This window comes from Malaya genurostris, chromosome 3, assembly GCF_030247185.1.
Source record: "Malaya genurostris strain Urasoe2022 chromosome 3, Malgen_1.1, whole genome shotgun sequence".
NCBI classification, from domain to species: domain Eukaryota; kingdom Metazoa; phylum Arthropoda; class Insecta; order Diptera; family Culicidae; genus Malaya; species Malaya genurostris.
Window position 1 is genome coordinate 268,412,173 of NC_080572.1, and position 72,089 is coordinate 268,484,261.

At 36.8% G+C, this 72,089-nt stretch overlaps 6 protein-coding genes across 6 annotated transcripts; 4 read left to right on the forward strand and 2 right to left on the reverse strand.

Annotated features, from left to right (window-relative positions):
- The first annotated feature begins 5,470 nt into the window (after positions 1–5,470).
- On the forward strand, positions 5,471–13,229 carry LOC131436297 (flexible cuticle protein 12-like). The gene is made up of 3 exons (XM_058604947.1): positions 5,471–5,622; positions 5,684–5,802; positions 12,911–13,229. Exons 1-3 carry the CDS (start codon positions 5,614–5,616, stop codon positions 13,095–13,097), a joined length of 315 nt encoding a protein of 104 aa, XP_058460930.1. The 5' UTR covers positions 5,471–5,613; the 3' UTR covers positions 13,098–13,229.
- Positions 13,230–16,465: 3,236 nt separating this feature from the next.
- Positions 16,466–18,460, reverse strand: LOC131434320 (uncharacterized). Its single transcript, XM_058600988.1, has one exon. It carries the CDS (start codon positions 18,458–18,460, stop codon positions 16,466–16,468), a length of 1,995 nt encoding a protein of 664 aa, XP_058456971.1.
- Positions 18,461–32,115: 13,655 nt separating this feature from the next.
- On the reverse strand, positions 32,116–32,651 carry LOC131436621 (larval cuticle protein 65Ag1-like). Its single transcript, XM_058605443.1, has one exon. The coding sequence runs from the start codon at positions 32,581–32,583 to the stop codon at positions 32,269–32,271; it is 315 nt and encodes a 104-aa protein (XP_058461426.1). The 5' UTR covers positions 32,584–32,651; the 3' UTR covers positions 32,116–32,268.
- An 8,069-nt stretch (positions 32,652–40,720) lies between these two features.
- LOC131438561 (endocuticle structural glycoprotein SgAbd-5-like) lies at positions 40,721–41,277 on the forward strand. The gene has a single exon (XM_058608662.1). It carries the CDS (start codon positions 40,827–40,829, stop codon positions 41,139–41,141), a length of 315 nt encoding a protein of 104 aa, XP_058464645.1. The 5' UTR covers positions 40,721–40,826; the 3' UTR covers positions 41,142–41,277.
- Positions 41,278–57,685: 16,408 nt separating this feature from the next.
- On the forward strand, positions 57,686–58,191 carry LOC131437702 (endocuticle structural glycoprotein ABD-5-like). The gene is made up of 2 exons (XM_058607205.1): positions 57,686–57,879; positions 57,951–58,191. The coding sequence occupies exons 1-2, from the start codon at positions 57,755–57,757 to the stop codon at positions 58,138–58,140; spliced, it is 315 nt and encodes a 104-aa protein (XP_058463188.1). The 5' UTR covers positions 57,686–57,754; the 3' UTR covers positions 58,141–58,191.
- An 8,652-nt stretch (positions 58,192–66,843) lies between these two features.
- On the forward strand, positions 66,844–67,489 carry LOC131437844 (larval cuticle protein 65Ag1-like). The gene is made up of 2 exons (XM_058607460.1): positions 66,844–67,045; positions 67,118–67,489. The coding sequence occupies exons 1-2, from the start codon at positions 66,936–66,938 to the stop codon at positions 67,317–67,319; spliced, it is 312 nt and encodes a 103-aa protein (XP_058463443.1). The 5' UTR covers positions 66,844–66,935; the 3' UTR covers positions 67,320–67,489.
- Positions 67,490–72,089: the final 4,600 nt, after the last annotated feature.

Below are 72,089 nucleotides of genomic sequence, written 5' to 3' on the forward strand. Positions count from 1 at the left end.
CGTCCAGTCATCAATTCGTCCGATGCCCTGATGTTCCCTTCCCTTTACGCCCCGTGCAAAATGTTTTATATTGATAAATACAACGAAACATAGTGTAATGAAATTAATATAACATAAAATGATATAATAGATTACAAAATAATATAATATAACATAATATAATATAATATATTTTAATTTAATATAATAAAATACAATGTTATATAATATAATATAATATAATATATTATAAAACAATATATAAAATAACAGTTAATGTAGAGTGTCAGTTATGCTCTTCTATCTTCGCAATACTGCAGGAAGTAGAATATTTCTCTTCTAATAACAATTATATCCACATCTATAAAAATAATATATGTTATTATTATTGATGACAAATTTATAATAATAATAATAAATATTATAATGAAAATAATAATAAAAAAACAATATAATATAGTACAATGAAATATATAATAAATAATAGAATGAATAAAATGATATGTTGCGATATGCTATGATATTATATTACTTGAATTTATATGTCATTTCTCATCCTCTCATTCTGCCATCAACGCATTCCCTGGACCAATTGTCACCACAGACACACGTGTAGACATGAAACAGGAACCAGTGAGGATCAAGCTCACCTTGTGACGACCTTGGTAGTTAGTTAAAAGATTACTTTAAAAATGATAACTTACAAGGAAAACAAATTTATATTTTGCGCAGAGGTACGTAGTACTACTCATAATAAACCCTATAATATAATATAATATAACATAATGCAATACAATATAACATAATATAATAAAATACAATATAATATAATATAATATAATATAATATAATATAATAAAATATAATATAACATAATACAATATAATATGATATAATGCAATGCAGTAAAATACCATACAACATAGTATATCATAACATGAAATAGTTTAAGACGATAATATATGAAACAATATGCTATGATACAATATAACAGTTAATGTCGCAGTGTAAGTTACGCTCTTCTTCTAATAATAATAATAATAGATGATGTAATAAACCACAGAATTATATGTTGTAATATACTATGATAAACATTGCACTTTAGGATGGGCTTCAACCTACAAGCCATTTCGCACCCTCTCATTCTGCTACTAACGCAGAAGGCGATAGCACCCAGTCGACGCCGTTCTATTGACCAAATGTCATCATAGACGCTCGGGGAGGCATGAGATAGGGACTTGTGAGGACTTAGTTATCTCACCATTTGACGACCTGATACGATAAAAGCCATCCTTGCCTACAAACTAATGAATTTTGCAACCTTGAAGAATTTATGTGTCAGTTTGATGGGATTTGCACTTGTTTTTGCCATAGCTAGTGAAAAAATGCTCATGAAATTGAAAAACTTCCACTCTTGTTCCGAAACCGGAAGTCGAATCCGAATGAAACGTTTAAAAAACAATTAAATGATTCCAAGACCTAAGCAATTTTCGAGAAAATGTATATAGTTAAAATTTAAATTATTTATTTATTAGCCATTTTCGAGAAAATATATATATGTCAAAATTAAAGGAAATAGTACTAGATGGCCAGAAAATGCCATGAAGATTAGTACTGAGCAAAATAATTTAGCAAGATTTTGCAAATGGAAAAGATGTCCTGCACTGGATACCGCACTTGCATACTCAGGATTAAAACTATGAACGTGAGCACACTTCGGAAGCATGTCCGCCTATGCTGATGATGATGGTGTCAGTTAGTTAATGATGATGAAGTCTAGATCCATTGTTCTCTGTTGTATGAACAGAATGATTGACCGACAATAGTCCGAAACCGGCACGAGTGCTCCGAAGCGGCCTAGGTAGGCTAAATTGGGAATGGTTATGAAGTCGGTTCTTTGGGTTTATCTCGGTATACTTTTCATAGACTTGACGTGTTGTTATTGAAACAAAATTTTGTTAGTTGAAAAATAAATCGGTTTTATTTGTTTTAGACAAACTGACAGTTGAATCTATAAATATCATTGTTAAAATAGAAAACAGTATTTTATATTAACATGTAATATCATTAGGGCTGGGAAAACCACCGATCACTGCTGATTTTAAGTGATCTTTACCAAGGAATAAATTATCATTACGAAATCAGAACTGATCTGACCTCTAAATGATTTTGTTTTTTGTATGATCATGATCATGTCAAGTCGAGATCAGTGAAGATGTAAATTCTAAAAAAAACATCTGATTTGATCGGAAATGATTGATGTAGAAAAACGTTTTTAATCAGCAAAAGTGCCCGGAGGGGCGAGTAAATTAGATAAATTATTAACTTGACCTAAAATGAGTATTGAAAGATGATGCCTTCAAACGGTTCAACTGAAGTTATGCACTGATAATTTTAGTCAATTTATATGAGCTTGGGTGCTTCAACCGCACAGAACACGCCATTCAATCGCAGCGTGTTCTGTGTGTTTGAAACCCTTCGCTCCTGTTACTTTTATAAATTAAATTCATGTCAAAAAGCGTATTATTGCTAATGCATGAACATCATCATCGGTATCAAACAGCTGATAGTAAAACAGTCTGCTGGAAGTAAATCAATGATCGAATTTGAAGCATAAAATTTTTGCGCATACCAGAAAGATTACGAGATGATCATTCATTAACATTTTCTAATTTGTCACCAAATCTTGTTCATCTTAACTTTATCACAACACCACTGTTAAATAAACACTTGTTATGGAATCATAAATTTCTCAAATCGAATGAACACAATTTCTAGACCGCTACAAAGAAGATTTTTCTGTTGTTGCATCGTCACTCCCAATGACAAATTTAAATTTTTATACTCAGGGTTGAAGAAGTCAGTAAACTCGAAAAAAGTCTGCGGAGCCCAAGTTTTCTTCAAAGAATGATGTAAGGAATTGGTATAGTGAACAAAAAACAAAGACCGCGGCAATTTCAAAAGTCTGTAAATTTTCGCAAACGTCTACAAAAAACGTGATTTTCTTAAGCCTACAACTGAAACATGTGCAGCTTATTTTATAAATCTGCTGATTTACAAACAAATCTGCAGGTCTGGCATCTCTGATCCAGACACGGAAGATGACTCGATGAAATTAAATAGAATCATGATAATCCCACATGGCACTTCATTTGAATTTAAATTTATTAATATCTGCTCGTCCATCTGTTCGACAAATAATCAACAAATTTTGCAAACTAGAAGAGCTTGAATAGTTTCAAAATGTTTGCTCCTTTTTACATCGTGAACACATAAGAACATCCTTTTTACATAAGAACACACCCTTAAAATTGAAGGTTTTAATACTCATCACTCAGTTTTTCCGGAACCAGAAGTCGAAGCCGAAGTATGGGACTATATGATAAAAAAAAGCAAAAAAACGGTCCCTTCCCCTTGACATATCTAACTTCTTGCTTAAATTCCTCATTATGCAATCCAAAATAAGTGAGTACATATTTACTTAAATTTATAATTACTTGCACTCACTCTTCAAAAAAAAAAAAATACTAAAGACACAAGAATCATCAGTTAGATGCATTATATCTTATTTGTGGGCGCCTCCCGAAACGAAATCCTGGGTACGGGCCTGCCGTTAATGTCTTTTTATGGCCAAAACCAAAAACATACAGACCTCTGTAAAACTTTTATCTATCTGCAGGGTGAAAATGGCTAGAAAATTCGGAGCATTTTCCGAGTCTCATCAAAATGCTAATTCAATTTATAAACAGAATGATGTTAGTTTTGTAAAGTTTTCTAAGTTTTCCACAGAACAAGATCAATTTTTCAATGAACTGAAGAAAATCCGCTTTGGTTTGAATGTGTGTAATAATTGTGAAAGATCACAAAAACACTCTTTTTTCTGAGCTATTTTTATTAAGACTCGAGAAATCCTTCGATTTTTTTAGCCATCTTTGTCCTGCAGATAGATAAAAGTTTTGCAAAGGTCTGTATGTATTTGCTTTTGACAAATTTTTCAAAATTTTCATCGAAAATTTCATAAAACAACCCGCGCGAATGGTACTTGGACGATGACCTTAAATGCAAAAAAGATGTTTTTAACAATATAACTACAGTCACTAAATTTTATTGTCGATGAACATAGCATTTTCCAGGCATTGCACTACAGTTGATTTTTTTTAAATATTTCATAATTGCAGGAGATGAGTCGAACTTGTTAAAATGATTTTCACAAATTCTTTATCATGTACCGACAATGGATTTTTATCCGTGTGACATCCGGCGATCTTGAGACTTCTTCTCGTCAATATTAAAGAGTTATGTCTATCTTTTCTTATCTGATACGATTTTCTGAAACAACGAAAACTTTTAAAATTTAGTAAACATGAATCTGTTTTCCGTCAATTCATTCAATTCATAATAAACCAACATGATTAAAATTCTCTCGTTAATTTATCGGCCCTTCTGTCCCGGGTAAGTGGAATGCACAAGCCTCGTAATGAATACAAATTACCCCTGCCATTTATCATAGCAGCACTTACGTGGCTGTGAAACTACCCTGAAGGCTCCGAAGACGATTTAGCGACAACCGAAATTACTTAAACCTGTTGTAAGGTTGTCGCATGGTACTCAAATCGATTGCGGGACGGTATCATCAGCTGACCAAAGCAACAAAAAATCGTTAACATTTCAGAATGTAAATCATAATTGTTGGTCATGTGCTGAACGGCACCCGATACCTTAACTTCAGACGAAGTGATTATTAGCGGAACCTTCCCCTCATAAATTAAAGCCAATTTTTTTTTTATTATTTACTACTTATTTCGGTAATCGTGATATTGATGAAGATCGAACGACCTGCGTACAGTATCAGTAATGTGATGCTGCCAATAAGATGTCATTAATTGGTTTATGATGCAGAGATCCGAAGAAGACTTAGCATGCTGTAGGGCACTAGCTTGAGTCACACAAACGTCTAACGCAATGTTAATTCATTTAAAAAACTGCACCTCAACAATATGACAAGTTCTACTCATCTTCTGTGAGTCTTCAATTTTCGCCTTTCTATCATCATTGAGTGCACAATTCGCTAGGTATTATTGGATTAATGTCAAGTTTATAAAAACCTGTTTATCCTGTTGAGAGACGCTCTGAGTAATTGAGAATACTTCAGCGGTTTAATGCGTGTTGGGTTGGGAAATGGAATTTCACTTTTCTGAAGAAAAATAGAGTTTTCCAAATTTTCATAGTTTCAGTTGTCTGCTTGTAAAATAGCCCTACTGTGATAATTATCTTTTGAATACGGCATGGTCTGATATCACTACGCTAGTCTCAGTATACAATTGAGTCAAACCCTATTGTTTTCTCCTGTGCCGTTATCGTGTAATAAAATATGATCACTTTAGCACGTGGCACGTGTTGCGCAAAATATATGGACCAGTCGGGGTACATCAATAATATCGGGTTAAGGATGAAATGATGGCTCATCATTTTCACTTGTTATTCAGAAATTCTTTCTTCACGCAACTAACGCTACTTGAAACGTATAAAAGTGGGAGTCATCCGAATCCCGATCAGTTAGTTAGCTGTTACAACTCGCAAGCGCGTGCTTCAAATAGATCGCTGGTGTTCAGTAGAAGAAGTAGTGAATTCAAAATGAGAACGGTATAAATGTTTAGTCTCTATTAAATATTAAAAAAATCGAATGAACCGTTTTTATTCTCAGATAGTTGTATTCTTTGCGCTGCTGATCGCTGCATTCGCCGCTCCTGTGGATGATTCGAGAAGTGCACAGATCTTGAAATACGATAGTGAAAATATCGGAATTGATGGATATCGCTTCGAGTAAGTGTCGTATCTCTAGATCTTTAGTGGTAGTAAATTGATAGTTCGGTGGAAAAAGGAAGTACGTGCTGAAGATCGACATTTTAACATTGATAGATAACTAATGTTGATTGGAATTACTTTATTAGATCGAAACAAGTTTGGAATCATTTTTAACAGTGCAAAGAAATCTTAAAGGATTGCTATTATTTACGCCATTTTCCTGTTGATTTAAAAACTTTCTTAATTGCATTGTGCAATATATCTAAGATTGGGTTTTCTCACAGCAGCATACACTTGATTTGTAGACACGTTAAGAGAAGGATACTTCTTCATTTTTTTCTGTTTCCGTCTCATGCACTGCACAACCTGTCAAATTGAAGGAATAAACCGCATCCGCATTCAATTATTTTTTAGATTCCGAAGCAGGTCGGATGGTACCGAATAGAAAATAACGAGTGATTTTGTCAACAGCACAATATACAAGAATTTACCCTAAGCTACCCTAAGCTACTCGCTCTGAACTCGATCACGTTCCCTTGTTTACCGAAATTGCGTATATTTACACACTTCTCATATACACCCAATTTAAAATGTCAAGTATTCCTTGACTCCGCTGTGTTAGAATCTTTTCCGTGCATATGAGTTACAGCACAATTTCAAGAAGAGAGGTAATTACTCAGCTCTGTTCTGAGATTTGTTGTTCTCTTTGTCACGTTTGGCTCTGTGCGAACTTGTATGTACTCCTTCAGGAGAGACTTCAGTGGCTGATGCTTATGGCAGTTGAAAACAAATTGCTGTCTCAGTTGCAACGTCGAAGCGGTTTTACTGATGAATTTATTGACAGATTCGCTCGATGTGCGGAACGCTGAATTCTTCTACTGTATCGATGATACAAAATAAGTTCAATAAAAATTCCCATCCAAGCGTATATCGTTCTATCATTGTATTGAAAAACACAAGTAAAGTCCTCAATCTTTAGTTTTCACTTACAATCTTTAGTTTTCACGAGACGCCACTGGTCTCCGTGATGCGTTCAGCAATGAAGAGTGTTGGGAAAATCATGATAAAAAAAGTTCGTTTCATTATCACTCGTGTAAAAATCAGTTCAAGAGTTTCTAAAAAAGCTCTGTCACTGCAAAAATCACTTCCGAGATTTTCATTCATGAAACAAGTGTCCACAAAACTCTGTAAACCTCGTAGTTTACAAGTGATTTTTATGTGTTAGCCAAACTTGATGACCCGGGTTGGCGGTTCAATGTGCACTGGTCTTACAAACCAGTTGTCGTATGTTCGAGCCCCGACTTGGAAGGATTCGTAGTGTCAGTAGGATCGTAGCACCAACCATGCAATGGTTCTGTACACTCTGAATCGGCTGCGAAGTCTGTTGAAACAGAAGGTCAAATTCCACTACAGGAATGTAATACCAAGGTTTTGAAAACTTGATGACGAATTTCCACTCACAGATTATTCACACTATTACACTTTAGTTCGACACCGAAGAGATTCGTGTAAGATTTAATTATTATATTTTCATCAATAAAAAAAAATAAATTCGCAACTGAGAAGTAATAACTGCGATATTGTCAATGCACGTAGAGTGGTTAATATCAACAATATTTTTTCCACACTGTAAATAGTGATTATAGCGATGAAAGGCTGTTTCATCGCTAGCTGGAAGATTACACTGCACTATTTAGATTTAATTCATCAAAACGCTATTTAACATGATTTTGATTTATACAAGTAACGGGAGCGCAGCACTGTGCATGTCTCGAACACACAATAGGCACAGCGTTTGAACTGGCGTAGTGATACGTAATATTTTTTAATCGGCTTCATCGGCTTTGAATTTGAAGCAGTTTATTCAGAGGCGAATTTTATAAACAATTGCAAGGTGTCCCGATGGGTAATCCTCTGTCCCCGTTTTTATGCGAACTGTTCATGGCAAATTGTCCCGGGTTGGCGGTTGAATGCATAGGGCACTGGTCTTACAAACCAGTTGTCGTATGTTCGAGCCCCGACTTGGAAGGATTCGTAGTGTCAGTAAGATCGTAGCACCATCCATGCAATGGTTTTGTACACTCTGAATCGGCTGCGAAGTCTGTTGAAACAGAAGGTCAAATTCCACAACAGGAATGTAATACCAAGGCTTTTTGTCATGGCAAATCTTGAGGAAAGCTTCGAAAAACAGGGATTATTACCTAATCGCTGGTGATCTCCATATATTGATGATATTTTCTGCATCATCAAACGTGATTGTTTAACAAATTTTTTGGAAATTGGAAACAACCTTCATTAAAACATTAAATTCGCTTATGAAACAGAAAAAGAGAATAGTTTACCTTTCATAGACATTCTTATCGTAAGGGAAGCAAAAAACCTATCTTTTGAAATATATAGGAAGCCGACCAATACGGATAGAATCATACCAAATACTTTGAATCACTCCCACCAGCATAAACAGGCGGCTTTTCATCATATGATTCGTAGAATGCTCACATTGCCCCTCAGACAAGATGCTGCAATTAAAGAGAAAAAATTCATCTTCGATTTTGGAAAGCTCATAGGTTATCCAGAGCGATCAATTCAAACAATCTTCGATAAAAATTAAGATTATTGAAAAAACAATCACTTACGACATTGACCAAACCAACAGAAAATTTAAAGAGAATTTCAGTAGATTTCAACCCAGATATTGCACATTCGCTCAAATCCAAACTAAAAAAGTTGGGTTTGGATGTAGTTTTCAGTAGTAAGAACTTTCAATTGAAATCTGTATTAGGATCGACAAAAAATCATATATAAAATTTGAGAAAATCCGGAATATATAAAAACTCGTGTTCTCATTGCGAGCAACAAAAAAATGGACAGACGAAAAGGACTTTGGAAACTCGGTTTAAAGAGCACATTGCAAAAATAGCGAAAGCTTCTAAAAAAAGAGCGTTTTGAAATACCAGTATCTGGTCGTTCACTATTACGTTAGTATCATAACGAAATAGGTTTTTTCATAGTGGAATCCTAAGGAACCTATGATTTCTTTCTTTAAGACGGTTTAGTTTTCATGCTACTAACCGCTGAAAATACAAATTTTCACAATTAATTTTTTGTATGTGACATCAGTTTCAGTGAGAATGAACTTTTCTTCAGTGAGTTTTCTGATGATTCTGATGATTTCGTTTTTGACTGAAAATCGCTTGCGAAAAATTTCAGTCATGATTTTCTCCCAATACTGGAAGATATTCTGTTGATAGACTTGCAGAAATGCTCTTGGATTTAGATAATTTTAACAACGAGTACATATATTGACCGTACCATGCTCATTTCAACTGTTTGATAGAATTTGAAGAACAATTCGTGCATTGCACTTCTAGTTGCCATGCTAGTACGATTACAAGATCGTTTAAGAGATCACACGGTGAACCCGCAGATCACAAAATTACAATTTTGCAAATGTTGTTTCACGCCCTGGTTGTTTCAACTAAAATGTTGTTGATGTTATTTACGTGGTGGTCGTTTTATGTAAGTGAAAGTATGCAGAAGAATATAACAGTTAATTGTAAAACAAGTTTTCCATGTGTTAAATTGATATTCCTACAGTATAAATGTTTTAATTTGTATCTGTAGCATTAGGTTTACCAGCGAGCCATTCTGCAAGTGAAGGAAAAATTTCCTAATTTACTGTGACCATTTTTCTGGCGAGTTCCCTTTTGAGAATTGTAATCTTTTGGTGCATTTATATATCCTTTGTGAGTTTAGTGATAAATATATAAGGTAAAATTTCGTTGTTCAAGCAGTGAACGAATAGCTGCCCCCCGAAGAGGGTAACAGTAAAAAATATTTATTGCAATTGGCGTCTTAAGTTCAAATAACTGAATGATTGGTTGAAACAACTGAGACATTTTTTTGCTTTCATGCATACAAGTAACTGGGATTATGTCTTTGCTTAATTGCACGAGTGACACCTCATTGAAACGATTCATTGTTCGCTCAAGGTGTTTGGCATTGCTCAACTGAAATGTTTCATTACTTGTTTGTGGTGCGTGTCTTTATTGGGTGTCGTTGCTAAGCTGCCAGCACGATAAATAAAAAATGACAGATTAGTTAAAACAACAGTCGATTAGTTGTACCAAATTTTAACCAATCAAAACCAGAAAAACAACTAATATTTTAGTTGTTTTGCGATCGCAGGCTTTTCCGTGCACTAACGCCTAATATATGAAAATTATTATTTACTTTTCAATCTAATTCTTGCCGATAAGCCTTTGAAAATAGCAGTATTTTGCATTGATTAATTATGCAAATGATGCGCATGCACAGAAGAATTTCTGAGAAATTATGCTTCTGCAAAAATAAATCAAAGACTTCAACAATTTTCAGAAAAAAAAAACACCCAATAAGGAAGACAGGACTAATGCGTAATTTTGGTGCCAAACTAATGGAATTTTCTACGCACTTTCTGTTGAAAAATATTTAAATTTTATTTAAAACTCCTTCTCAGAAACCATACTTATTACATAATTCGTGCAAAAAATATACGTGGTTCGAAAAACCAGATTTATTCCTTATTTTTACGTTTCGTCTTTGACTCATCAGTGCAGAGCAGTTCAAATTGAACTGCTTAGTGCTAAACTCGGCAGTTCAATTTGAACCGCTAAGCAGACGTAAAGTTTCTGCTACTTACAGAACACTTTTTGTTTTGCAACGAAGTGCAATGTCTTTTCTGACGTGCCGAACGAAAACGTGTTTTCGACTTTTCTGGCCGATGCAGGTATGGTCATTTAGGGGTTAGCCAAATTTTGTGCTAGGGCACATAACCGTTTTCATTATTTTTACGTTTCGTCTTTGACTCATCAGTGCAGAGCAGTTCAAATTGAACTGCTTAGTGCTAAACTCGGCAGTTCAATTTGAACCGCTAAGCAGACGTAAAGTTTCTGCTACTTACAGAACACTTTTTGTTTTGCAACGAAGTGCAATGTCTTTTCTGACGTGCCGAACGAAAACGTGTTTTCGACTTTTCTGGCCGATGCAGGTATGGTCATTTAGGGGTTAGCCAAATTTTGTGCTAGGGCACATAACCGTTTTCATTATTTTTACGTTTCGTCTTTGACTCATCAGTGCAGAGCAGTTCAAATTGAACTGCTTAGTGCTAAACTCGGCAGTTCAATTTGAACCGCTAAGCAGACGTAAAGTTTCTGCTACTTACAGAACACTTTTTGTTTTGCAACGAAGTGCAATGTCTTTTCTGACGTGCCGAACGAAAACGTGTTTTCGACTTTTCTGGCCGATGCAGGTATGGTCATTTAGGGGTTAGCCAAATTTTGTGCTAGGGCACTTCGTTGCAAAACAAAAAGTGTTCTGTAAGTGGCAGAAACTTTACGTCTGCTTAGCGGTTCAAATTGAACTGCCGAGTTTAGCACTAAGCAGTTCAATTTGAACTGCTCTGCACTGATGAGTCAAAGACGAAACGTAAAAATAATGAAAACGGTTATGTGCCCTAGCACAAAATTTGGCTAACCCCTAAATGACAGATTTATTCGCTTCAATTAGGTTAGGAGTGGCAGTGAGTGGCATATGAATAATAACGCTGCGTCGAAGACACACGAATCTATTTTTTACTAGCACTCAATTTACAAAAAAGTAACATGAAAATTCTTCTTGTAGATACAGCAGAGAAAATGCTTTAATGCTTTTATTTATTTCACTTTCTAAAAACATTATCCATTACCCGCTATTGAAAATTGGCACTGTATAAAAAGTTCGATTTCTGGTCAACCAAACGGGCTTAAGCACTTACAACTATTTAAAATTTCAATACGTCTATCTATTTCAAATCGATTTCAATACGATATTGAGACAAATGTATGATTCAACGAAATGGCCCTCTTGATGGAATTTTTTTGCTGTTAATTAATTTTCGGTGAAATATCGTGCTTTAATTCAAAACTTCATTTCAAACCTTTCCCACCAAACTGCTCTCAAAACCGCTTCAATTTGTAGTTCATGTTAGTTGATGGCCAGCTTTGCCTGTACCGGTCTCCAGTTCCCGGACCCGGAAGTCAAAAATGAAACGTGTTTTAGTTCCGTATGAGTTATATGAGAATAGTATCATTACATCACTAAGCGGGATTTTTGCCATTGCGCTAATGAGTTGCGTTTTTGATAAGAAGTTGTAAAAATTCTAAATCTTTATCAATTAAAAATGCGTAGAAGAGTGAAAGAGGAAAAATGGCTGATTTCAATTTAACAAAAACACAGGTATATACATAATAACGTTCCAGAAAATCAAATCCGTTATTTGAATCTTGTGTAAACGTTGTTAGAAAGTACACACATCAAATAGACAAACCTTACATCCAGACCATTACAAGGTGTCATAATCAGATCAACTCAGGCTAAACGAAGCGTACTTGCCCGCATAATAAACTTCTTACTCAAGCAAGCAAAATTCCTTTTGTGGAATTTGGCCTTTCTGTTTCAACAGACTTCGCAGCTGATTCATAGCGTACATAGTACTACGATTTGACACTAAAAATCCTTCCTGGTCGGGGCTCGAACATACGATAATTCACTGTTAAGACCAGCGCCTTATGCACTGAACCGTCTACCCGGACCTTACGTAACCAGTCCTAAATGAATTAATAATTTCAAAGCTAAACAAGCATCTGGTGGATGATGATAGCATCGCTGACGAATCATCGTATAACAAATTAAGATAAGTTCAATAAAAGAATCTCTCATTTTGCTATGTGAAACGTTATAGATTGAAAATGTTAATCTATTGCTATTGTAGTGATTATTATTATTGTTGTTATTGTCGACAACATGTTTTCTATTGATGCGATCTAGGAATATTTCTCCAAAGAGTAGATTTAACACCCTGTACCCCAGCTTTAGCTTTTGAAATTTTTATTAGAAAAACGCATTCTCATAAAATATTCGTTCAATTTTTTCTTAATAGTTGTTTTTCAACAGCAATATAGTATAACTCCGCACAAAAATTTAGCTAATATCTAACTAAAATTTTATTAAGCTTATGATCGATTTTCTCTATTTAGTGCTACCAATTTGTTATCATACTCCATCATTGTGCCATCTTGATTTTTACTCATTTATTTTGTATCAACAGATTTGAAACCAGCGATGGTACCGCACGGCAGGAACAGGCGGAACTTCGCAATGCAGGAACCGACACGGAATCGATAGTGGTTCGTGGTTCGTACTCTTACATTGGCCCGGACGGAACTCAGTACGTGATAAGCTACGTGGCTGACGAGAACGGTTTCCAACCGGAGGGCGCCCACATACCTAAGTGAGGACAAAATGTGGATACTGCTTTTTTACCGCCGAATGTCGAGTTTGTAACAGTGACTGATGTTGAGTTTAGTTTTATTTGAACACTTAGATGCGTTTGTTTTGAACACGAAATAAACTGTTTGCGAATTATACTCTGATTTGTTTGATTTTTAAACCGTTACACATTCCTCTAAGTGAATCATTCATTCGTTATGGATTCTATCATGTTCATAGGATGAACAGAAGAGACATTCACGAATTCTAGGTGACGATGACAGCGCATAGATACTTTAACTACACACGATGAAACGTGGACTCATGAGCTTGCAAATACCTTCAATCAGTCCAAACACGCGTGCTATGCACAGTGTGTGCAATGTGCAAATGTGCAAAGTCTACTACGATAAAAGTTCATTTCAACAACTTTATTCCCCTAAGAGATAGAAAAATGATGTCTTCTACAAAGTTTTGGAACTTCTAACGAGAAAAAACTTTGCCGAAGAAGCTACAGGTCTAACGCATATAGTTTCGGATATATGAAGCATTTTCTTTTGAAACCACTTAAAATCAATTTTTTGTGCTTAACTTTTTTTGCCATTACTTTCAGTGTCTACTATGTTCGAGACAATTACTAAAATCGTAAAATTCCACATTTTTGTTGAAGACTGTGCACAGTTTGGCTTTTCCCTAAAAAGTTATTCAACATTTAAACTTTTATATATACTAACTTTAACTACTAATAGGAAGTAGGGTCGCAGACCAAATGGCACATACATATACTTTTTGGACAGTTTAAACCAAGTAATATAAAGTTACGAAGTGTGTAGCGTGGCCTTTCTAAATTGAGTGAATGAGAGAACAAAATATAGAGTGCTTTTTTGACCATTTTCTTAGGAAAAACGTACGTTAATAAAATTGATTATCTTCATAGACAACAACTTTTACAAGAAATTGCAGTCCAGGTATAACATTTAACACTTTTTTTTACTAAAACGACTATTTTGGTTTATTAAAAATAGCTTTGAGGAAATGTTTAAACATTAGAATCGGTCATTAGTGTAGCTTTGGTGCAATGGTGTTATGATTGAATATAATTTCATGATGCATTCTTGTATGCAATTGATCAAACTAAAGAAGCATGTTAACGTGCTCATTAAATTTCGACAAGTTTTACATATTCTTTTAATAGAATATATTCCTTATCCGTTCATTTAATTCCAATCCAATTCATTCATTTCAGCATTTGTATTATCAACCAACTCTTTTGTGTTCTTAAAAATAATATGCAGCGCTGCTCTCACCACCAACACCAACAGTGCATATTTGGAGCAGAAATTTAATATAAAGTTACTTCACTGTGCTTCATTTTTCAATGTACATTAAAAGTAAAACTAAACGTCAATATAAATAAACGGTCATATTCATTGAAATTCATGTATTCCAATTAAGTTTTACATGGAGGATGGTTTTGAATCGAATTTTTTATTTAACTGATGTCCATTTCATAGTACTATTTATTTAGAAATCGTGTAAATTTCATTATTTTTTTAGTGTATGACTTAATTCATTAGAACGTATTTCGTAGAACGACATGATTTTACAAAAAGGATTCAGCTTTTCAAGCAGGCTACACTTACACATTTCAACACATAAAAATCAATCTCAGAAGACTTTGTTCGGATACGCGCGAAAGAGGCTAAAAGAAAAAACGCTTTGTAAAGAAATTACGTCCTTTCTCGCACGTTGCTTATTTATTTCTAATTCTAATAACAGTGTTGGCAACCACAAAAAAGAAAAATATGAATGTATTTTATGTGAAGGTGAGAACATCATCCAGGGGCTCACCGTTGGTCGTAACATTCTCCCCCCGTTGACACGTTGTCAAATCAATCTTCCGTTATATTGTTATCCCCGATAGGCAGAATCGAAATTTTGTTTACCGAGCGATGTACTTCTCCGCTTGCTGTTTTAACCTTAACTACGCGAACCAAATTCTTCGCTCCAGGGAATATCTCCGTTATGCGCCCGAGCCGCCAATGCTGGGGCGCCATATTGTCTTCCTTGAGAACTACAAGCATTCCTGGACGTATAACAACCTTGCTTTTATACCACTTGCTCCTTGGTTGCAACTCGTGCAAGTATTCAGATGACCACCTAGCCCAAAAATCTTGCCTTAATTTCTGTAGATGTTGCCAGCGAGACAAGGAAGACACTCTTACATCTTGAAGACTGGGCTCCGGAACAGCTGTTAGTTCATGGCCCACCAAAAAATGAGCTGGCGTTAAAGCAGACAGGTCATCAGCATCGCTGGACAACTGTGTTAGCGGTCTGGAATTGAGCACTGCCTCAATTTGAGTCAACACTGTACTCATTTCTTCAAAGTTAAGAGATGCTTCACACAGCACTATCTTAAGATGGGTTTTGGCTGCTTTAATTCCAGCTTCCCATATGCCGCCAAAGTTTGGCGACCGAGGAGGAATGAACGACCATTGGATCCCCCTTGTTGAGCAAAACTTGTTGATAACATTTTCTGTTTGCTGCGACTGAAACATCTCGTGAAGTTCACGCAACGCTGATTGTGCGCCCTTGAAATTAGTTGCGTTGTCCGACACCAACCTTTCTGGATAGCCGCGTCGTCCGATGAACCTTTGCAAAGTAGCTAAGAATGCTTCCGATGTTAATCCGGAGACTAATTCGAGATGTATGGCTTTGGTACTCATACATATGAATAGCGCTACATAAGCCTTCACCTTCGATGTACGGCGAACTCCTTGACGAATGAAGAAAGGTCCTGCATAATCTATGCCGGTTCTGGAGAATGGAAACGAAGGGTTTACTCGGTAATCAGGCAGCTCACCCATATACTGCTCGGTTTCAGGAGGGCGCATTCGAAAACATCGAACACACCGCCTTACAACTTGACGAATAACGCACTTTGCACGAACTGGCCAATAACGCTGACGAATTATTGCCAGCAAACCTTGCTGTCCAACGTGTAGATTTTCTGAATGTAGCGTTGAAATTAGTATTTTAGTCACATGATGGTTATGTGGTAATAACAATTGATGCTTTCTATCATACGGAAGTTTGGCATGTTTCAGACGCCCGCCAACTCTCAGCATCCCATCGTGGTCGATGAATGGAGCCAAATTCAGCAATTTGCTTTTCTGCATTTGTCCTCTTCTAAACATTTCTAACTCTGCTGCAAAACCCTCGCGCTGAACCTGCGCAATGATTTTGTATGTTGCATTTCGTAACTCTGCGACTGTCAGATATCCTGTGACTCGCTTACTTCTTTCCTTCATTCGGCAGTTGTTCACGAAACGATAGATGTATGCTGCCATCTGTTGTAGTTTCCTAAAGTCACTGTATCTCGTCAACAACTCGTTTACTTCTGTGTGCGCGGCAACGTTAAGTCAACCAATTCTAATTCCTGCTCGTTAAAATTGTTTTGCTCGAACTGATGATACTCGTAGTTAACATTCTGCAGCATTGCTGGTCCGCGCCACCAAACAATTGACTGTTTCAGCTCTAATGGTATGACTCCTCGGGATGCGATATCTGCGGGGTTGTCTCTTGTGTTAACGTATCGCCATTCATAATGTTTCGTCAGCTGTTGAATCTCACGCACTCTATTTCCGACAAATACTTCCAGATTAACTGGAGATTTTTGTAGCCAACAAAGCACGATTTGAGAGTCACACCAAAGAAAGACGCCGTTGAGTTCCAGATCTATAGCATCAATTAGAGTTGTGACCAATTTAGAAAGCAAATGAGCACCGCACAATTCTGCTCTCGGAATAGTGAAAGGTTTAGTATTGCGTTTCCCAGACAACTTCGGTAACGGCGCCACACGAGTTTTACTGCTCAGAAGATACATTTCAGCCTTGCCATCGGGCATGATGCTCCGAAGATACACGCATGCACAATATGCTTTCTTGCTAGCATCCGAAAAACCATGAATTTCGTACACTAGGGCGCCGTCTGCGATAGCCCTTCGTGGTATCTCCAATTCGTTAATCTCCTGCAAAGACTCTTGAAATTTTCTCCATTTACTTTCCTGTTCCACCATCAGGCGCTCGTCCCAATTTACACCGTAGGCCCAAAGCTCTTGGACGAATAGTTTGTCCACAACTGTCACTGGTTCCAAAAGGCCGAGCGGGTCGAAGATTCTTGCTGTATCCGAAAGCACTGTACGTTTAGTGATGTAATCTCGTACTTCAACTATTGGCTGCATGTTGAACAGGAACATATCATCCGTCGGATTCCAAAGCAATCCAAGTGTTTTGATTACTTCGTTAGAACCGTGATCACTAATTTTCGCCTGTAATTCACGTTCGTCTTCCGGGATTCGGACCAGAAGCTGCTTGTCGTTCGCACACCATTTGTGCAGCTTAAATCCACCACGCTTTAGTGAAGCAATCAGTTGATCTTGACATTCCAGTGCCGCTTGGAGGCTGTCTGCTCCAGACAGTACGTCATCCATGTAGAAGTCCTTTTTAATCACTTGTGAAGCTATCGGGAATTCTGATTGTTCCTCATCCGCTAACTGTTTGAGACATACCGTAGCACAGAATGGAGCACAAGAAGTTCCGTAAGTTACTGTTGTTAATTCGTATGTATCGAGTGGTTTTCGAGCATCATCTCTCCAAAGTATCTTCTGGTACGGTACATCACGATCATCCACTTGAATCTGCCTGTACATTTTAAGAATGTCGGCTGTGAAAACATACTTGTATTTCCTGAACCTTAGAACAATCGCCATCAAGCTGTCTTGCACTATCGGTCCAGTGATCAGCACGTCGTTCAGAGAAAGATTTGTATCCGATCGTGCCGACGCATCGAACACGGGTTTTAAAATTGCGTGGTGTGGCAAATAGTAACCACGAACTGCATCATCGTCGTTCTCCAATTTACGGCAATGCCCGAGAGACACGTACTCATTGATAAACGTAAAGTATTGCTTTTTCAGTTCCGGTTGATGTACAAATTTTCGTTCCAGTTGCAGGAATCGCCTTTCCGCAAGAGATCTTGAATTGCCAAGTAACTTAACTGTATCTCGAAATGGAAGCCGAACTACGAAACGCCCATTCTCTCGCCGATGGGTCTTTTCGAAATGATCGATACACTGTTCAAACTCAGACGTAAGTTTTTCCACTTCCGGAACTTCTTCCTGCTTCCAGAATCGCTGCACAGCATTCTCCAAACTCTCTTCCGAGGAGATATAGTGCGCGACAGCCACCAATGAAGGCCTTTTGATACTCGTTCGGGAACCGCACACAATCCAACCAAGCTCTGATCGCCACAGCATGGGCTGGCCATTGTCCAGCTTCATACGATCGGTAATTAGAAGGTCAAAAAATAGTTCAGCTCCGATGAGCATGTCAACCTTTGCAGGAATATTAAATCTAGGGTCAGCTAATTTAATATTAGGAGGAATTTCCCATTGCCGTATATCAATTTTCTGCAACGGAAGGATGCCAGTAACTTGCGGCACTACCAAAAACTCGAGGACCCATGACGCATCTCCATACGATGATTTTACTCTGGCAATAGTTTGTTGTGTAACTGTTAGTTTTTCACCGTTGATTCCAACGACGCCCACTCTGATGTTTTCACATTTCAAGCGAAGCAGATACACAGCATGCTCAGATAAGAAGTTGGATTGGGAGCCTGAATCCAACAGCACACGAACAGGACGGAATTCTCCTCGGGAATCTTTTACTTGCACTATAGCGGTAGATAAAATCACCTCCTTTTTGTAGATTGCTTGCGATTTCACCACGGCACTAGTACAAGTGACACTCGTTTTTTTTTTTTTTTTCATAAATACGTTTATTTCATAGGCAATATACATAAGTTTTTCTTCGCCGTGGCATCCACAATACATAGTAGTTTAAACCTAATACATTTCGAATATCATATTAGTATGTTGGTACTCATTAGTTAATCTAAACACTGTTTTTATCAAGCGAGTTGCTATTTTAAATTACATTAAATAAAATACATTTATTTTGTACATGATCTTATAACTATTTCAGGATTGTTTGTATCAGTTCACCACTTATATTCAATATCCTATAGTTGGCTATTGGTTGAACTCATGGAAGAGAAAACAGTTTAACATAAAATAAAATTTAAATTGGAACTCCAATGGATTTAATGAAATGATAAAGAAGTTTCATGTATGGAAGGTCACGACAAGCAAGAATGTCGCGAACTGGGACATTGGATAGTCTACCTTGGGTACGCAAGGAATTTATTAGTTGAGATCTGACATCACGAAACTCCACGCATGTCCAAACAACATGGTCAATATCACGGTAACCTTCGCCGCAAGCACAATGATTAGTCTCGGAAAGTCCAATTCGAAGGAGATGTGCATCTAACGTGTAGTGATTGGACATGAGTCTGGACATCACACGAATGAAATCTCTACTCACATCCAGTCCCCTGAACCATGCCTTTGTCGATATTTTAGGAATAATTGAGTGCATCCACCGACCCAGATCATCTTTATCCCAAGAAGCTTGCCAGCTGGCAAGTGTTCTTTGGCGAGACGCGCTATAGAATTCGTTGAAAGCAATCGGTCTCTCATAAATTTCACCCTCAATAGCACCACGTTTGGCTAAAATATCGGCTCTTTCATTGCCTGGAATGGAGCAATGAGCCGGAACCCAAACTATTGTGATTAGATAATTATTATTCAATATGTCGTTCAGACACTGTTTTATTTTACCCAAGAAAAACGGTTCATTTTTGCCAGCAGCGTTTGAGCGAATGGCTTCAATTGCACTCAGACTATCTGTGAAGAGGAAATAATGGTTTGGAGATAATGTGACGATTACATTCAAGCTATAATGAACTGCTGCTAACTCTGCTATATAAACAGATGCAGGTTCTTGAAGCTTGAATGAGGCCGAAACATTATTGTTGAACATACCAAACCCTGTCGCTTCTTCCATTCGCGATCCGTCCGTGTAAAACATTTTCTCAGAGTTAATATGCCTGAACTTACTTGAAAATATTTTTTGGGATTTCCATAGAGCGTAGGTGGTCCGGGATTCCACGCACTTCGCGCTGCATGGATGTGTCGAAAAATAAAGTTGAGTCAGGTACATTTAGGAGGCTGACACGGATAGGAATATATCTTGAAGGGTTGATTTCCTGTGACATATGGTTAAAATATACTGTCATGAATTTTGTTTGAGATCGAAGCTCGACTAGTCGTTCGAAATTATTAATTACCATGGGATTCAGCACATCACATCTTATTAGCAGGCGTGATGAAAGCTCCCAAAATCGATCTTTTAATGGAAGAACTCCCGCCAGAACTTCAAGACTCATTGTATGTGTCGAATGCATGCAGCCTAAAGCAATTCGCAAACAACGGTACTGAATTCGCTCAAGTTTGATAATATGAGAATTTGCAGCGGAACGAAAACAAACGCATCCATATTCCATCACTGAAAGTATCGTTGTCTGATACAATTTTATTAGATCTTGCGGATGAGCACCCCACCAAGACCCTGTTATTGTTCGAAGAAAATTTACTCTTTGTTGGCATTTCGTTATCAGATACCTAATGTGTCCTCCCCACGTGCATTTGGAATCAAACCACACCCCGAGGTATTTGAAAGTCAAAACCTGTTCGATTATTCTTCCCATCATATGAAGCTGAAGTTGCGCGGGATCATGCTTTAAGTGACACTCGTTGATTGACCAGTTTCGACTGGTTCTTCCTTCGTCGATTCTGCTGCGTTTCCGTCTGCTACAGCTTTCTCTGTAGTGATTTCACTATGAAGTTGTGTATGGTGTTTACGCCCGCAACCGGCAACAGTACACATCCTTGATTTGCACTGGCCGACTCTATGACCACGTTTCAGGCAGTTGAAACAGAGATGCTTTTCTTTAACTGCGACAATCCTCTCTGGCACTGTCATTTGTTTCAGAGTGTTGCATTTGTTGACGTTGTGAGACTCGTCACAAAATACACACACATTCTCTTTCGTTTGTAATGCTGCATGAACTTTGACAGTAGCCTTCGCGACTGGAACCAGCTGCTTTTGCTTCGCTACCTCGCTGGGTTTGTGAGAAGCATTGGTTTCGCACCGTTCGAGAACAAAACAACGATTCTGCAGAAACTGTACCGTGTCTTTATAGTTCGGCAGTTGCTTTGGTTGAACATTGCCTTCCCATAAGCTAAGTGTAGCTTTGTCAAGTTTAGAAGTAAGAAGTGAAATCACTAACTGTTCCGACATCCCCTGCATCAGCTGGTCGTGGAACTCCAATGATTCTACATGTCGACTGCATTCTTCAACTAGCTGTCTCAGTTCCGATGAGCTTTCTTTGTTCATTCTCCTTAGATTCAGCAGACCACCAACGTGAATGTCGATAATGGTTCTTTTGTTTTCGAACCGTTCTTCCAAGATGTTCCACGCTGGTTGAAAATTGTTCTCGTTCAGTATTTGCTCGCTCAGAACATTTTCCGCTTTCCCTTTTAACGTTTGCGTCAAGTAGTGCAATTTAGTTGCATCGGATAGATGGGGATATTTTCACATCAGATCTTGGAACAACTGCTTGTACCGGAACCACTTTTCATACGTTCCATCAAATGTAGGGAGTGGAACGTGCGGTAATCCAAGTGACTGATTAACGATCGTTTGCTGATTTTCGCCTCCCTCCGCAATGGCAGCTTTTGGGACAACTTGAATCTGTTTCATTCGTAACGCATCCATCGAGGCACAAATCGTTACTCGAAGCTGCTCGTAAAGTAACTCAAATTCTATGAACGCACTCTCTTGTTCTGTTCGTTGATCCGGAAACTCCGCATAAATCTCGTTCTGAATCGAGTTGTACTCGTCATAGCAAGAATCAACACGTCGCAGGTACGTTTCCAAATGATGAACGGTGATGTCTTCTGCTGTTTCCATCATATTTCTCATTCGCTGTAGCTTTGACACCACGGCTTGTCTCCGGAACTCAAACGCATTCAGCTTCTGGTCACATATTTGCTGCTGTTTCCGATTTTCCTTTTTCTTTTTCTGCGCGGAAACCGGCGAATGCTGCACATTTCCTTCTAAACCTTGAACACTGCTCATCATTGCTGTAGCTGTTTTTATATTCACAAAACGTTCACTACCAGCATTTCATTTGTTTTACAATAACGTTCATAGAAGTTTGTTACACTGTCTGATCGGCTTTCTCGGAAGCAGACGCTTTGATATCTCTACTGCAAGGTCGGCTTCCGCAAAGTCGACGCTCAAACTGTTTTCCCGTACTCCAACCAAGAGGATACGGATTGTGGTTATGTCAGCGTCCGGATGCGAATCACTCGCGATGCGCGAACACGAACAATCTTTCTCACGCGGATGAAAGTGGTTTCCTCGGAATGTCCACCTTGTCACTCGGGACCTGTCCTTCCGCGAAATCCGGCTCGAATTTAGGACCAATATGTTCGGATACGCGCGAAAGAGGCTAAAAGAAAAAACGCTTTGTAAAGAAATTACGTCCTTTCTCGCACGTTGCTTATTTATTTCTAATTATAATAACAGTGTTGGCAACAACAAAAAAGAAAAATATGAATGTATTTTATGTGAAGGTGAGAACATCATCCAGAGGCTCACCGTTGGTCTTAACAGACTTAAATTTAAACTATGTTTTTGGGACTAATGGTAATGGTGTAATATATCATCCTTTGAATAAATTGGATTGGAATTAAATGAACGGATAAGGAATATTCTATTAACAGAATAAGTAAAACTTGTCGAAATTTAATGAGCACTTTAACATGCTTCTTTAGTTTGATCAATTGCATACAAGAATGCATCATGAAATTATATTCAATCATTACACCAATGCACCAAAGCTACACTAACGACCGATTCCAATGTTTTAACATTTCCATCAAAGCTCTTTTTAATAAACCAAAAATAGTCGTTTAAGTAAAAAAAAAAGTGTTAAAACGAATGCTCTATTTTTTATACCTGGACTGCAATCGGTCGATATCACAAATAACGCGTGATATGAAGATAAACAATTTTATTAATGTACGTTTTTCCTAAGAAAATGGTAAAAAAAGCACTCTATATTTTGTTCTCTCATTCACTCAATTTTAAAAGGCCACGCTACACACTTCGTAACTATATATTACTTGGTTTAAACTGTCCAAAAAGTATATGTATGTGCCATTTGGTCTGCGACCCTACTTCCTATTAGTAGTTAAACTTAGTGTATATAAAAGTTTAAATTTTAAAGTTTTAGTGTATATAAAAGTTTAAATGTTGAATAACTTTTTAGGGAAAAAGCCAAACTGTGCACAGTCTTCAACAAAAATGTGGAATTTTACGTTTTTAGTAATTGTCTCGAACATAGTAGACACTGAAAGTAATTGCGAAAAAAGTTATGTACAAAAAATTGATTTTAAATGTTTTCAAAAGAAAATGCTTCATATATCCGAAACTATATGCGTTAGACCTGTAGCTTCTTCGGCAAAGTTTTTTCTCGTTAGAAGTTCCAAAACTTTGTAGAAGACATCATTTTTCTATCTCTTAGGGGAATAAAGTTATTGAAATGAACTTTTATCGTAGTAGGCTTTGCACATTTTTTATTGTGATCAAATCACGAGGTATATTTTTGTGAATGAGTTCTCCAAAGAAACTATGTATATCGGATTAACGGTTTAGCAGCTAGAGAATTAAGTTCACGTTTTTGTCGATTCAAACCACTGTGCTATGGTAACTTCAATTAAGATTTTCCAAATCGGAGCCAATATGTGAAAAGGGCGTACAGCACGATAGGCCTGTACCAAAGACATCATATTAACAAGATATCCAGCTCTTACATTTCCCGAACAAATTATTGGCAACATCGTTTTTTGCGAATATGGCGCCCTCAAGCGTGCCCGCATCTAATCTCGTGCATAGAAGTAGGGGAAAGTAATGTCAAACTAGTGCGCGCCAAAATAGCAGCACTGCGCACCCATGCAATTGACAATATGTTGAATGTGATATCGTGCGATGGCGTTGCTGAACTGAAGATTGATTTCGCTTCAAGCTGACAGGGTCTGCCTGTTACAAACCCAATGGTAGGGGAGACTGGGGTGAAATGGTAAATTGTTAAAAATAAAAATCTGTCTAATTCCCGATCGATAACAGTTATCAATGTGAAATTTCTATTGTAGGTTCGTACAAAAAAGTGGCTCACAACCTTTTTATATCGCAGACCCCTTTGAACCCATAATAGTGGCCCGCATCCACCACGTTGAACATTAATCTAGAGTGCTGGAAATATTTTACACTCTATTTCAAAAGTTACATAATATCTACGAAAAATTATACATAATTTTAAGAAAACGACAACGTGGGCATTCTATTGTTTTTAAATCATTATTACATGAACTTTTAAGCACCACAAAAGCATGTACTGCTAGAAACAATTGCTGGCAGAAAAAGAAGTTGTTCATGAAAATGACTCTTGGCCTTCGAAAACGATTTCGCGGATCCCCAGAGGTCCACGGATTCTGGGTGGGAATAGCTGCTATAGACAAATGGAATGGATTTGATCACTGAGTATAAAAACTAATAAATTATCCATTTCAATTAAAATCTCATTAGATCTTTGTAAAATGCTTTGAATTCTGAAAAAAGAAGGTTACCTTTTCTTCAATTTTCAACACAGTTGACAATTATTTAAACGAGCAAAATTCCTAAAAAATCGGTTGCCTCTCGTTTGGTGAAAGGCGCACAATGTAAATCTACCACATGCTTGTGTGCCCTTCCCTACAGCGCTAACTTTCCGCACCGAGTCATGGCACTCATGAGCTTGGACGTCGTATGGATTAGTGACGACACTTATTCTTATTGAAAATCGATTTTATAAAATCAAATCAATGTATATGAAGAAATCCAATTAACTCTTAGCTTGACTTTATGTGGATAAACTGAAAATGGTTAGGAACTAAATGATTTGACCGGATAATAACACTATCATTGCGGATTATAACACTATCATTTTTGGAACTTAGAATTGTCGATTTTGTATATGTATTCTCTCGGTTGTATTCATACTTTGATAAATTTTGCGCACTTGTTTGAAGCAAAAGCCGCACTTCGAACGGATCGAACAATGAATGAGTTTCGGAATATCATTTTTCGGACCGATTAAATGTATTTTTGTGTTACTCGCACGCGTGGATCAACGATCTGCAGCTTATAATTTATTCGCGGGATTCATTTCAGGCTTTCGTTTGGTGCGAATCTCCACAGAGACAAGTGCATAATCTATCAAATTATTCTAGATGTGAACTAAGCCGAGGATTTTTACCTACGATTTGCAAGGAAAATAGTAATAGTAATAGTTCTTCAGGCAACATTTAGAGCCATTTTTTCATTAATACGTTTATTTCTTAAGGCAGTTTACATAAGTTTTTCTCCGCTGCTGAGTTATCGAGGTTGGATTAAAGTCGTTTTGTAGTTTGTTTAAAAAATGGCAAAACCGAGTTTCGTGTTTTGATAAAACATTGTTTTTTAATGAGTAAAAACACCGTGCAAGCGAAACACTGGATTGAAAAATGTTATCCGGACTCTTGTCCATCAAAAGCAACGATTTGTCGGTGGTTCGCCGAGTTTAAACGTGGTCGTACCGACACAAATGACGCGGAACGCTCGGGTAGACCTGTGAAAGCCGTTACACCGGAAAATGTGAGTGAAGTGACAAAAATTATAATGAAAGATCGTAAAGTGAAGCTCCGTGAGATTGTTGAGATGACACAGATATCATATGGAAGTGTATTTACTATCCTTCATGAAAAATTGAGCATGAAAAAGGTTTTTTTCCAAGTGGGTGCCGCGATTGCTGCAATGCACCCTGCCACAAGTCGATGAAAACAATGGCGAAATTGTATGAATTGGGCTCTGCTTCCCCACCCCCCATACTCGTCAGATTTAGCCTCCAGTGACTACTGGCTCTTCGCTGATCTCAAAAAAATGCTCCATGGAAAAAGATTTGGCTCAAATGAGGAGGTCATCGCTGAAACTAAAGCTTATTTTGAAGCGAGCGATAAATTTTTTTATAAACATGGTATTGAAAAATTGGAAAAACGTTGGAACCATTGTATCACCCTAAAAGGTGATTATGTTGATGAATAAAAAAAAATTTGCAAAAAAATGTTGTTTCCATTGTTAGTCTCGGGACTTATGGATCCATGTGTTATGTTAGTAACAATTCTTTTTTTTTTGTTTTTATTTAAGTTCTCCAAATTAACTGCAGAGTAAAATATTAAATTTGAAACGAAAGGTAATAAAAACGATTCAAAAAATTTTAAACGTCGAAATGATTCCTAACTGTTTTTTTTAAATATCGTGTGTTGTGTCATAGTTGGCATTAGGCCCTTTTTAACGAAAATCCTGACATTTTGAACCTTAGAGTGTAATAGTGCAATATTTTGGTTTTGATTGCTGTCGCCATTGCCAATTTATGGGATTAATAAAGGACCAACGATAGGATGAATATAAAACCTTTGAGATGAAATTAGGAGCACAGTAGTGAACATATCAGAAATGTTTTCAGCTGATTTTTTCAATATTATTTTAATTTCCAAGGAATGTGAATCAATTCCTAATGTGGAGCAAGGCGAATTAAGCAGAAATATTAAAAAATTGTAGTGATTTTGGTGGCTGAATCAGGTTTTTAAGTTAACGTCCTTACAAATAAGATGAAATAGGGAGCCCTTAGTTGTTGTTTTTCTGCGTCTGAAGCACCAGTTGAATAATGCCGGGTTTAGTTCCACTGTCTTGCCGTAGATGGCAGTCTGCACACCTGCGTCTCATGGATTAAAACGGACTGAAGCTAGCAAACGTGCAACAGGGTCTATTTATAGATTCGGTTGATTTTAATGTGCTTGGACCTGTTTTTCACAATTTAAACAATGTTTTAAATTATAATTAAAAACAGTTTTTTTTAATCCACGCTTTAATTATATCCAATTCTTTTAATCCACGCTCGAAATGAAAACAAAAAACGAAAAACCCAGTTTACAAGAGAAGTTCTTCTTAAGCCTCAACTTTTCCATTATACACCGAAATGTAACAGTTCGGCTGAAAAGTTCGTATCGTTTAATAGAAACACACAGTTTTTGCCTAAATTCGTTTTTATTATTCAACATAATTGCCATCAGAGGCGATACAGCGATTATAGCGATCTTCCAACTTTTCGATACCATTTTTGTAGTACGATTTGTCCTTTTCCTCAAAATAGGCCTCAGTTTCAGCGATTACCTCTTCATTGCTTCTAAATTTTTTACCAGCGAGCATTCTCTTGAGGTCTGAGAACAGGAAAAAGTCACTGGGATGGATGGATGAGTGGATGGAGGGAGCAATTCGAAGCCCAATTCGTTCAATTTCAGCATGGTTTTCATCGACTTGTGACACGGTGCATTGTCTTGATGAAACAAAACTTTTTTCTTCTTCAAATGAGGCCGTTTTTTTTGAAATTTCGTCCTTCAAACGCTCTAATAACGCTATATAATAGTTACTGTTGATAGTTTTTCCCTTTTCAAGGTAGTCGATGAAAATTATACCATGCGAATCCTAAAATACAGACGCCATAACCTTACCGGCCGATTGTTGAGTCTTTCCACGCTTTGGGTTCGGTTCATCGCGTGCAGTCCACTCAGCTGACTGTCGATTGGACTCCGGAGTGAAGTGATGGAGCCATATTTCGTCCATTGTTATATATCGACGAAAAAAATCGGTTTTATTTCGATATAACAGCTCCAAACACTGCTCAGAATCATCAATTCGTTGTTGTTTTTGATCGATTGTGAGCTCATGCGGCAGCCATTTTGCACAAAGCTTTCTCATATCCAAATATTCGTGAATAATATGTCCAACACGTTCCTTTGATATCTTTAGGGTGTCAGCTATCTCGATCAACTTCACTTTACGGTCATTGAAAATCATTTTGGGGATTTTTTTCACGTTTTCATCGGTAACAGCCTCTTTTGGACGTCCACTGCGTTCATCGTCTTCGGTGCTCATATGACCAGTACGAAATTTTGCAAACCACTTACGAATTGTTGCTTCGCCCGGTGCAGAGTCTGGATAACACTCATCAAGCCATTTTTGGTATCGGCGGCACTTTTTTTCATCAAAAAATAGTGTTTCATCAACACACGAAATTCCTGTTTCCATTTTTTCACAATAACAAAAGTAGCTTCACTCAAAATGCAATATCTCACAAACTAATAATCAGACAGCTGTCAAATTTATACACGTATCTTTTGAAGTAACTGAAAATGGTATGGATTTAATTCTAGTGGCGCCATCTCATAGAAACGATGCGAACTTTTCAGCCGAACTGTTATCATCCTTACAGACGAGTTATTGGCGAAACATAATGACAATAAATTTTATTATGTGCCTTGAGCACAAAATTTTGTTAACTTCGGAATGACCACAAACTAAATCAGCCAGTACGTTCGGCATGTCAGTAAGGACGGAAGCTGGGGTGCGATATGTATGGCCTAAGTCGAATCGTTTAATCGAGAGTAGTTCGTGACGTAGACCAGCCCTGCGTCGTCGAGGCGACAGTGAACCGGAGGCCAAGCTCCAACCGGAATCGCCGGTCGTCCATGGCGATGCATAAGACCGGGAAGGGTGCTTTGAGCACCGATAGCCTTCCACCCCGAAGTAATAACTAACGGTAGTTCCGGGAAGGTAGGGTTGGAGACCCAAGGTGTTTTAGTTAAATGCATTGCCCCTTGTGAAAAAACTGATTCGTTAAATCATCCACACACCTTAAAATTGGGCTTTATAAAACTGAAACCGGAAGTTTAATCAGAATAAAATATGAAATAGGGAGTCTGGGGTAAAATGGTAAATTGCCTAATAACATAATAAAAAATGAAACAGAAGATTTCAACTTATTTAAGATTACCCAGAATTTGTCAGAAATAATTTTATATATCATTCACAAAAATGAACCATAAATACAGCAATTCCATGACAAACTGATATACGATCTCCCAGAATTTCGTAATATTTGGAAGAATCGTTCTCCATCGAAAAATATCAGGTGTACAACTTTGCTTCCGCCGTTTTCCGATAGGTGGCTGTACCGGCTGAGGCTGGTGAAAATACATAAATGATAACCTTTAAAGTGAGTGTGTGCAGTGCCTAACGAATTGTCATCGCCGTTCCAGTGACAATTGTTCTTGTTTTCGTGTTATTCACGCTCGAAAATGTCTGTTTATGTGCCCAATTCTCGCCATTTGCGGGAAGTTTTAATTTTCTGTAACATTTCGAAAAAAATACAGCTGAAGTGCATCGAATGCTCTCAGAAACTTACGGTGATGCTGCTCTAAGTAATAGAACGTGTCGGGAGTGGTTTCAACGTTTTAAAAATGATGATTTCGATGTCAAAGACAAACATGGTGGTGGAAGAGAAAAAAACATTCAAAGACGAACAACTAGAAGCATTGCATTGAAGATTCGTGCCAAATCCAAGAAGAGCTTGGAAAATCGTTGGGAGTGAGTCAGCAAGCCGTTTCAAAACGTCTCAAGGCCCTGGGCATGATTCAGAAAGAAGGAAACTGGGTGCCGTACGAGTTGAAACCGAGGGACATCGAGCGCCGTCTATTTGTATGTGAGCAACTGCTTCAAAGACAAAATCGTAAGGGGTTTTTACATCGAATCGTAACCGGTGATGAAAAGTGGGTTCGATACGAAAATCATAAACGCAGAAAATCATGGGGAAAGCCCGGGCATGCTACTTCATCGAAGGCAAAACCGAATATTCACGGCGCTAAGGTTATGATTTGTATTTGGTGGGATCAGCTCGGTGTGATTTACTACGAGCTCTTAAAACCGGGTGAAACCATAACAGGAGATCACTACCGAACGCAACTGATGCACCTTAGTCGCGCGCTAAAAGAAAAGCGGCCACAATATCAAGAGCGACATGACAAAATCGTCCTCCAACACGACAATGCTCGGCCTCACGTCGCAAAAGTGGTCAGGTCCGAAAGTACCTGGAAACGCTGAAATGGGAAGTCTTGCCCACCCGCCGTATTCTCCAGATGTCGCCCTTTCTGACTTCCACCTATTCCGTTCGATGGCACACGGCCTGGCAGATAAACATTTTCAATCCTTCGAAGAGTTGGAAAAATGGATTGCTTCATGGATAGCGTCAAAAGAGGACTCCTTTTTTCGTGCCGGGATCCGAAAATTTCCGGAAAGATGGGAGTAAGTTGTCGCTAGCGACAGACAATACTTTGAATAATACATCTAAAAATCAAAGTTTTGGCATTACATTCCTTTTGTGGAATTTGGCCTTTCTGTTTCAACAGACTCCGCAGCCGATTCTTAGTGTACAGAATCATTGTATGGCCATTACTATGGATCCTACTGACACTAAGAATCCTTCCAGGTCGGGGCTCGAACATACGACAACTGGCTTGTAAGACCAGCGTACTATGCATTGAACCGCCAACCCGGGCTGAATAATACATCTGCAAGCACTTTTTCGCAATAAAGCTTTTAATTTTGGTAAAAAAACGGCGGAAGCAAAGTTGTACACCTGATATTAGACCCGTATTTTTAAATTTTGTCATTAGGGCGACCATTTCCTTGTTAGGATAGATAAAAAAAATCGATTGTTTTCGATTACAGGGCAACAAAAATTTCACATAGAAACAAGCAAATTTATATGGAATATATTAAAACTGCCTTTAAAATATACAAAACAAATATTAGCAGTCACTTTTACAATAGCTGTTTAGTCCAACGTTAAGAGTTCGAACAAACCCATATGGCTGTACTTTGTAGTTTTTTCGTACTTGAGTAGTCATTTTTTTCAATTTTTGTCTTTAAAATTGCTCCTATCGTTTTGATCGAAATGAGTACAATGTATTGATTAATATTAATACTAGTAATTACTATCATGATGTAATTTATCACAGACAAATTAAATTGAGCTCCACATACGTTGATGTGACGATGAAAGACTGCCGAGGTCAGATCACTTTGATACTACCCGTGCACCTGCACCAATCAAAACTGCATCGTTTTATTGACCATCCATAAGGATGCATTCATATTATAAAACTTCGATGTTCATAAATTTTGTATATTAATCCAAACCATCGCAGTATTGACTGCAAAAAATTACGACACCAATAACCAGGCATCCTTACTTTGGCATGCATCCGACAGTGTTTCTTTCGGTTCCAATTATCCTACCCCACCCCCCTCTATGCATACTGACCACCGCAGCATCTCTGAAGGTTCACGCAACCTTGACATGCACTGATTGATCGACAGGGGAGATGTCACGGAGATGAACTGTTCGCTTCGATGTTTTTTTAGTACAAAAGTCCTATTTCGGATTGAATGGTGTTTAATTTAAGTGGAATGCAGAAACTGTTGATTTACTGCCCATTTTCCATAACCGTTTTGTGGGCGGTTTCATTGAATCACTTGGTCGGTTATCTGATTCTGGCTCAATTTGTACATTCACAAAATAAAATCAATTTTGAGTTGAACGGGGAATGTTTTGGAAGGTAATGCAAAACAATTTTTGCCGATGTCATTCCAGAATTCGACCCAATGACATCAAGTTCTATACTATTAAGGATTTCACAGAAACGAGAAAATCTTCTGACGTGCGACAACAAAAAGTAAAAGTCAACGTCAAAGAATATGTCACAAGAAACTAATTTTGAAATTGAGAAATTGAGCTTTGAAAACAAACGAATAACGTAACAATCGAAAGGAAACTCAAACTAAAAGCGGCTTTTTCTAACTTTTTCGGTGAAAATGTCATTAGTATGTTTGGCTGATTTGTATCGCAAATAGTGTAACTGTTCGAAGGCAGCTTCAAATATCAAATAACAATTACCTCAACTATAGAATGATGTTCCGACTAGAAGTTTGTTTCTCATTCCTATGATAATGCTTCTGAAGAACGGTCCAATGCAAAAGCTTTTTCAACAGGGTGCTGAACGCCGGCACCAATCTGTCAATAAGAATGCGGATTGCATTTTTGAAATAAACACATAATACTTTCTTTTATTGCAATTGTCTGAACAAGTTTGTACATTTAGTACATGGCATCTATTTACATTAGGTTATGGGATGACCAACTCAATTTTCGTGATATCCTTGGCTAGCGTGCGTTTCTTCTTTCTCATTCCTAGGCCTGCGGCAGATGGGCGGCTTCGGGCTGGAATCCGTTCTCGTCGGCAACGTAGTTCACGGTGTAGACTTGTCCGTCAGCGGCCGTGAAGGAGTAGGATCCCTTTACAACAACGGCAGATACATCATCACCGAAGGATTTAAGCTGACCCGATTCCTGCGCCTTGATTCCGTTGCTGGTATCGTACTCGAAGCTGTATCCTTCGCTTCCCACATCGTTGTCGAACTTCAGCACCTGGGCATCCTTATCCTCCGAAACTGGTACAGCCAAAGCGACGCCAAGAACCACAGCAAATGCAATCATGAACTTCATTGTAACTGGGATATTATGTTATCTTTTATTTGAAAAAAAAAATGATGTTGCGTATTGAGAACGGTTTCGGTGACTGACAAATTTCCGAACTCTCAAGCAGCTTTTTATATGCTTCCGTGGGTTGTGAACCGAAAAACGAGATAGCTGTATTTAGCATCTGAGTTGCTACAGAAGATAAAGCACAAAATCGAACGATTTTAAACATGATGACACTGGGTATTAGTTTCCAAAAACATTTGCTCGATACACATTCGGCGTTTGTCTCTTTCTGTTTCACCGTCGGGCAACCAGCTCAAGAATTTCGAACGTGAAGATGCGTCTCCGGGCGTGTGGATTGTTTTTGCAGGGCGTTAGCGGCAGCCCGTCTCAAAAAACTAGTTTGCATCAATTCAACGATCGTCTAACTGCAGGCCAAACTCTAAAAAAAAAACACTGAGCTGGTCGATGGTAAACGCCCGGTTGAAAAAAAAAGACGACTGACCATTCCGTGCTATCAGGATCCAGTAAATTATTCATAGTCAGAAATATAAGCTACCAAACGTCCTTCGAAATTTGATATGGTCTAGGCTTAATGGAAAGCGATAGTTCCGATCAATGGTGATTTATAATCAATAGACAACTAGAAATCAATACTGTAACGCAGAAGACGAGCAAAGAAAGGCGGGGAAAAGAAACCAGGAAGAACTGTCGCTGTTGAACGAAATAAAGAAAAAATAAATTTGAAGGAAAAAAGATAAACGGAAGAATTTAAAACTGGAATAAACGATTAAGAAATAAAGAAGAATGGATGAATGAATGAATGAAAGACTTGAAGAACTGTACGAAGGTTGAAGTCAGATATAATTCGATAGCAGTTAATGGTGATTGATGACTTTTCACGAGTTTGTTTAATTTGCTTATCACTAACATATAAATAAGCGTTTCAATAATTTCTCCTGACGGTTGCTACCGGTGCTTTCTGTTCCGCCAATCATTAGATCATTATTAGCTTAAAAATAGAAACATTTTTTTTAAATTTTGTTTCGCTTTTCGTCTTCAAATCATCAGTGCAGTATCAGTGTCAATTAAACTGTCAGCCCCACCCAGCAGTGTAATTTAAACCGCTAGCAGACGTCACAGCAGACAATATGCACATAATTAATTTCATTTTGTTCTGCGTTTCCTCTTTTGCACGATTGAGTCAAAAACGAAAAGCGAAAGAAAATTAAATCAATTAGGTGCATTTAGCACAAAGCCTTGAACCAAAATACAAATTGTAAAACAAATATTATGTTTGCATTGTGACTCAAACCGACTAGGCTAACTTTCGTTTGACTTAGACGTCAATCCAACCGTCAATCTTTGAGAAAGTTCCTGAGTTCTCCTTTCTAGTTTCTATTCATCTTTCCTTTTCCATCTGGTTTTCTCAGAATTCTAATTTGTTTGAGTAATTTTTCTATATTTTTTACTGTGGAATTCTTTAAAATGCTTTTTCTTGATTCTTGAAAGAAAACAAGAAAGTTAATTTGGACTTACTGACTTACTAGATATACTAAGAGATTAGTTTTAAAGATTTCTTACGGTTTCTACTGTCCTTTTTGGCGTGAATACTTTACTATGGGATCATCACAGCGTAATTCGTTCATTAGTAATCAAAATGCAGAGAGGAATGGATGTATTGGTTGAATATTTCAGCAGTTGGAAAATATGCATCAACGGAACTAAAACTCAAGTTGTCATATTTCCTCACTCTGAATTTCCACCTGAGAATAACAAACATAAAATGAACGGCTCTGAAACAAATTGGTTGAATTAGGCAGTTTAGCTAGAACTGACCATGGATAACAAGTTTTTCTTTAGGTCGCATGTAGACAAAATAGTGATATTATGCAACATTCAACTGAAATCTCTTTATCCATTGGTTAATAAAAAATCTAAATTGTCACCACAAAACAAACTAGCTGTTTATAGGCAAATTGTCTATCCAGTCATTGAGTATGCAGTTCCAGTTTGGGAAAATTGCCCAAAATGTCTCAAAAACACACTGCAAGTCGCTCAAAATTAATTTTTAGGTGTGATTATGATTCAACCTCCATGGACTAGAACTTCTCATGCTGAACAAGAAACAATCGAGCAGAACTTTGAAAATAAAACACAATACATTCAAAATTAAATGTTCAACTTCTGAGCACGTCATTATTAGAGTACTTTACAGCTAGAGCGAGGATAGGTTAGTTTAGGTTAAGTAGATAAAAATGTGCCATTTTAAGGATATAGGTAAGTCCAAACATGAAATAAAAGTCACTAACAATGTTTGTTTGTTTGTTTATTGTCCAGTAGTGTAAGATAAGACGGATCAGGGTCATGTCGCCGAAAGCCAATTCGCCGAAAGCCGTTTCACCGAAAGTCATATCGCCGAAAAGGTCATTTCACCGAATGGGCCACTTCGCCAAATGTCATTTCGCCGAAAGCCATTTTGCCGATTCCTGCAAATGTCTTAAAATCATAATGGAAATCGATTTAAAATAAAAACAAATTAAAGTTGATAACGTTAACACCCGTTTTGTTGACCTACAATTGTACTTCTTGAATAAAGATTGATTCATGAACCTCAGAACGGAGTTCCCAAAGAAACTTGTTGACTACTAATCATCAAAGCATTTCCATAGGTATCTACCAAGCAAATGTATGTGGTATTTTCCGTTCACTAAATGAAAAAAATATCTAATACGGCTTCGCCACATCGATTTGATTCGTGTGCTGTCTGACCTCGCTACCGCTCGTTCGGACCTAACTAAAGCAAAGAAACCTAGCTTTGAGTAGACCGGACAAACGAGGCGGTTACAGGTTTGTATGCAAGAGTCCACCGCTTCCGACGGCGGGTTGGCGGCCAACTCAGTCAGTGTCACCTCGGCGGCTTTATGCCGCCGAGCCATCTTGGCTTCGGTTATGTGGCTGCGCCACATCAGTTATACAGGAGGAATAATAACACACAAAAATAATTTGATGTATTCGAAGTTACCCTTTCGGCGAAATTACCTATTCGGCGAAATGACCTATTCGGCGAAATGACCTATTCGGCGAAACGACTTTCGGCGAATTGGCATTCGACGAAACGACTTTCGGCGAAATGGCTTTCGGCGCAATGACCCGCTCCCAGATAAGACATCTTTTAATAATTACTACCTCCGATTTCACCGTTCGCATCTATATTCCTCTATCTAATTATAATTTCTTATTTTAACAATTAAAATACTACAAGGTACTAGTTACAATTGAAAAAATCGATGCAGCCAACTTTAAAAATTGTTTCCGAGGGAGAGCGTCTTACTGCAGGTGGCAACAACTTCCAATTTATCACACCTCGAACGAACAGTGAACTAGCGTAACACACCGTATTATTAGCAGGAATCACTAAGTTTTCCAAGCGACATCCTCGAAACTGAATGAGTTTTCCATAGAGTACAGGGAACTGTGTTTTCTGAAGACCTTTAAGGAAAACATAGGAATGATATGAATAAAATCCATTTAGAGTACATCCAATGAGGTTCTGTTGCAGATGACTAGGACTGTAACAATAAGGAATAAAACTAAATTTAGACTAAATAGTAAACACCATAGATGTGAAGTATCACTAAAATATTGTAATAAAGCAAGCGCACCTTAAGGGGCAATTTACATTTTCAGAATAAAGGTCATTGTTGCAAAACGCATCTGCAGTTTTTTTCGCAGTCGTTGAGCGGAAATTTAAAAGAAAAATATCAGTTTATTTGGAACATTTTTCTTAGCAAACTGATGTTTTTTCTGGAAGGTCCATCGAGCAGTAGCGAAGGAAACTTCTTTAACATTTTTCAACAATGGCTGTTTTACTGAGATTGTAAGTACTTAAGCACCTCGTTTTGGAGGTTCAGGTCCAGAATCCAGATCCTGAATGAAGCTTTCAGTATTCTGCTGTTTCTGCGTCGAACATTCGAGGGAAATGACATCAATATTGTGGAGCATCAATGGCTCAATTAATCGGTTCTCCACCATCCACCATTTTCCGCCAAGAATCACTACGATATTTGGTATAAGCAAATTGGCATTGTATATCGCTCTCAATTCATGCAAGACTCGCTCTGGCATGGGAAAAAATTACGAGATTATTTTGTTAGGAGCGTGTTTCGCATTATTCACAATTACATCAACATTCAGGTATTTACAAAAGAGTAATACAAATTGTTTACCTGATGGAACATGCAAATCGGAAGTGAAAATAATCAATTCAGTTATCCGTTTGCAGTGCGAACCTCGCACCAAATGAGTGCAAATAAAACCAACATTTAGTTCGCTTTTTCATCTCATCCAAGTCAGTCGAAAAAACAAAACCGCTTACGTTCGGGACGGAAGAAATCAAGTACAGTATTGTGTAGTGAATAATAGAAGTATCTCGAAATGAGTGAACCAAACGAACAAAAGCTACCGCCGACACGAAAGAATACAATTATTGTTGACTTCAGGCAGTGCAAAATTCGACTTTCGATACGAGAACTTGAAGGTTTGCTTAAGGAGCAAATGCATCTTGACATCAAACGTGTGCATGTACTTCAATGCAATAAGGCAAATAATTTTGTTTACATCCAGTTTTGTAAAGAGTTGGATGCAATTCAATTCGCAAAAGACAAATATCAATGTGCACTATGTGGAGCACGAAAACCTTAAGTACAACATTCCAGTATATATGGAAGATAGTGCTATAGAAGTGCGTGTGCATGATCTTCCTCAAGCGTCACCGATTCATATATTCGCAAAACTATGTCCCAATGCGGAGAGATTCTCTTTATCGAAAGAGAAAAGTGGAAGAACTTTACCCCCGGTATTCTAAATGGCGTATGTTTGTTACGCATGCACTTGAAGAGGCTTATACCTTCTTATGTGCCTTTCGGTCAGGACACAAGAGTCCCGTGCAAATCACTTGTTACCTATAACAATCAGATGGCCACATGTCAATATTGTCAAAAAGCTGTTCACTACGGAAAGACATGTGATAAACTGAACAAGGAGACAACTACACCAAAGTACAACGGTGCTTCCACAGCCACCAACAACAATGAAGTATCCCCTTCAACAAACAAAGAACAAAGTACACCAGCTGCAGTTAACAATTTACCCTCCAACCAACCAGTGCAACCAATGTACAACAAGGCGCATCTACAGCAACTAGCAACGAACGCAATACTGCGAACAATACCACCGATGAGGCAATGGAGGACGAGACGAGTCACGAACAAAGTGCCCCTCAACCCTCGCAGGAGGGAAATGGAAGCTCCTCTCCTCCTAGAAAAAGAGAGGCAACGAGATCTACTTAAAAAAATACATTGTTTAAAAAATCGGCTATTTCGGCCACGTAAAGCTTGTACGCAAATAGGCCTGAATAAAAAAAAACCTTTTAAATAAAAAAAAATCATAGAAAAATAAATTTGTAAGTCATATTAGTGTATGTTTTAATGAACCGTATGTCACTATGCCGATGTCCAGCTATCGGTTCCGGAAGTACCGACAATAATAATCAAATTTGATAAAATGGAGCTAACTTCACTTTCTCACACGGAAAGACCGAAATCAGCTTTTTGGTGAAAAAATTAGTTGATTTTCTGATTTTAGTTACTTATTTTTTGAGACAACTAAAAAAATCTTACTTTTGCTAATTTAGATTTTTTAATTCTAATTCCCTTAATAATAATAAAATATTTGTTGAAATGGCTATTGTTTTAATTGAATTCACCAATTAAACGTGCTGTCATTTCTTAGCTAAGGCACACTTCATATCCATTCAACTAATTTTTTAGTTGAATTAGAGAAATAAAACGTTGTTTCCAACCAACATAAATGGTTGAATTGGTTTCTGCAATTTGCAGCTATATGGCGCTCTGTCATCGAGAAAATGTTAACACCAGAATGACTACTAGCCACCAGATGGCACACTACTACCGAAAAAAATTTCAGTCGCGGTTGTCTTTTCTATATTGGCAGGTATAAATATGATGTTGTATTGGAGAAAAAGATATAAACGAAACATAAACTTCTTTTTGAAAATTTTTCTTCTAAATCGTTGATTTTTCATTCGACTTCGCGAAATCGACTCACTCGCTGAAAGCTTCGAGCACTCGGAAAACAAAAACCGAATACAAGTACCTCGGACGGCGTCGCCCGGCAGGTTGGAAGATACTGAAAACATCATTTGATAATACAATTAGAGTGCAACATTCGAAACTCACTTCACTGTTCCGCGTAAAAACAATATTACGCACAATCGCTTCAAATGCGCACAAATTCTTTCCACTAAGAGTTTACGTCATTTTTACATATCGGTTTAGAAATTTATATATGGATATATCGTAACACATGCGAAACATCTAAACGATTTGCAAGCAGTTTCAACAAGACTGTCCTTTTAAAATTTGTAATGGATTGTTTTGCTTTGACACGTCTCATGAGTTTTTGGCTAATAAACTTGTTAATAAAACCAATTTCATTTTTGAATTTCTTCGTGCTGTCCTTCAGTAATGATGGTGATAGATAAATAGAAACAAATTTTTTGATTTTAATAACAAAATTAGTTGTCAAAGTGTTGGATAGAAATATTGCTGGTTTGTGTCCAGGATATTCGCCATCTAAACACATTCTCTAAAAACAAGACTATTTTCAGCAAAGTAAATTCTCAATTTTAACTAATTTTATAGTTATTTTGAAAATTTTGTTGTTAAAATCAACTAATTCAAAAATAGTAATACGAATTAGGCGCAGAGCTAATTTCGGTCGTTCCGTGCACGTATGATTGAAAAGATTTGCACTAACTTAAATTCAAATGTAGTATGTCAATATAATAGTATTAGGCAACAGAAATCATCAAAACTATTTTCTAAACTTTTTTGAATTGTAGTATTTCGAAAAATTTCTACAGTAATATACAGGAGAAAATGAAAATGAGAAAGGCATCTGTACACCACTAGGTGGATTAAAAATGGGTTTTTCGATAAGAATTACTCTATTGTCTGAAAGTTGCTGTGACAGTGTAAAGTGACGTCGCTACTCACTGTCATCATGGATAGGTCAACTCCAGAGCAACGCTTACAAATTGTGGAAATTTATTTTCAAAATCAGTGCTCAATTAAAACTGTTAATAGATGTACGAACCACGATCAATTAGTTTTTGAGGCCAAATCTTCGAGATATGAATGTGGACGAAATGTGGTTTCAACAGGATGGTGCCACTTGTCATAATGCGATCGAAACAATCAACTTATTGAAAGAACATTCAAACGACGACTTTATTTCGAGTTATTGACTGGTGAATTAGAGTTCATGTTCGTGTGATTTGACGCCACTCGATTTTATTTCCGTTGGGGATACGTGAACTCATTGGTTTATGTGGATAAACCAGCAACGATTGATGCTTTGAAAATCAATGTTCAACGTGTCATTGCTGAAATATGTCCTCAAATGCTTGAAAAAGTGTTCAAAAATTGGACCTCCAGAATGACATTTGTGCAAAATAGTCGTGACCTCCATATGCTCGAAATTATATTTAAATGAAAATATGAAATAACAATAAAAGACACGAGAAAACCTTGTTCTTGTAATTTAGTATGATTTTGTTTTCATAAGAACCTAATGAAAAGTCCAACAGGTAACGGTAATTATTTCGTCATCATTCATAAAGTCTCATTCAACTGATTCGCCAACCAACTATTTCAGGTATTACTATTCGATTAGAATTCCAAATTCAAGCTTATAATCAGTTGCTCATCATCACTTATCAACACTTCCATTCAAACTAACCTTATCATCTCAACGGGCTCCAGCGTGAACAGCATCGTCCCGCTTTGACTGGTTCGACCTTCAACTAAGTGGTACGATATTACTCGTGATTTCGTTTCCGAAAAAAGAAGCGCTTCCACGCTCACTTTGTCACATTTCGAGTGTTCACATGACTATAGCGCCCCATAAAAGTTTAGCGGATTTAATCGCAATTCGACATCATCATTGACATTGACTGAAATAAATAAAATGTATCAGTAAAGTACCGAAGATGCGTTCCCCAATTTTGCAACGACTTGTCTCAGCCTGCAAGAATGTCATCTTCGCTCGTTGTTGCAGTGCGTATATAAATATCGGATGCACTTGGTTGCCTACAATCAGTTTACCGTCTCGTTGATTTAGGTAACGGTGTCTTGTTGAAGTTGCAGCATCCACTCGCCCTTTTCAAGTTGAAAGCATTGAAAATGAAAATCATCGTCGCACTGGTCGCCCTGTTTGTGTTTGCCTGCGGTAATCCGGTGCCGGATAAAGATGCGCAGACCGTGCGGTTCGACAACAATCACAACGGAATCGATGGTTACAGCTTCCAGGTGGAAACCAGCAACGGTATCAAACAGGAGGAACAGGCCGAACTGCGAAGTTTCGGAGAGGACAATGCGGCCATCGTCGTGCGTGGTTCGTATTCCTTCATCGCCGACGATGGCCAGCTTTACACGGTGAACTACATCGCCGATGAAAACGGTTTCCAACCGGAAGCACCCCATTTACCCAAGGCCTGAGAGGAAACAGCGGGACTATTAGTGTTGAGTGATATTAAGTAGATCTTGTTAATAAATAATTTGTGGAATATTGAATGTAGTTGTTTGGTGTAAGTGACCAGTTTTTGTTCAGTGGAATAAACTAACTTTTGAACGATTCATTTTGTTTTACTGCCAACAAAAAACAGACCGAGAGGAAAGATAGATGAATAAAACTGCAAAAAATAAAATAATTTCGAATAAGGATCGCTAGAGGCAGAAATATCTTTTAGAAGAAATTCACGAATACCCTTTATATAATGAAGTGAAGAGTAATGAAACGAAGGTTTCCAATCATTTCACAGGGCGAAGAAATACGAACCTATATACTAGTTTTGTTGCACAGTTTGTGTAACGCAGTAGGCTTTTTTCCTTTAATGCTCTCTAGAATTTTTCGCCTTAGTCCAATAGAATGAATCTTTCGACGTGAATTCATAATCTCGAGTTACACCTAAGTTTACCAACAGCACACTTTCTCCATGCCATCGAAGATATGATCCGAAATTTGTGATTTTCAGCAGTGTGGACTACCCAAGACTAACCCAAACTCATGTGATGTAGCATTTTTCAATGTCATCTAGTTCAAGCTTTGACTTGATCACATTAAGCAATTTTTTCATCGTTATTCACTTGATCCATTCGAGAAAAAGTACAGGGTGATTTTTTAAGAGCTTGAGAACTTTTTTAAACAATAAAACGCATAAAATTTGCAAAATCTCATCGGTTCTTTATTTTAAACGTTAGATTGGTACATGACATTTACTTTTTGAAGATAATTTCATTTAAATGTTGACCGCGGCTGCGTCTTAGGTGGTCCATTCGGAAAATCCGCTTTTTTATCGACAAATTTTGTTCAGCGATGAGGCTCATTTCTGGTTGAATGGCTACGTAAATAAGCAAAATTGCCGCATTTGGAGTGAAGAGCAACCAGAAGCCGTTCAAGAACTGCCCATGCATCCCGAAAAATGCACTGTTTGGTGTGGTTTGTACGCTGGTGGAATCATTGGACCGTATTTTTTCAAAGATGCTGTTGGACGCAACGTTACAGTGAATGGCGATCGCTATCGTTCGATGCTAACAAACTTTTTGTTGCCAAAAATGGAAGAACTGAACTTGGTTGACATGTGGTTTCAACAAGATGGCGCTACATGCCACACAGCTCGCGATTCTATGGCCATTTTGAGGGAAAACTTCGGAGAACAATTCATCTCAAGAAATGGACCGGTAAGTTGGCCACCAAGATCATGCGATTTGACGCCTTTAGACTATTTTTTGTGGGGCTACGTCAAGTCTAAAGTCTACAGAAATAAGCCAGTAACTATTCCAGCTTTGGAAGACAACATTTCCGAAGAAATTCGGGCTATTCCGGCCGAAATGCTCGAAAAAGTTGCCCAAAATTGGACTTTCCGAATGGACCACCTAAGACGCAGCCGCGGTCAACATTTAAATGAAATTATCTTCAAAAAGTAAATGTCATGTACCAATCTAACGTTTAAAATAAAGAACCGATGAGATTTTGCAAATTTTATGCGTTTTATTGTTTAAAAAAGTTCTCAAGCTCTTAAAAAATCACCCTTTATTTCTCACATACCAACTCGACAGCCTCCAGCATAACCGACCATCATTTCAAAACCATATTATAAAGAGCTATAGTACCAATAGTATTCTCATTAGTAGATTCGCCGCGTAACTTCGGAAATCCGCGTAAAAACAAACCTCAAAACTAAAGAAAAAAAATTTGTTGGTACCAAATATCTTAGGAATGCATGAAACGTCCAGATTTGGTGTAATCTCTAAAAAAATTTTTTTTTGTGAAAATCGCCTTTGGAACTGTGTTAGAAACTTCCAGATCTTGTGTAATCTCAAAATTTTTTTTGTGAAAATCGCCTTTGGGACTTCGAAATTTGAAACCGCGTAATTTCGGAAATTAGCGTAGAAAAAAACCGCAATATGGAAGAACATTTTTTATGCCAAATGTTTTAGAAATGCACGTCGAGATCTGGTGTAATCTGTACATATTTTGTGTGTCAACAAGTTGACTTAAAAAATTCGGGATAACACCAGATCTCGAAGTTTCATGCATTTCTAAGACAAAACAAGAAAACCGCGTAACTTTGAAAATCCGCGTAAAAAGAAACCGCATATAAAACGTGTGAAAAGGGACCCCAGTGTAGTTCGATAATTACTGTTATAGTGACGCGAAAACTCGAAGCGAATACATCTAATTTTATTTTACCCATAAGGTCAAACAGAGAGAGCAGATCTCGCTCTAGCTAACTGGACTCGTTACTCTATATAAAGGTAAGGTTGATAATGTCCTATCCAGTGTATGTTATACAGTTTGTTGTGATACTTCATAAGGGCACCGTTTGAAAATCTGCCAAGTGATGATGTATAAGTTTAATATAATTTACAAAAAAACTTACTACACAATAAAATAATGAAAAGCAAAGCCTTGGTATTACATTCCTGTAGAGGAATTTGACCTTCTGTTTCAACAGACTTCGCAGCCGATTCAGAGTGTACAGAACCATTGCATGGCTAGTACTACGATGCCACTGACTCTACGAATCCTTCCAGGTCGGGGCTCGAACATACGATAACTGGTTTGTAAGACCAGTGCCCTATGCATTGAACCGCCAACCCGGGACTAACCGAATAAAATAATGGAACAATCAATATTAAGAAGAGTGAAGGAAGTGGGTCATTTTTTCGAATTCTTGTCGATTCGGTTATGTCTCTGACATTACACACCCGTCTTTTTTAAACTCACATATGAATATTCTAGTAGTGTCAATTGTTATTACTTTATCATAATCGATAACAAAAAACGTGATTAATCCACCTAGCAGTGAGATGATACCTTTTTTTATCAATCCGCATGTGGTTTTTTCATGAATATTCTTCGGTTTTCATGACATTATTTTAATGACCGTCGTTTTAAGCTGCAATTTGACATTTTAATCACTCATTACTCTATCTAAAAGTGGGACAATCGATTTAACATTCCATGGTATGTCGAAGTAAGTTCCACTTTAGAATTTACGGTAATTTAAGGTACTTCCAGAGCCGGTATTCAGGAACCAGCATAACCCAAACCGATTTTCATGGCCATATGACGAATAAATTGCAATAGTTTTGAGTCCAACTTTCAAGCTTTTCGGGATTATCATCTTCTATATCGGTTTGAAATTTAAAAATTTCGTCCTCCTGTAATTCCAGAATCGGAAGTCAACATTGGATAAAATTAATTAATTTTGTGTGGGACTATAAGTTTATTTGATTTGAATATTTGTTTCTGAAATTCGATTTGGCTTTGTTTGAGAAAATGATTGAGCTTCAAATCAGCAAATCTTAGATGAATCTTAGTTTTCATTTGAATCTTAGATCGGTTCAGCCTTCTACGAGGAAAATTAGTTACACAATTTTAATTTCGTTTCACATATCATCCTATAGTTCCGGAACCAGAAGTCGAATCCAAACATAATTCAGGAACCTTGTTTAGGAGCATACGAATTTTCATATGAATCTGAGTTTGTAAAAAACGGTTGAGTAATCTTCGAAAAAAAGGTAAAAAAATGAGTGAAATTATTTGTCACATACGCATTTGCTGATCTCGACGAAAGAATTCGAATGGTATATGGGTGTTATGTTCTTCCAGTATTTATTGCTGTAAGCAGTTTAAATCAATATAATTATGAAATTGTTCTGAATTCGGAAGTACTGCCATCTTTCCAATATGTCATATTCGAACGATTATGTTGCCAAAAATGAACCGTGCTAAAATCGGTCCGAGGCAAAATGTCATGAAAAAGGATGCTGTACACAGTCTTTTTGGTACTTAGAAACAATTGTATGTAACAGTATAAAAAATCGTGTTTTACGTTGCTCCCAAGCCTTTCTTTGCCATCAAGCGCTCAGAACTTCTACTGCTGGAATATGGGGGAAAAGTCGCTTACACAAAAATTTCGATATCTCCGTTGAAAATGGACGGATTTTAACAATCTATGGCTTGTTGGATAGCTATTACCGTGCGGAATCTAAGTCTGAAAACATATTCTGTTTTCAAGGTCAATTGTGACAGATACTGTCAAAAAACTGAAAATTTTGGCATAAAACTTCGTATAACTCAAAAAGTAGACATCCGACTCAAAACCATTCAATAGCGTTCTGGGTGACGGGGAGACTTTTCATTTGCGACTAGTTTTATCAAAATCGGTCCAGCCATCTCTGAGATCTCGACCTCTTTGTTGACAACACACTTACACACACAGGCACACGGACACACACACACAGGCACACGTACACGGACATTTGCTCAGTTCGTCGAGCTGAATCGATTGGTATATGACATTCGGCCCTCCGGGCCTCGTAAAATTTTTCAAAAGCTCAAGCGAATTCTATACCTATTTTTTATATATATATAGAAAAATGTAAAACATCACATTTTATGGTCTTTCATCAATTGACACATTCATTTTTGTTGAATGTTATAAAATCCACGGATGGAACCTAATTTATTAGTTTAATTTCAATTGTTCCTGTTTTAGAATTACCGACGAACATTTCGATTATAAAATTCATGATCATGCGGTTATTTACCTTCATAATCAGAAAATATTTCGAAACTTATGTGTAGGGTTGTGTTTCTCGAAATATTACACTTTTCTTTTATCTTTCCTGTTCTAGAACAGGCTCAGAGCGAAGACAAGTTATTTTCAAATACTTTACTCAAAGTAGACGAAAATGACGAAAAATAAATGTCACTTTTAGCTCCGCTTGAAAATTTTAAGAACGAGATTCACGTCTAGTCGACAACATAAGCGGAATGATAGTTTCAAAATTGTGTTCTTCCTTTCATTTATCTATTTAGCCATTTTTTTTTTCGGTGATGCTTGGAGAATCGATATTGACAGAAGATTCTTCACAATTATATTTTCCTGTTGGTGTTCGTATCTATAGTAGTTATTGTTTCCAAAAAGGTTCTGGGTTACTTTGATTTATAAAACTTTAAACATTCTTTATAGCTTCACGGATTTTTATGATGTCGAAAAAAGAATGAGAATTGAAATTCTGGTTCTCTCTGCAGACGTTATTTTGGTTTCGCCTTGTCGTAAGGGAACGAGCAACATTGGCATTGATACTTTCTTTTGATGCAATGAGAAATGGAAATGCTTCGTCTCTCTGCGTTTGTTCGGGATGCGATCATTTACAAATGAGACAGTAAATAACGAATATGGGGCTGTTGGACTGTATTCTTTTATTGAAAATACGTAACAATTTTCGGCTTTGAACAGGCTGAATAATTTTACTGAATATTTGAAATATAACTCATTGTCAATTTACGAATAACTCATTCGTCTCAGAGCCGTGAAATGTCCAATAATTTCAATTACCGAATTCAATCAAATAGTTTGTCCACCGCTTAACACTGTCTCACTCGTGGATGGTTGCATTAAAAACGAAAGAACATTGACAAACAATTTTTAGCAAAAATAGAACACTTTTTGTTTTTCTTTAAAAATACGGAAAAGAAATGTCGTCTTTAGAGAAGTTGAGTAGTATCACAAATGCAGTTAAGTTTTTCAGAAAAAAACCACTTTTAATACAGGTGTGGTGTAATAATGCCTTTCTCATATCAATCATACTATTATAAATGATACGTGGTATTCTTAAAAATAATTTTCTTCGATTCTTGAAACAATAGTCGGAATCGGTTTGTTTGGCCGTCCACTGATCCGGAATAGGAAGTCGGATCCAGATGAAATTAAAAAGTTTTGTAAAAGATCACTAGATCATTAATTTGAATCTGAGTAAAAATTGGTCACGCCATTTCTGAAAAAGGTTAGTACACATAGCTTCATTGTTTTTTGCATATTTTACTCCATAGCTTCGGAACCGAAAACCAGATCCAAACAAAATTCAAGAATTTTGTGTGAGACCATAAGAACTTTCATTTGAATCTAAGTAAAAATCGGTCACGCTTATTCTGAGAAAGGTTAGTACACATAGTTTTATTTTTTTGCATATTTTACTCTATAACTCCGGAACCGGAAATCAGATACAACAAAATTCAGAAATTTTGTATGCGACCAAAAGAACTTTCATTTGAATCTAAGGTCGTGAAATTCAGTTTTACCATCTCCGAGGAAAGTTGGTGCCATAATAGTTACATACACACATACATAAGACAATTTGCGTACTCAACTAACTGAGTCGAATGGTATATGACACTCGGCTCTCCGGGCCTCGGTTCGAAAATCGGTTTTCACAGTGATTGCATAACCTTTCTATATGAGAAAGGTAAAAATATCTTGCAGCTGAACACAGTTTGGATTGTGTGTAACTAACTAGAGATCCATTTACCAAAACTGTTAACGATGCGAGGGAGATACGCATTGCTTTGTTTGAATGGGTTGAATCTGTTCATAGGAACAATTTTATTGTATTGGGTCACCCATGTACACCCACGACTTAATTTCAGGTATTTTTGTTTGTTGTAATTTTAGCTTAGAGCAATGTGCACTTTAATATTCGTGAAATGTTACCCATTTTTAACGTAATTGGATATTTTGCTAATATTGATGATTACAAGGAAAAACATAAATAATTAATGTAAATAATTGAATTTTTCAACAAATACAAGTTGAAGATTAGAATCATTGAAAGTTGGAAATTGTCAATTAAAATATGATTACAATAATTTACTAACTAAATGCCATCCAAACTTTTAGCATTTTTAGCATTTGTCGCAGATTGACTCAAACCCGAACAAAAATCGTCCGTCTGTTCCAAATGTATGCCATTCTGAAGACGTCAGACCTACCCCAAGGAGAGTGTACGAACTGATTCGGAAGAGCGTCAAGGTCGTTAATCGCAAATTGATATAAAATTTTGACCAATTCCCCAATAAAATCAGCATTAGAGGAGGAGAAAATTACAAACCAAGCGTAAGTGTACGCTGGAAGATGAAAAGCTAGAAGTGAGAGCTGGAAAAAGTTCACTAATGCTACCGAAACTAAGTCGAAAATAATAAAAACTAAAAAGTGAGGATCGGAGTTTACATACGTAATACAAAATTATCTTTTCCATTGATGCATTGATCAATATATATTTCACATATTTTTTTTTTTTTTTCAAACATGGCGAACTCAACTCAATGAGGTACCAAACCCGTGAATGACTACAATCTGTTGGCGGCCAGTATGTCGTCAATTTTGTTTTACTCTTTCGGCACGTCAGGATAGACATGGCACTTCGGTGCAATTCAAGTGATTTGTAAATAGCAAATACTTTACGTCTGCTCAGTGGTTTATGTTGAACCGTTAGGTGGCGTTAGCAGTTCAACATAAACTGCTGACGCACTGATGAGCTGAATGCGAAACGTAAAAATCAAATTTAGTCATGTGCACTTTAGCACAAAACGGTACACATGAGGTACCAAACCCGTGAATGAACTCAATCCGCCGCTGGCGTTGGTTAGCGTTTTTTCCGCATTTGATTGTCAATAACTGTTTCCCTGAATTTTATTTAGGAATGAAAAAAATGTATGTGCTCAAAAGGTCTTTATGACGGAACAAACTGTTTATTAAAAAGTCTAGCCAGAAAGAGTATAGAAATACCGAAAGCAAAACTCGGCCAACCGGCCCCGGTCTACCCTACGTTATCCGAAACTTAGAGTTCTTCTTTCCTATACCAATTTTCGAATCAGACGCTAAATCTGATATTCAAAACTACCGTGGAATAGTCAGCTCTTATCTCCTCAATTGACTCGAAACAAGTGAGCACGACGTGTTTTGAAGTGTTTAATATTATAAATATAGGAATCATGTGTGAAAAATCGAAATGGAAAAAAAACAGATGGGCCATGTCAGAGACATAACTAGATGACGTGAATACGAATTAAATTGAAATGCTTCTCCACGCTTCGGATTTTTTTTAGTTTGAGCTATTTCCTTACCCACTTATTATATGAAAGGCAAACAAAGAATAGAAATACATTTATGTTGAATCTTACCAAAAATTTTGAACAATAACTTTTTTTTTTTTGATGCTGTAAGTAAAATGATGGCGATGAAACCAAATATTTTCTATTTATAACACAAAATATTCGTATTTTGTAAATTAGGGAGATGGGGGTGGGCATGAAAGGTGTGCTAGAGTAAAAGCATATTTGGTAGAATTTTGTATCTGAATCGTGTAGCAATGCATAAGTCATAAATTAAAAATTAGAGGATTCAATCAAACAAATTTTCATAGACTCTGCTCAGTTTTGGCAGTTTGAATTTGGAAACTCGAGAAAACTAACTGATCAGATTCGATTTATTGCCGTTAGCCCATAGTGCTCAATCACTGAAAACATTCCTTATTTCTGTGTGTTGGTTTTGCACGATGCGCTTTGTGCGGTGATTCGTTCAATTCTTGTGCTTGGAATTTTGCGCGCATTGTTTTGGCACTGAATTTCACCTTAAAGCTCGTGCATACTAAACATTTTGAAAAACTTCAACCTTTAAATATTTTTAGATATCTCATACTGCTGAGAATTTCATCATGAATTGCTACCTTAAATACAACAAAAGATATTCGCGATTAAGTTCTACCCACTCTTACACAGGGTAAATTTTAAAAAATGCGCCCAATACTATAGTAAGTCGTATTCAAAAGTTATTGTGTGACACAGATAAGGTTGTGAGCTTACCCATAATAGCAAAGTTACCTTTACTCTACTTTCTCAACATAAAATATCACGTATGACTTATTAAAACGGTGTTATTTGAGTTTCGTGTCTAAATATTTCGAGAATGGCTACTTGTAGGAGAGGTGATTATGAGAAAATTTATCGCTCTTGATCTTTAAAATCATTTTCTAATGTTTATATGATTATTTGAAGTTTTTCAAATGTCTTAAAATTGTTCCTGCCCTAACTTCTTCATTTTTGAAAGACACTAAGCTAATGAGCGTCGAATGCCGGTTTCAATAACAAGTTTAAAATAAAACTATTGCGAAAAAATTGGGAGATGCGGTTTTTAAACAAATGTTTTCGGTTTTATTGTCTAATTTTAGGGTAAATATCCAACACATTTTTCAGTGTTTGTTTTAAAGTGCTTATTCTATTTCTTACAACTTCTTGTTAGGCACTTTTTTTGTACAATCAACATTTCCCGAGTTACAAAAAGGTGCATGCAGAAATACATCCGCCCATTTATAAAATTAGTATTGAGTCGGTTCCCGATCAACAAGGGAGAACAAAATTGTATCTGGGGTTGTTTTGTTTTTTTTCTATCTAAATTAGTCATAATCTTGGCCTCGTTAATAGTTAAAATAACAAAAATTATAACTCAATTTAACCTAGGTGATAACTAAATTGTTACAAACCTTGATATGTAAATATCAATATTATATCTAAATTTGTTGCAAATTTAGTACGAATTATCAGCTGTTATTATCCATTTTCTGGGGGACAGGCTTTACCGTGCAATTCTAAAAAAAGATTTCGCGAAATGAGATGAAATTGCATACCTTTAGACGATTTGATTTGCCATAAAAAAAAGTCATGCACAGTTAAGCGACTGGTTCCGAACCGGGAAGTTTTGAGTTGCCAACATACGCTACGATTACATCGGGCATGAGAATCAACTGAGGTTGGAAGGATATATTGGCATCATATAATAACTAGTGTAAGACCATATTACTACAAAAATAATCTATCACTCTTCTCGCTCCCTCTTTCGTCGTTTCCTTCCAACCGACATATGAATGACAAAGGAGCTATGTTAGAACTATGAGCAAGCTTTCTTTTGGTACTGAAGAAAAGTTGTAAATGAACGGAAATAACTAAATCCACTGAAACAAAACTGCCTTATAGAATCTGAGGAAATTAACTAATGGATGATAGTTTCAGTTTTTTCTTTTTTGTACCAAGAGGGCCGACTTTCCAATAACATTCGAATCAGTTCGCTCGTTCACTTGAAGTAGTGAATTTTCTGTCGGTGTGTGTGTCGTATGTGTATGTGTGCATTGGCGGGCATATTTGATTAAAATGTGCACTTCATTTTCTCGGAGATCGATTTTCGTAAATTTACATTAGAATAAAAATTCGTTTGAGAGACAGTGAAAAATCAGAAGAAGTGTATATAACATTGATTCGAATAGCAAGTTTTTATGATTAATCATCAACTAATTGCCTAGTCACATTAGTTTGCGATATCCGCTGCCAGAAGTCCAGCAAGTAATGTTCAAAAGCCATCAAAATTGAACTTTCATTCCGGTTTGATTGTTAGATATCTACCTAGATTGACTCACAGAAAAATGATTCAAATGGAAAATCTCATAATGCGGGTCGGTTGCTTTAAACTCTACATTGCAAATTTCGAATCCCAGCTCATGGTTCCAAATTGGAAGTAATCAAAGTACTACGAAATGAGGCTATCATAAATTTATCAGATAAGATAGATTGAACTTTTCAAATCGAAGGTTTTATGGTGCGATAAATCGTTTTTGTCTGATTCATGATTCAGGATTTCTTTTCGGAAAATAAAAAATAATTTTACTGAAGATTGGGTGTTAAACTTCAAACTTTTCCATTGAAACTGATATTGCATTACATTTCATTACGTTTACTCTTTTATTATTTGTGTAACACATGTCTGAGACCTTCTAAATAATTATATATCTGTTTTTGATTTGGGGAGGGGCCAAGGGTCTGAGTTTAGATTTTGGCTTTGAGTCCAGTTTGGAATTTGTTTTTCGTTTATTGCAGTGTCACTTTTGAAGACGTTTTGAAATTTTTGACACTTATTACTCTGTGATTTCGGAAACAAAAATCGGTCACCGATAATCCACTTTTTCCATATTTATTAGTCGAGTTTTAAAGCTTTTGCCTTACCTTTCTTTGTTCTAAGCGAAAAATCATCTTGAAGAATATTTTCAATTTAAAATTAATATTTGAATAAAAATCTTGATATAAACTTAATAAAATCTGAATGTTGCTTCTGATTTGGAATCATATTTATAACATAATGAGATATAAATAATAAAATCATATATAATTTTGATAGAATCCTGTTATGCTCTGTTGATCGGGTTTGGTCTCTCTATCCGTGCAAAATAAATAGTTTGCCATACTGCAGACGTGTGCAAAGTTTCATTCTCATCGGTGTATGAGAAATCTGTAGACTTGTTACTTTGTTCTGGAAATGCTCAATACTGATTTGAATCTTAATACACTTTTTTACAAGGTCACCTAAATGCTAGACCCGACAAAACTAGAAAAAATAACGACCCGCTACTGATTTAGACATTAAATGAATGAATTAGCAATATTTTTTCTATTTTATTGTAGTATCTACGATAGCCTCTCCCCACACGCTAACCAATTTGAATCTTCGAATAAAAAAAATCACGTCCGAGCATCCGGGTTTGTGTCAGTGTTTGATCAAACTAGTTCATATCTTTTCCTTCACCGAAACAACACTGCGGGCTATTTTTCCTTTGACTTACCTATCATCAACACAAACGTTAAGCTAGCCTCTCCATTGCAAATAGCAGATGGCGACCCAAGTCGTTGCAGTTCAAGTTCACTCCGTTGCGGTCGGTTGATGCAGCTTCTTCCATCAAGTGGTTATGAAGATTCGTGTAATCATATTGAAAATTTAGAGCCCAGAATAGATAATGATACGAATGATATTTGGAGCCGTATAATTTCTGGCATGACATAAATCTTAAATTTACTGTTACTGTCATAATCGACTGGTCATTCACTCATGTCGGAATGTTGAACATACCATAATAACACAAGTCTTCTTTGCATTGCCAGAGATGGTTCCGTGGGCACTGATAGGGAATTCGAACCGTTGAGCCTAAATGCCAAGAAAGTTTGAACTCTTGCAGTTTGCCGATGTTTCAGGTGATATCACACGCATGTCACGATTACGTTCGCCTCAGCTAGTTTATTCATCAGTCGCAAAATTTTTCGACATCTTGCTCTGCAGTTCAACTGACCCAGAGCCCAGAACTAGTCAAACTGGTTGAATAACTCACGGCACAGAATTGGGCCTCGCGGTATCAACCGAACTATCATGGAACGTGCTTCTAGCGCCTCCGATGTGTCATCTTTATGTCTTCGACGTGTCATCATTACTTATAGTTTGAAAAAAAAAAAAATTAAGTAGATAACAGGTAATTTATCCATTTATATCCTACTAAATCGGAGTAAATTGACAGTGCGGTCATATTATTTGACATATTAGCCTCGCCGTGTCAACAGTATGTTTGATTTTAAATAATTTTAGATAATTTTTTTTATTCATGGTGACTTGTACATCACAAATAGAAGTAAAATAAATCGCAGTTAGTAGAATTTTTTGTACCATGTAAAGGGAAATACCACAATTGTAGGAGAATTATAATAAAAGGTTGCTTTTTTGTATCACACACACAAGTGAAAATCGGTCTCGCCATCTCTGAGAAAAATTAATACACATTATTTGATTTTTTGCACATTGTACCCCATAACTCAGAGACCGGAAGTCAGATCCAAACAAAATTCAGGAATTTTGCATGGGGCCATAAGAACTTTCATTTGAATCTAAGTTTTTCAAAATTGATTCAGCCATCTCCGAGGTAAGCTAGTTCAAAAAGCGTTACATAAATACATGCGCACATACACACACAGAAATTTTGCGTACTCGACGAGCTGAGTCGAGTGGTACATGATACTCGGTCCTCCGGGCCTCGGTCAAAAGTCGGTTTTCACAGTAATTGCATAACCTTTCTATATGAGAAAGGCAAAAATTGATTATAAACATTCGTTGCATTTTCATTTGATATAATTTTGAACTCTTTATCTTTCAACTTCGAACATTTTTTGAACCGGTTTGTGAAAGTAACCGAAGCCGAACTCAGATTGACCTCTCGAGTATAGGTATACTTAACGCTCGTATCCGTACTGTATTTTACAGTATTGTACTGTATTTTCGACCCAAACACTGCGTACTGTTTTTGACGCTTATATGTACTGTATTTTAATCTGTACTGTATTTTTACACTGAAAAGTACTGTATTTTTCACAGTAAAAATTTAAACAGAATTTTAACTCAAAAAGCAAAACGTCGGAATGGACAGTGACAACACATAGTGAATGTGAATGTAAGTTCATGCCAACAACAATTTTTTTATTAATCATTCTTGTTCAGAGAGCTTCAAAACAATTGAAATAATTTAAATAATATTGATGAACCTAAAAATGCCCTGAGAAGAAAATAAAAAATATTGATATTAAACGAATTGACTTGTCAAAGCGTAGAGCCAGATTGAGCTAGTTTTACATTTGATCAGTATCTAACGAAGAAGAGATTCAAAAAATGATATGCGAATACAACTATTTGATGAAAACCGCAAAAAATGCTACCGCATAAACGGGACTACATACATCGCTTTGAGTCGCTTCGTTTCGGTCCGCGTTCCGCGCTCACTCAAATGGAAATAGCAAACGATTTGTTTATAAAATTGTCATTTATATATCATTCAATTTACATTTAATTTAGAAAAAAACGCATCTTTAATGTTTCCTGCAATATTTTGCATTTCAAATCTAATAAAGGGTGTATTCTTTACAGTGGCACAGCTTTTTAAATAAAACGCGCAAATATGTAGAATTTGTGCCAAATTTGCTCTTACTCGAAAGATAAATTCATGAAAATTATTTTTTTAAATGATTTTGAATATATGGCCACAATGGTTATTCTATACGAACGCCAGTAACGAGGTTTATTCACTGTGACATTGGTCCATTCGCATTAAAAAAAATAAGGACCGATGATGCAACCAGCGTGAATTCCACACCAAACAGAGCACAGTGGAAAAGATGTTTCGATCTCGCTCCAAAAATGGAAATTTTGTTTGTTCACAAACCCATCGAGCCAAAAATTGCAAGTCCAGTTGGCCGTTCAAAAACGCCAAAAGCATCACGCAATTTTCTATGCGTTTCACAGAGTAAACCTTTGTTCTCGAAATAAACTATCATAACTTGGAATCGTTGCTCTGGGGCAAACTACTTCATGATGTATTCTCATAGTTAACTGAGCAAAACATTTTTAAAAGTTAGATGAACAGAATGACAGTTATCTCTATCGGAAGATAAGACACTCTAAAAACACCCTTTATTAGAAGCAACAAAAACAGCTAAAACAATTGATAGGCATTTTCAAATCTTCTAATTCTTAATGCAAATACCTACTGAAACACTGAATTTTATTCTGCAGATCAAAAGATGAGAAATTTGCGCCTAATCATCTTTCTCCAAGAAGTGACCGTTCTCAAGATACTTAGATTTGAAAATCTAAGTATTAAGGTTTTTGTTGAACAGTGCATCGGTAGTTTCATATAAACTGCTGAAGCACTGATAAAACCAAGACGAAGAGTTAAAAATTTTACCTGATTTATGTGTATTTTAGTATAAAACAATTAGTAGTAACCAAAACCTCAAAATGTAAACATACGCTCTTTACATAAATTACTCTTGAGTTGAACCGATATTTCCATCCGTGCAAAACACATACTTTACTACAGGGTCCGGCACTCGAAGTGTAACCAATTACCTAGTTACGGTTATTCAATTGACGTTGAATTCCTGGAGCTTCATTTGAGTATGGCAACAATGGTCAAATGGATATGCTGACAGTCAATGGCCATAAATTTCATTTTCATCTAATAGTATTCAATTGAAATAAAGTCGTGCGACGAATTGAGAAAAACACAGTTTTTGCCAAAAACGGTTTTTATTTATCAATGTAAACCCCTTTGAGAGCAAAACTATTATTCCAACGCCAACTTCGATCCCGTGCTTGCAGAAGGATTTTTTAGTTGTCTTAAAATAGGCTTCACATTCACAAATTGCTTCTTCAGTTGAAATGAATTTCTTACCGGCAATCATTTTCTCTTTAGATCAGCGAATAGACAATAGCCACTGGGCGGCCGATCTGGGTAGTATTCGCTAATGATAAAATACTGAAGCCATAACCTTCTCAGCTGACTTTTGTACCATTGGACGCTTCGAACATGGTTTACCGGCTGCAGTCCACTCAGATCATGATCGTTTTGATTCCACAGCGAAGTGATAGTTTCATGTTTTATCCATTGTCATATATCGACGCAAAAAAAAACTGATGTATTACTTGTAAACATGGCCAAACACTGTTCTAAATTATCAATACATTTGTGATTTTGATGGACTGTGAGTAAACGTGGTAAAACAAAGTAAAGTCTTGGCATTAAATTTCTTTTGTGGAATTTGACCTTTCTGTTTTAACGGACTTTGAAGCCGATTCTTAACATTTATAATCATCGCATGGCTATTACTACGATCCTACTGACACTAAGATTCCTTTCAGGTCGGGACTCGAACATAGGTTTGTAAGACCAGCGCCGTATGCATTGAACCTCAAACCCGGGTAAACGTGGCAATCACTTCGAAAAGAGCTTTCTCATGGTCAAATGTTCATTAATAATTGTAAACACACTGTCTTCTGATATCTTTACGGCCGTATCTGTCTCCCACAATTTCAATTGACGATTAGATATAACCAATTGGCGGACTTTTTTTTATTAATTGGACGACCAGAACATTATTATTCGTTTCATTTTTGTAAATTGTTATTTGTTGCATTTTTATAGATTGTAATTTTGTGCTCATTCGCTTCCAATTTCGAACATTTTCTTGAACCGGAAGTCGAACTCAAATTTACTTGACGAGTATTCAATATACTCCATCTTCTGAATATTAAATTTTTTCCGTGGTTTATTATTTCGTTCAATTTCTTCCTTCCAAGAAACGAAGTTATACAACTTTTTGATCTCGAAACCATTTCAATGAAACTTTTAACAAGTTTAGTTAATTTTTTTTTAATTTTTTCCTTTTCCTATCACATGAATAGCAAATTTAATAAGTCAAATTATGTTGTTCTGAATTCGGACTCAAACGACTGAATTTCATTAGAACAAAATACATACAAACTATCATATCATAACTAGTATATGATGCAAAGACGCAGTAGCACCTAAAATGTATCTAAAACATTCGTACATGTCATGCGTAGGAGTCGTATTTTTGCACGATTTTATCTTATTGTGTTAGTCCTCATCATTTGTATTTATGTTCGGTTCCGAAGAAAAACTTATCTGCATCCGAAAAAACTTTTATCCAAACGTCTCGGCTTGACAGTTCCGTCTCGCGAGTGTACCTGCAGTACATCAATTTTCTGTTCAGTTTGGGTTTGGGTCGACCTCATGCGGCGTTGTTGGGGATGGCCATCAGGTTTGCGCCATGGTCGTCGCTATTATTTGGTGGATGACGAGGACGAGATGTTACTAAACCTTATTTGAATATACACGCCGCTGTGGGTTGGAGAATGGGCTGATCTGAGTGGTGTTTTTTTTTTACTCTGAAGGATACTAAGCTCTGCCTAGATTAGAAAAGTTTACTATAAAAATACCTCCGCAACGTACTGGCGCTAGTAGTTTTACGGGCAATCAATGCTGAGCAACAGCTAATCGAAACATTTGTAACGTCAGCAAAGACGGTATATAGCAAGTACGAAATGAAGACAATCCTAGTGTTCGTTGCCGTTATGGCATTGGCAGTTGCTGCCCCAGTAGAGGATAAGGACGCCCAGATTGTACAATACGAAAATGATAATCAGGGCATCGAAGGGTACAATTTCAAGTGAGTAGATTCGATTGGCATGAACGTGTTGACACGACGAAGCATAATTTATGTCATTCCACATAATCTAGATACGACACGAGCAACGGAATTCAACGATCGGAACAGGCACAACTGAAAAGTTTTGGTGACGAAATCAGTGCCTTGGTTGTTCGAGGATCCTACTCGTACGTTGGTGCCGACGGGCAAACCTACACCGTAAATTACATCGCCGATGAAAACGGATTCCAACCGGAGGCCCCTCATATTCCCAAAGCGTAGTTTGAAGAGAGCGTCGTCTGTTTTAGGTGTAAGTTGGGAATGAATAAAAAGATGCTGTGAATAACCTTTGGTAAATTTTCAAAGCCTTTTATATGTTTTTACTTTATTCATGCATTACGAATTGCACTAATATCACAAATATTCTTAAATTAACGCAAATTAACGATTTTAAAGAATCGGTACACATGTGTCCTTATCAGTCTGTGGAACCATGCTCTAAAGCGAATCTCCTATTAACACCCCGTTGTGAACAACTAGTCACGATGTATTTTTTTTGCTTCAATAAATGATTGGGATATCCGTTTATGTATCTTTTACGAGCAATTATGGGTGCAACTACAGCCAACCGGCGTAACAATTATCATCAATCTGTTTCGTAAATATTCTCGTTTATTTATTTTTTATGTACTTAACTGCTTTTAAAAACTAGGTAACAATTGATATAGCCAGCGGGATGTCAATTATTACTGGGTTTAATAAAGAATTAGTTGAGCTTTATCACATGCGTACGGAATGTGAAAATATTAAGCCAAATATGCTAATTATTACAGATGTTCTGAATATCTGCGTAATGCTTCGGCCTATAATATGAATCGTATAAAAAAAAACAAAAAAACAGGTCCTGACAATATCAATTTCTAACTTGACGCTCCATGATTCTTGTGTTTAATCAACACAAGCCATAAAATCGATCAATGTCCTGTGGTTACTATTTATAACTATAACATTGAAATACACATCCAAATGAAACCTGTTTGCGGTGAAATTACGAATTGCATCACTTCAGATATGGCAAAAGACGCTGTATCATTTGCTGTTGAATTATTTATTGAAATATAAATTATTCTTACATTTTTAAGATTTGCGTGTTGGGTTTTAGTCAGTGTTGAAAAAAAATATTCAAAAAACGCGCCTCAAATTTTTCACAAGTGATTTTCAGAAAGAAAAAAATCATCGATCAGAAAACTCACTGCAGCAAAGTTCAGTGCTGATTTTTCTGCAATCGCGGTTCTTACTGAAACTGATATCATATGGCAAAAAATCAGTTGTGAAAAGTTCACTAGCGAACATTCTTCTCGCAAGTATTTAAAAAAAAAATCGCACATTGAATCTCATCTTATCTCATCCCTTTTCAAAATACATGATGAATAAATTTGCCGATGAATAAAAACTGAACCTTTATGAATATATTGATGAAATATGATTGATAAGTGAATAAATAGAGGTGATGTATTAAAAATTTATTCGGCAATTCCGATTTTGTCGTTAAAAATCATTAATAGAAGCTGTAAGTACTGTGGGTAATAATATCTATAATGATAATAAAAACATTAATTTAAAAATAATCACAAAGCATTTTATGCTGCTGATTAAAAATTTAGCTTGACTATCATTCGCAGAAACAACAGAAGCGCCGGCAGGCCCGTACCCAGGATTTGGTTTCGGGAGGGGCCTGGAATGAAAAAATAATGTCACTAAAGATTTCCGATGCGCCATTTATTGGCGTTTTTAACAGACACCTTAAACTTTCACACTGGAAACTATCATTATAAGGTATTTGAATAAAATTTGTGACTTTGACCGAGGTTATTGTATTACATTTCTTAACGTTTACTGTCATGCCATTTCAATCCCACATGTAGACTTTCTAAATGCCCATTTCTAGAGTACAAAAATCCACAAGACTTGTGATGGATTTTGAGAAGTGGTCCGAGATAGATCCCTTACTTTGATTCGTGGAGAACGGAAAGCATCTTCTTAATTTGTAGGACATATTGGTTGATGACCCTACAAACTTACTTTAGCTCTACAGTTTTCGGTATCAGGTTCCGGAAGTAGCGGTCTAAAATTCCCAAACGAAACTCACATCGATTTTTCAGAGATGACTTTAGGCTTGGGAACAGATAACAGTGAACAGATCAGGTGAACAAGGTGGATGAGCAAGTAATTTGAGGACTAAACTGTTGTATTTAGCTATGGTAGCGATGCTCATGTGCTTCATGTAAGGCCCTTTCACAGCGAATTTGATCTTTAATCAATTTAGTACTCCAAAAGTGTACTATGACAATCCCAGAAAACCGGCATCATGATCTTTCCGACCCACCTTCCAGGCACTCGTGCAACGATGACCTCAGTCCATTGTCGGGAAATCATTTATTTCTTTGGCGTATAACAATGGATCCAGCCAAACATGCACTCGAAGTGCACTTGCGTTCGTCTTTTTAGTCCTAAATAAGTATGCAAGTGCTAGCGGCAGAATATCTTTCTAATTTGCAGAATCTTGCTCAACTATGGTAAGCTCGCGCACTTTCTCTTTCCAGTCTTCCTGAACAATTAAGTGTCTTATTATTATTGTCGTTTATTTTGCCCCGTATTAAATTTCCATTTTATTTATTTTTGACACTGTTCGCTTCGTATCAAACAGTTTTGTTTTGTTTCTTTTTCTGATTTCGGGAGGGGTACATGCCTGAGCGCCGGCTATCGCTACGCCAATTCAAACGCGCCATTCAAACACTGGCAGCATCAGTTTGCTTGATCGTTACAGCACAAATCTGTTGCGCCAATTCAACCACATGACGAATGAAAACAGTAAAATACAGGATCTTTGTTTTTTAAGTAAATTCGATTCCGCTCCCAAGATTGCTGCAGCACCCGTTCCTAAGGTGAAATATGCCAAGCACCACCCTTCTTTATGCCTTGAGATAGAAGCTTCTCGGTAATCTTATAGCTTCAATGTGATTGGAGTCATCAGATATGATGTTGAAAAAGGCAGCTAGCTGTTTACTGAAAAGCTTTCCAGCGTTTTCTCCAATGATGTCTTGTCACCGAACCAAATCGCTCAAGCAGCAATGAACGTTCCAGTATCACATCAGTCGTTGGATACTATTAGTGTTGACCAAAATTCAGTAAAAATCGCTATCGCAAAAATTAAGTCTTCGCGCTCTTCCGGACCCGATGGTATTCCTGCAATCTTTGTGAAGAATGATTCATCGGTTTAATTGCAGCTTTCTGCCAATGGTTTCGTTTATCGCTAACATCTGGGATCTTCACTGATTCCTGGAAGTTTTTATGCATGTTTCCAGTTCATAAAAAAAGAGACAAAAAAGACATCGACAATTACCGTGGAATTACCTCGCTCAGTGCTATTCCAAAGATTTTCGAAATGGTTGTATTGGAATCTATGTTCAGCTATTGTAAGTGGTTTATTGCAGAAACACAACATGGGTTTATACCGAAACGGTCTACGACTACCAACCTCTTGAACTTTACGTTGGTTTCCTTCATATCTTAATAATCGCCGACTAGCAAGAGTTCATCGCTTTATCTGGGATTCAACAAGGCAGCCATCTCGGACCACTGATCTCCCTCCTGTATTTTAACGATGTGAATCTTTCTCTAAAATGTCCACGCTTATCTTTCGCTGATGATCCAAATAGTTCGAAGCATTGAATTTTTGAGGTAAATCGAATGGCTTTTAACATTGACAAATGCTCAATCATCACGTTCATATGCAAAAAAGTTCCTATAAGATACAACTACTGCCTTGATGAAGTAGTGATTAACAGAACCACATGTGTTAAGGATTTCGGTGTTGTTCTAGATGAGCAATTGTCTTTCAAACAGCATATCAACTTTATTGTAGCTAAGGCATCTCGTTATTAAGGATTTGTAATGAGAATAGCAAAACATTTCACAGATACTTTCACGTGGCTCGCTGTGCGTATTACATTTCTCTCCATGCTCTCTCGCAAATGTGCAAAATGACTGTCGATGTGGCCGGGTTGCCAAGAAAGTTTTGATAATTTCGATTACAAGTTTGACTATATCACATAAAATCCAAGAAAGATACCGCTTGTTTGGCAACCTTTTTGAGCCGATTTTATTTCCCTTTCATGTTTCGTTACGTTACCAGGGAACTAAAATGGCGCCACCATAGAAATCGACTTACGTTCACAAAAACAACTTTCACTTCATTCTTATAGCGACAAACATATATGTTTTCATGCACTAATCGCAAATTAAATTATCTAGACATTGTCAGCATAGATTTTTGATCCATGCTTTTGAAAGCGAGATATTCAATGAACAAGTTGAAAGTTGCCGTTTTCAGCTATGCAATTCTTCCTTCATAAAAAAGACTTTCCCGACCGATAAAGACAATGAATCATTCTGAAATTTTCACAGAATAATCTAAACTAATTTTCTAAGAGATTGTCAGTTGGGCTTTTTATATTAAAGTTTTTATATTGCTCACTCATTCGTACAACGCTCGAGTACTGCTCTACGATATGGAACCCATATTACCTTAACGGCGCCCACAGAATAGAATCAGATTCGTCCGATTTGCTCTTCGACAGCTAGCTTGGGATAACCCTTACGAGCGGCCTAGCCACGAAAGCCGTGGATTATTGATTGGACTCGACACTCTTGGCATTTGACGTGATTTGTCCCGTGCTATGTTGATCGCCGACATGTTGAACAACGAAATAGACTGCCCTGCACTAGAGCTCTTCGGAATAACGTCTTTCTTCGATTGCCCCTTAGCCGTACCAATTATGAATACCACAGTGCTATTATTGGTCTACAACGAACTTTCAATCGAGCATCTGCTGAATACTTAGAAATAGGACATTGTCTGTTGATTACACACGGAACCACCCGCGATCCCATTTCAACCAGAATATTAGTTGATTTTCTGAATTCGATTGGTTAAAATTTGGTACAACTAATCGATTGTTGTTTTAACTAAACTGTCGTTTTTGTTTTTCGATTAGCAGAAACGATGGTTGAAACAACTAATTCAACTGTTTGAGAAAAAAATGCTGTCAATTAGTGAGGACACATACCTTTCAATTTCAACAAATATTTTAGTTGAAATAACTGGTGTTGTTATTGAAACAAAATTCTGTTAGTTGAAAAATAAATCGGTTTTATTTGTTTGTTTGTTTTGAGATCAGTAAAGATCTAAACTCTAAAAAAATACTTCTGATTCGATCGGAAATGATTGATGTAGAAAAACGTTTTTAATCAGCAAAAGTGCCCGGAGGGGCGGATAAATTAGCGAAATTATTAAATTTACCTAAAATGATGCCTTCAAACGGTTGAACTAAAGTTATGCACTGATAATTTTAGTCAATTTATATGAGCTTGGGTACATCAACGGCTGGGAATTGGAATTTTGCGACGGCAATTCAAACGCGCCATTCAATCGCAGCGCGTTCTGTGCGTTTGAAACCCTTCGCTCCTGTTACTTTTATAAATTAAATTCATGTCAAAAAGCGTTTTATTGCTAATGCATGAACATCATCATCGGTATCAAACAGCTGGAAGTAAAACAGTCTGCTGGAAGTAAATAATGATCGAATTTGAAGCAAAAAATTTTTGCGCATACCTGAAAGATTACGAGATGATCATTCATTAACATTTTCTAATTTGTCACCAAATCTTTTTCATCTCAAACGAGGTTAACTTAACCACAACACCGCTGTTAGATAAACACTTGTTATCATAAAATTCTTAAATCGAATGAACACAATTTCACCAAACACTTTAACCATCGTGTCGGAATCCTCCATTCTTATGTCTACACATCGATGTTGTTTTCATTGACATTTTGAAGCAACGCGAACAGATTTCAACTTAAAATAGTTGTTGATTTTGCATTGCGATTATTGTTTTGCTTTCAACTGTCTCCGGCATTTGACAGCATTCAAAACAACATATTTTTCAACTACTTGAATATATGCAAATCAAAAACCATTTTGGCTGAATCAAAAAGAAATTAGTTAAATCAACTATCGCAAAAATTAAAAACTGCGATATCGCAATTTTATGATCGAAGGGTTCTCCGTGCATGTAAATAAATAAGTAAATAAATAAATAACTGCTCCTGCTAATATTTAGCAGTTTCCTGCTACTTCTGCAAACCAATTCATGCTTAGTGTTTAATTTAATCTAATAGTGCAGTATAATCAGCTGGAATTTAAACAGCCTTTCATTGCTATAATCACTATTTGGAATGTGAAATAAAATATTGCGGTTCTACGTGCATCAAAAATAACGAGGGCAAAATTAATTATGCGTTTTTAAATCGATGCTCAAAAAAACATGATACATCTTGTTGTGGAAGATTTTTTGTTTGTAAAATTTACAACAACTAACTATCCTTTTTACTAACCCGCGGTGAATGCCCCAAGAAGTTAAAACTAAAGATAAATAAACCGATATAATAATAATTAACAACAATTGGAAAAACAAAGCAAAATATATCCACTCGTTTCGACTTCTGCCCAGGGCTTGCAAATTGAAACAACGAATATTAACAAAAGAGTTTCACCCTTTGTGCTATTCACACATATTCGTATATCTAGTAAAAATTCACTCCTCAATACAAGCAAGGAGAGCTGCTTCGCTCGTTCATTAGTACATGAATATGTGCGTCAGCTGATAACTATGCTTCATGAGGTTAGTATTTGATGAAGGGTTCCTTTAGTTTCGCTTTTAGTGTTTTTAGGATATATACCTTTTGATCAAAAAAGAACCGGAATTTTCATTTTGAAATTCCCACGCTTATCCAATCGGTGAACTTTTATTCTCTCAGCGTTGGAAACACTTTTATACACATTCTGTCAAATTTTGACGCATATCGTACGATTAGTTTTTGTTTGGCGTCTATACAAAGAAGTTGAAATTTTTTTTTTCGTGTGGCGATTTTAATAATGGATGGTTTCGGCTCGCCTTCGAAGCGCCATTCGGTCGATTGTTGTGCGGTTTCGACGTCATATTCATAAATCCACAACTCATCACCAGTTATGATGCATTCGATGAATGTGGAGTCACTATCTGCGTTGGAAATCATCTCTTTGGCCACATCAACACGACGCTGTTTTTGAATGAAATTCAGCTTTTTTGGCACCAGCCGAGAAGCGACGCGTTTCAAACCCAAAACATCAGTTAAAATGTATTCGGCTGATCCATAAGAGATGCCCAACAACACAGCAATCTCTCTAATCGGTGAAGAACGATTTTGCAACACGATTTACTTCGCCGATTCAATGTTTTCTTCAGTAACAGATGTTGTTGGGCGGCCAGGGATCTCATCATGATCCAAGCTTGTACGACCACCTTTGAAGCGTTTATACCACTCGTATGCCTGTGTTTTCCCTAGACACGATTCACCAAAGGCCTTTTCTAACATTTTCAACGTTTCGGAACACTTAAATCCATTTGCAACACAAAATTTGATGCACGCACGTTGTTCTAATGTCGTTTTCGTTTTTAATTTGCACTACACTGGTGTAGCGAAAGCTGCACTGAAACCGTTCGTTTTTACCAATTGCACTACACCAGTGCTACACTTTTTCTGCACCGATACCACTGGTGTAGCACTCATCAAAAGTTTGGTTTAGCTCTGTGCAATGGAATCGTTTATTGTAGTCAATGGTTACTGTTTATGTTTTTGTCATTTTTGTTCGTTTATTCATGCCTCAGTGTAGCACTGCACCGGTGTAGTACAAATTAAAAACGAAAACGCCATAAGTTTTCATCCATTATAAAAATCGCCACACGAAAATTTTTCAACTTCTTTGTATAGACGCCAAACAAAAACTAATCGTACGATATGCGTCAAATTTCGACAGAATGTGTATAAAAGTGTTACAAACGTTGAGAGAGTGAAAGTTTACCGATTGGACAAGCGCGGGAAGTTTAAAATGAAAATTCCGGTTCTTTTTTTATCATAAGGTATACACAGTGTAAACTCCCAAGAAACAAATAATTTGGGCTTGGAGTGGAAACATTATACTTAAAAATGATTTCTGTAAACCTAAACTGAAAAAAAATTACCGTGAACATTGTCTGTATGACCTTGCTTCGCGTCAAAGCAAAGTTCTTTATTCTCGTACAGTACTAGCTTAAGCGAACCCTTCATTCCATTGTATTGACATGGATTGCTTAGTTCATGTAAAACTGAGAGCACTGGCAATTTACCAAGCAGTGAAACTGGTCTGCCCTGTAGTATATACTCTCACGCATCCAGTTTCTCTCTAATGTAGGTATCTCATTCAGCAATGTCAAGCATAGTGTTTACAAAGTTGTAAAGTTTTTAGATTATTATTTTCCAACAAGACATATCTAAAACCATTTTGAGTTTCCTGAAATCTCTTGAAACGATTTGAAGTCTTGTTCGCAAACTCCATTTATCACACACATTTTTTACCGCTCAGTTTTTCCCATGTTTCTTATTCGCGTGAGAAAAGACATACTTCCTCACCCTCGTTAGTATAGGAATAATGAAAATGCTGTCTAATAAAAATTTGATATTCTGATAAATGTTTGACATTTCAAGAGCGGAATTATCATAACATATTCAGTATCATAAAAGTTGTACAAAAGTTCATTCCGGGGTATTCCTACCAGATCCATGTGTCGATCGTGACAGTCGTATTTCTTTCGGTAGAACATCACATCGGCGCTGGAGTATATTACAAAAAATAATTAATTCCTCTGTGCCAATAACAGTCAGCAAGCTCTGTTCCGAAGTTTTGAATGCTGAACATATAGCAGCATCGATCGCAAACGTTCTGATCTGGCTCATCTTCTAATGTTAGCCAATTCAATAACCGACACATCCAACACGAAATAAGGTGCGGTCGTGGTATAAAAGCGATTTCGTGGATCGGAAACCAATCGCATTCCCAGCAAACAACAAACGTTGAGCAGAACGTTTCAAAGCATCACCTTTCACGGTAGTAGCTCGTTTGTGAACTGTTTTACCGCTTGAAAAAAAAATAAAGATGAAAGTTTTAGTAGTGTTCGTCGCCATTTCGATAGTCACTGTATTTGCCGACACCAAGATTCTGAAATTCGAGAACGTCCGAGATAGTGAGGGAACGTACAAGTTTGCGTAAGTATTGAACCAGATTTGCATAGGTTCTAAGAGGAGGCGATGCTAATGTGGACCTTGATTTTTTGACAGTTATGAAGCAGATGATGGAAGCTCCCGAGTGGAACAGGGTGACCAGAAAGGTGAAGATTTCACCGTGCAGGGAAACTTTAAGTTCGTGGCCGATGACGGCCAGGAGTACAAGGTCAAGTATGTTTCAGACGGAAACAACGGTTTCCGTGCCGAAGGAGACCACATCCCGAATGAGTATGTCGACAAACTGTCTAGTCTTTGAGCAAGAGTGAAGAATGTTTATGAAACAAATGACGTGATAGTTTTTTTTAACTTAAATTAAATCATAACATTTCCATCAACATACAAGTGATCCCAAATTGGAATCGGATTTCAATTATCATCTTTTGCGTATTATAAGTGATAGTTTTTCCAGAAATAAATAGACTTCATTTGATGCAGTTTTTATTATGTTTTTAAAAATGTATTTTTTCTTAACGATGTAACATATCATAGTGCTAAAAGTTTTATAGAATATAGAAGTGCTAAAAATAGAAAAGAACGAACGATATATCTGGAGATGTTTTCAAAATTGGGCAGATGCATAACGATATACTAGCATCTAAACTAGTGTGAAGTGACTTTGTAGTAGCTGATTGTTGTAAACCAACATGTTTCATCAACAACAAAGCTAAGAACTTGAAGCTGTATAAACAAGAACACCTGGAAAAATTTTTATTACGTTTCATTAAATATCCCAAAGGAAAATTTCCGCAATAGCCGTTGGAAAATATTTCAATTTATCTATACAGATAAAAATCTTTTAAGAATTTATATCTATTTTCATGCACAATTATTTGCGATTCAATATAGTTTGAACGCAAAACTAAGCGTAAACTAAAACTCACAGATCTATTCAGCTAAACCTGCTTTTTCGTGCTCAGGAGTGTCTCAATTCTTTAGAGTCCAGACTACTGTGAGTCGCAGTAAATAAAACAAAATGCCGGATAATTATCTCCTCATTCTAGTTAATATGATAGTTTACTTCCGTATCTCGTTCGATACAGTCATAATATGAGGAATGCACAATAAATTTTGCTATATGTATCACTTATTCGTCGTCAAATCTAACATCAGCATCGTATAGTTGTGCTGGGAACACACCGAGTTTACCAATTAACTCGCTTCAAATTTTTGTGATGAAGCACCATTAAGGTTTACCGTGTTTCGATAATTTTCCTAACTCAATCGTTGTTGCCGTGCGCTCCAGTTACACGAGGGACGTTCACTAGAAGCTGTTGTGCCTTAAAACATTGCATTGATGCAACAGGTGACCTGATATCGAGAGACCGACTCCCTGCGAGATTCTTTCACACCTAAGCATTAGTTTCACTTCCATACATTGTATACACACTTAAATTTTATTGCTGGATCTCGTCAAAAAAAGTGCCGAGATTTGCACAGCCGAGAGATCGGTAATCATCTCGGAAACATAATAATTACTAAGAATCTCGGCAATACCAAATTTGTTAACTGTCAATTATTGCTAAACTTGTCAGCAGCAAATTTGCTGTTAGCTCGGCAGAAGTAATTATGATCGAATAATGAATATCCGAGTCATCAGTAATCGTCCGTAGGAAGGATTTTTCTTTATTATTGCATGAAATAAATATCACAAAAGCTAAGGTTGAGGAAAGGGGATATTTTTTAATAATGTCCGTTTTAATACAGTATACAAAAAAGTAAAGCAAACCTCAAATGAAAACATCACGATTAAAGACAATTATTTCCAGTGTTCCTCATCACATCTACCTGGAAATAAGAATACTTTTGTAAGTATATATATGAAAAGTAGAGGTTTTTATTTCACTTATCTTTTAAAGAAACATAAGAATCTCTTATCTTTATCCAATAAATATTATTTTTCCGCTCCTCCAGCAAAGGCTACGTGATGTTTTGCATCTTCGACAATAGACACTAAATGACAAGTGTTTCACCGAGTTTCGGTAAAAGCTAAAACACTATTCGAAATCTCGGCAAACGAATTTGTTGATTACGGTATATTTGTTGTTTACTGACAACCTCAGCTCAATATTTTTCCAAATTCGTCAAAAGAACGCACTTTACCGAGATATCAGAATATTACATTAGCGAAGTTTGGAAAATAGCTTATGGATTACTGAACAATCAGTAAAATGTCATGTTGCCGATCTAATTCAGTATTTCATTATGCCGAGCTCAAGAATCTCTTTTAAGTGTGTACAGACCGTCAAAAAGATTTGATTCCATCACTACAATGCAAGCTCCGCGTCAAACAAATGACTTTTGAACTTTCAAAATTTTTATATTGATGGATCCTCCGTTCGTATAACCAGTGTTGGTGATTGCCGAAAATTTGACAGAAGCTGCTCGATATTTCTCTATATTGTATACAACATTTTCAATCCGGTAGAAGATGCTACAAGAACTCGAGTCTCTCAATGCATGAACCGCGAGACATTTCTTTTACATTTCTTCGCTCCACTTCATACTCTGAGTATTTCACGGCCCTTAAATAAAAATTACAGTCTGATAATGATTAGTGCTGTGTGGAATTTACCAAGAGAGAATCGTAAGTTGACAATTATCGCAGAAAATCGAATCGATGATTCGACTTGAGAATTCTCATACTAGGTTGCAATATTTCAAAACCCTTGTGTGGAGCATTCACATACATTTTCATAGACACAACTTATACAAAGATTATATGCACATAGTTAGAATAAGCGGCAATAGCGGCGATTCTATCGTAATTATCCACTTCCCATACGAATAAGAATAAGCGACCGTTTTTTGCTTCAGAGGGAATCCCCACAGCAGCGAGCTAACCTTTGATTCTCAGACAGGTCATCGAGAGAAATTCGCTCTCGCACTGGTGTCTATTCCATGTTAAATGAACCATACCGGCTTTTTGTTGCTGCGATGATATCCATCTCTCTTTGATGGCACTGATTGAATCGAGTGAAGAGTTGCTAGTGCGTGTTCTTTGATACGATAAAAGCCATCCTAGCGTAAAACCATGCTTCAGCTCCCAATAACTTCTTCTCATTCTCACACGTCCAAAATGAATTGAGTGGTCTTCATTTTTTTATGTCTGCGCCAGAGATTGATGCATACAAAATACTTGTTTCGGAGATACCTTCTTAGCGGTGGGAAAATGCTTCAGGAAGTGGTTTGATCACATACAAAAAAGTACTGATTTTCAAGAAGAGTTGGTTGAAAAACAATGAAGCTATTTTTTACAAACAATTATCGAGCACTGCTCGTAGAGTGTGTTGAACAATAAGATGATTCAAAGATTTAGCGAACAATAAGACTCGGACCAGGAGCTTCCGCGATCAAAGTCGATCATTTTTGATATCAAGCGTTATCAAGTTCGACTTACACTAAATGAATTCGAATTGTTATTGCTTCAAACAATACACCTCGGAAGTAATTGGAATCAAATGAACTGACTGTTCAGCAGGAAACAGAAGCGACTAGTTTAGCAATCGAACACAATAATGTGCATAGTCTTGAGCACAAAAAGGCGGATGGTTGATATCATAGATATAACTGGAGGAAATGAATACGAATGAAACTGGTATGGTTCTTTCACACTTCCGAATATAGATAATCGCTCGTATTAGTTGATTGTGTGACATTTTACCAAACAGTTAAAAAATACGGAACAAATGAGAGTAAAATATAATACATATTTTGGAGGATGTAACTCAGTAGAAGAAAACTTTGCGTAATCCTTCTGTAATATGTTAATGGTTGAAAAAAAACGATTTGTGGAATTTATCATATTTTTACAGTTGCTGAGCACTTTTTGATATTAATTATTTATTTACACCGAAACCTAGATTCTGGACCAGGAATCCGGAACTGAAACTAAACTCAAGATCTAAAAACGAAATATGGAACAGGCTTCGAATCCAGTTGAAAAAATTCTGGTTCAGAATCTAGATGAAGAATTCATTTCTACTAACGTGAAACTGCAGTCATTATCAGAATCCAGAAGTTCTAGAACTGAATTCTGAACCTGAATTCCGAATCTGAATAAAAGAATTTAATTAACTTTCAAAATGTAGTTCCAGAATCCATGTTCCGAATTTAGTTCCAGCATGCAGGTTCTGAATTCTGGAATACTGAAACTGAATTTAAACTCTGAAACTGAATTCAGGAGTTAAATTTCAGGAATTCAGGAATAAAATTCTGGTTCAGAAGTCAGCTTCAAAATTTAGGTTCGGAGTTCAGATTTCACATTTTGTTCCAAATTCCCGTTCTTAAATTCATATATTGTTTTTTTTTTTCAAAATTTTGAAGTTGAAATCTTGAATCAGTATTCTGAATTCAAATTCCGAATATATAATAGGGACAAAATTCAGTTCCAAGTTCCAGTCAAAAAACCACTTCCAGAATTAGGATTCAGATCCAAAGTTAAAGTTATTTCTGAATCTGTAATCTAATACTAAATTCCAAAACTGAATTCTGAAACAAAATCCTAGACTTGAAATTAAGTTCGGATTTTAGGTGAACCAGAATACAGGTTCTGGATTCAGTTCCGAAATTCCGTTTGTGGACTTTGTTCCAGAATCCAATCCCAAATTCAGTACCCGAGTCCAGATCCATTAGAATCCTGAATCTTATCTGTGAGTATGTAATAAAAATATTCTCTCATTTTACTTCGACATGGCTAAACTTGAATCAAATAATATTTCATGCGAGCATATTGAAAATTTTTCATTTTCATTTGGATCTGACAACCGGTTCCTGAATTACAGGGTGATGAGATGAAAAATAAACTGCGACTTTAAGAGTTTGCAGTAATAGGAGACAATGTAAAAATGAGCTAGTTTCACAAAAATAGTAAATAAATTTCTCTAGTTCACGGGTCTTGTTAGATGATGACCACACAAACTCAAATGGGATATACCGGTCTCCGGATTTCGTAAGAGTAGTCCAGACCGATTTTCGCATGCTTAGATTCCAATCAAAAGTATTTTGATCCCAAATAAAATTCCTGGAT

What these genes read in the sequence shown, in the direction of transcription:
- LOC131436297 (XM_058604947.1), top strand. An exon ending in ATTGATGGATATCGCTTCGA is followed by an intron (nt 5,803 to 12,910) that starts GTAAGTGTCGTA and finishes TTGTATCAACAG; the next exon opens with ATTTGAAACCAGCGATGGTA.
- LOC131434320 (XM_058600988.1), bottom strand. Translation starts at nt 18,460, where the DNA reads ATGCTCATCGGAGCTGAACTATTTTTTGACCTTCTAATTACCGATCGT.
- LOC131436621 (XM_058605443.1), bottom strand. Translation starts at nt 32,583, where the DNA reads ATGAAGTTCATGATTGCATTTGCTGTGGTTCTTGGCGTCGCTTTGGCT.
- LOC131438561 (XM_058608662.1), top strand. Translation starts at nt 40,827, where the DNA reads ATGAAAATCATCGTCGCACTGGTCGCCCTGTTTGTGTTTGCCTGCGGT.
- LOC131437702 (XM_058607205.1), top strand. Translation starts at nt 57,755, where the DNA reads ATGAAGACAATCCTAGTGTTCGTTGCCGTTATGGCATTGGCAGTTGCT. An exon ending in ATCGAAGGGTACAATTTCAA is followed by an intron (nt 57,880 to 57,950) that starts GTGAGTAGATTC and finishes CACATAATCTAG; the next exon opens with ATACGACACGAGCAACGGAA.
- LOC131437844 (XM_058607460.1), top strand. Translation starts at nt 66,936, where the DNA reads ATGAAAGTTTTAGTAGTGTTCGTCGCCATTTCGATAGTCACTGTATTT. An exon ending in GAGGGAACGTACAAGTTTGC is followed by an intron (nt 67,046 to 67,117) that starts GTAAGTATTGAA and finishes ATTTTTTGACAG; the next exon opens with TTATGAAGCAGATGATGGAA.